The 72,089-nt window shown below is 41.1% G+C and overlaps 1 protein-coding gene and 1 long non-coding RNA gene across 2 annotated transcripts; one reads left to right on the forward strand and one right to left on the reverse strand.

The window, feature by feature from the left end:
* Positions 1-35,159: 35,159 nt before the first annotated feature.
* LOC129025150 (uncharacterized) lies at positions 35,160-37,798 on the reverse strand. The gene is made up of 3 exons (XR_008497185.1): positions 37,340-37,798; positions 36,758-36,838; positions 35,160-36,232 (listed from the first exon to the last, which is right to left on the reverse strand). It is a non-coding gene; the product is annotated as an uncharacterized LOC129025150 (long non-coding RNA).
* On the forward strand, positions 36,547-41,439 carry GPR50 (G protein-coupled receptor 50). The gene is made up of 2 exons (XM_054472747.1): positions 36,547-36,871; positions 39,727-41,439. Exons 1-2 carry the CDS (start codon positions 36,685-36,687, stop codon positions 41,409-41,411), a joined length of 1,872 nt encoding a protein of 623 aa, XP_054328722.1. The 5' UTR covers positions 36,547-36,684; the 3' UTR covers positions 41,412-41,439.
* Positions 41,440-72,089: the final 30,650 nt, after the last annotated feature.

Consider the following 72,089-nt stretch of genomic DNA (forward strand, 5'->3'; position numbering starts at 1 on the left):
TTCCTTGTCTCATGACTCCTAGTATAGGAGGCAGAGCCCATTTCCCAGTATAGAAGATAAAAATGTCACATATCCAAGTATTCTTTGCAGCTATGATGTGGGACATGACCTAGGCTCAACCAATGATGCACCTTTCTGGGTCTTTGAATTTGGCATTTAGAGATATAAAGAATTAGGGCAGCAGAGAATTATTCTCTCTTTGGTGGTAGTGGTTGCAGCAAGACCATGTTTTTAGGGACAGCACTATCAGGAATGTTAGTGGCAGTGTCCAGTGTCTATTGCCTACAGTTTGAGATTACAGCTACAGCATCTAGTACATGGTGGTGACAGCAGAAAGGTTATCATCAGGCCACCTTTGTGGTGTGACTTGATTCATTGTTTCTGGCCACATAACTTAAATCTAGTTTTTGGTTGCACCCAGTGACTTAATGATTTACCAAATATTCTTTTGTTAAATTACTTTTCTGCTTTATTAAACAAGAGCCACTTTCTTTCTTTTTTTATTATTATACTTTAAGTTCTAGGGTACATGTGCACAATGTGCAGGTTTGATACATAGGTATACATGTGCCATGTTGGCTTGCTGCACCCATCAACTCATCATTTACATAAGATATTTCTCCTAATGCGATCCCTCCCCCAGCCCCCACCCCCCAACAGGCCCCAGTGTGTGATGTTCCCTGCCCTGTGTCCAAGTGATCTCATTGTTCAATTCCCACCTATGAGTGAGAACATGTAGTGTTTGGTTTTCTGTCCTTGTGATAGTTTGCTGAGAATGGTGGTTTCCAGCTTCATCCATTTCCTTGCAAAGGACATGAACTCATCCTTTTTTATGGCTGCATAGTATTCGGTGGTGTATATGTGCCACATTTTCTTAATCTAGTCTATCATTGATGGACATTTGGGTTGGTTTCAAGTATTTGCTATTCTGAATAGTGCTGCAATAAACATACATGTACATGTGTCTTTATAGTAGCATAATTGATAATTCTTTGGGTATATACCCAATAATGGGATTGCTGGGTCAAATGGTAGGTCTAGTTCTAGATCCTTGAGGGATCACCACACTGTCTTCCACAATGGTTGAACTAATTTACACTCCCATCAAGTGTAAAAGTGTTCCTATTTCTCCACATCCTCTCCAGCATCTGTTGTTTCCTGACTTTTTAATGATCACCATTCTAACTGGCATGAGATGGTATCTCATTGTGGTTTTGATTTGTATTTCTCTGATGACCAGTGATGATGAGTATTTTTTCATATGTCTGTTGGCCACATAGATGTCTTCTTTTGAGAAGTGTCTGTTCATATCCTTTGCCCACTTTTTGATGGGGTTGTTTGTTTTTTTTCTTGTAAATTTGTATGAGTTCTTTGTAGATTCTGGATATTAGCCCTTTGTCAGATGGGTAGATTGCAAAAATTTTCTCTGATTCTGTAGGTTGCCTGTTCACTCTGATGGTAGTTTCTTTTGCCATGCAGAAGCTCTTTAGTTTAATTAGATCCCATTTGTCTATTTTGGCTTTTGTTGCCATTGCTTTTGGTGTTTTAGTCATGAAGACCTTTCCCATGCCTATGTCCTGAATGGTATTGCCTAGGTTTTCTTCTAGGGTTTTTTTTTTTTTTTGAGACGGAGTCTTGCTCTGTTGACCAGACTGGAGTGTAGTGGCACGATCTCAGCTCACTGCAAGCTCTGCCTCCTGGGTTCACGCCATTCTCCTGCCTCAGCCTCCTGAGTAGCTGGGACTACAGGTGCCCGCCACCATGCCCTGCTAATTTTTTGTATTTTTAGTAGAGATGGGGTTTCACCATGTTAGCCAGGATGGTCTCAATCTCTTGACCTTGTGATCCACCCACTTCGGCCTCCCAAAGTGCTGGGATTACAGGTGTGAGCCACCGCGCCCGGCCAGTTTTCTTCTAGGGTTTTTATGGTTTTAGGTCTAACATTTAAGTCTTTAATCCATCTTGAATTAATTTTTGTATAAGGTGTAAGGAAGGGATTCAGTTTCAGCTTTCTACATATGGCTAGCCAGTTTTCCCAGCACCATTTATTAAATAGGGAATCCTTTCCCCATTTCTTGATTTTGTCAGGTTTGTTAAAGATCAGATGGTTGTAGATGTGTGATGTTATTTCTGAGGCCTCTGTTCTGTTCCATTGGTCTACATATCTGTTTTGGTACCAGTACCATGCTGTTTTGGTTACTGTAGCCTTGCAGTATAGTTTGAAGTCAGGTAGCGTGATGCCTCCAGCTTTGTTCTTTTGGCTTAGGATTGTCTTGGCTATGCGTGCTCTTTTTTGGTTCCATATGAACTTTAACATAGTTGTTTTCAATTCTGTGAAGAAAGTCATTGGTAGCTTGATGGGGATAGTCTTGAATCTATAAATTACTTTGGGTAGTATGGCCATTTTCACGATTTTGATTCTTTGTATCCATGAGCATGGAATCTTCTTCCATTTGCTTGTGTCCTCTTTTATTTCGTTGAACAGTGGTTTATAGTTCTCCTTGAGGTCCTTCACATTTCTTGTAAGTTGTATTCCTAGGTATTTTATTCTCTTTGTAGCAATTGTGAATGGGAGTTCACTCATGGTTTGGCTCTCTGTTTGTCTGTTAATGGTGTATGGGAATGCTTGTGATTTTTGCACATTGATTTTGTATCCTGAGACTTTGCTGAAGTCGCTTATCAGCTTAAGGAGATTTTGGGCTGAGACGATGGGGTTTTCTAAATATACAATCATGTCACCTGCAAACAGGGACAACTTGACTTCCTCTTTTCCTAATTGAATACCCTTTATTTCTTTCTCTTGCCTGATTGCCCTAGCCAGAACTTCCAACACTACGTCAAATAGGAGTGGTGAGAAAGGGCATCCTTGTCTTATGCCAGTTTTCAAAGAGAATGCTTCCAGTTTTTGCCCATTCAGTATGATATTGGATGTGGGTTTGTCATAAATAGCTCTTATTATTTTGAGATACGTTCCATCAATACCGAGTGTATTGAGAGTTTTTAGCATGAAGGGCTGTTGAATTTTGTCAGAGGGCTTTTCTGCATCTATTGAGATGATCATGTGGTTTTTGTCATTGGTTCTACTTATGTGATGGATTACGTTCATTGATTTGCATATGTTGAACCAGCCTTGCATTCCAGGGTTGAAGCCCACTTGATCTTGGTGGATAAGCTTTCTGATGTGCTGCTGGATTTGGTTTGCCAGTATTTTATTGAGGATTTTTGCACTGATGTTCATCAGGGATATTGGTCTAAAATTCTCTTTTTTTGTTGTGCCTCTGCCTGGCTTTGGTATCAGGATGATGCTGGCCTCATAAAATGAGTTAGGGAGGATTCCCTCTTTTTCTATTGATTGGAATAGCTTCAGAAGAAATGGTACCAGCTCCTCTTTGTACCTCTGGTAGAATTTGGCTGTGAATCCATCTGGTCCTGGACTTTTTTTGGTTGGTAAGCTATTAATTATTGCCTCAATTTCAGAGCCTGTTATTGGCAAGAGACACTTTTTATTGCTTTCATGTTAGAATCCTGATTAATGCAGAATATTGCGCCACAAGTAGTTTGCTCCAAGTAATAGATCTAAAAATGTAAAGTCAGTTGAGTGGAGGAGGTAAGAGGAAGGGCATTGAGGACCACATGATTGTAGGCATGGAAGATGGTGATTATTGCAAGACATTTACACAAGGGTGTATAATTAGGGAAAATAAGAAGGAAAATTCTGGATATCAGTGTGTATTGGCTATTTCCTGCAGTTCTGTGATGTCTTACAATAGACAGCTAATTCTGAAGATATTCCACCTAAAAATGGAGAGAAAGGCAGAAAACTTAGCAGGAGGTAAGACTGAGGAAAAAGAAAAGCCTTTTCTCACCGTCTTCTTCCAAATGCTTCCAGGTGAATGGAAAGTGTTATGGGTAACGACTTCCCAAGAAATGCCAAAATAAAAGGTGAAGACTGATAAATAAAGGGTAAAGAGGATAGGTATCACGATAAAAAAATCCCTCATCCAACTAGGCATTGAAGGAACATACCTCAATATAATAAGTGCTGCCTATGACAAACTCACAGCCAACATCATACTGAATGGGCAAAAGCTGGAAGAATTCTCCCTAAGAACCGGAACAAGATAAGTATGACTGCTGTCACCACTCCTATTTAACATAGTACTGGAAGTCCTAGCTAGAACAACCAGGCAAGAGAAAGAAATAAAAGACATCCAAATAGGAAATGAGGACATCAAATTATCTCTGTTGACAATATGATTCTATAGCCAGAAAACTCCAGCAAAAGACTCTTAGACCTGATAAACGACTTCAGTAAAGTTTCAGGATACAAAATCAATGTGCAAAAATCAGAAGCATTCCTATACACCAATAACATCCAAGCTGAGAGCCAAATCAAGAATGCAGCCCCATTTACAATATCCACACAAAAAAATAAATTACCTGGGAATACATCTAACTAAGGAGGTGAAAGATCTCTACAAGGAAGACTACAAAACACTGCTGAAAGGAATCAGAGATGACACAAACAAATGGAAAAACATTCCATGCTCATAGATTCAAAGAATCAATATCATTAAAATGGCCACACTGCTCAAAGTATTTACAGATACAACATTATTCCTATCAAACAATCAACATCATTTTTCACAAAAGTAGAAAAAACTTTTCTAAAATTCGTGGAACCAAAGAAGAGCCCTAATAGCTAAAACAATCCTAAGCAAAAAGAACAAAGCCAGAGGCATCACGTTACCTGACATCAAACTATACTACAAGACTACAGCAACCAAAACAGCATGGTACTAGTACAAAAACAGACACATAGACTAATGGAACAAAATACAGAACCCAGAAATAAAACACACACATACAGCCATCTGATCTTCAATGACAAAAATAAGTAATGTGGAAAGGACTCCCTATTCAATAAATGGTGGTGGGAAAACTGGCTAACCATATGCAGAAGAATGATACTGGTCCACAATCTGTCCCTATATACAAAAATTAACTCAAGATGAACTAAAGACTTAAGTGTACAACCTCAAACTATAAAAATTCCAGAACACCTAGGAAATACCCTTTGGTATTGGTCATTGGTCAAGGCAAATAATTTATGACTAAGTCCTCAAAAGCAAATGCAACAAAAACAAAAATAGACAATTAGGAACGAATTAAACTAAAGAGCTTCTGCACAGCAAAAGAAACTATCAAGGGAGTAAACAGACCACCTACAGAATGGGAGAAAATATGTGCAAACTACATATCTGACAAAAGACTAATGTCCAGAGTCAATAAGGAACTTAAACAAATTAATAAAAATATACAACCTCATTAAAAAGTGGGCAAAGGAAATGAATAGACACCTCTCAAAAGAAGACGTACAAGCATGCAACAAACATGAAAAAATGCTCAACCTCACTAATCAGAGACATGGAAATCAAAACCACAGTGAGATGCCATCTCATACCAGTCAGAATAGCTACTATTAAAAAAAAAACAAAACAGATGTTGGCAGGGTTGCAGAGAAAAGGGAACATTTATATACTGTTGGTGGAAATGCAAATTAGTTCAGCCACTCTGGAAAGCAGTTTGAAGACTTATCAAAGAATTAAAAATAGAATTACCATTTGACTCAGCAATCCCACTACTGGGTATATACCCAAAGGAAAATAAATTGTTCTACCAAAAGGACACCTGTACTCACATGTGTATCACAGCACTATTCACAATAGGAAATACATGAAATCAACCTAGGTGCTTATCCACGATGGATTGGATAAAGAAAATGTGGTACATATACACCATATAACACTACACAGCCATAAAAAGCAACAAAATCATATCCTTTGCAAGAACATGGATGCAGCTGGATGCCATTATCCTATGGGAATTAATACAGAAACAGAAAACCATATAGCATGTGTTCTCACTTATAAGTGAGAGCTAAAAATTGAGTACACATGGACATAAAGAGGGAGACAATAGACACTGGGGACTCCAAACGGGGAGAAGGAGAGAGCGGGGCAAGGGTTGTAAAAGTACCTATTGGGTGCTATGTTCACTATTTGGGTGACGGGTTCAATGGAAGCCCAAAGCTCAGCCTCAAGCAATATACCCACGTAACAAACCTGCACATGTACCCTCTGAATTTAAAATAATAAAAAGAGAATAGGTAGGCTGCAAGCCTCATAACTAGGAGACTAGAGTTCCCATCCTCAAAACCTTGTCTAGATAGTCTCTGGCTCTGCTATTAACCCATACAATTGATCAGAAGCAAACAGATCAAATGACTCCAAATCATTTACTAATGATTCACATTTTAAACTTTTGTATAAAACTAAAACAGATATAGAAAACTATACAAATTATAACGAAATGAACACACTTGTATAACCACCATCCAGGTCATGAGCTAGAACATGGACAACACTCCGGAATTCACCTCCCCAATATTACTTCTCTTTCCTTTCCAGCTGTAAACACTGTCTAGAATTCTAACATTACAGATTAATTTTCCTGTCTTTGAAGCTTTTATAAATGATATCCTACAGCATATATTTCTTTGGGTCTCACGTCCTTTCTTCAACATTGCATTTGTGAGGTTGATCTATGGTATTATGTGTATTTGTAGTTTGTTTCTTTTCATTACTGCGTAGTATTCTGTTGTGATATTACCACAATTTATATATACATTCTATGGTTGATGGGTATTTGGGTTGTTTCCAATTATTGACTATTACAGATAATACTGTGAACACTCTTGTGTATATGATACACACATTTCTATTGGGTATATATTTAGAAGTTGAATTATTCAGTCTTGGATTATACATACATTGACTTTAGAGACACAAATTGTTACAAATTGTTTTCCACTCAGCATATGTCCTTGAAATCCATCCAAATTGTATCGGTAGCTCATTCCCTTGTTTAAAGTAGTATTCCACGTGCTTTCCAGCGGTGGTATGGACATACAACAATTTGTTTAACCATTCACCTGGCCATGTAGTTCTCCTGGACAAAAACACACCAACCCACAGATTGGGACACCTAAAATTCATGTTTATCATCAGAATTTCCTCTTTTGTGAACTTTGTTTTCATATTCATTACCCATTTTCTGCTGAGTAATTTGTCTTTTTATGTTTGATTTGTACAAGATATACATTCTGGACATAAAAAGTTTAAATATCCTATACATCATAAATATCATGACGTGGGTTTTTTGCATCTTCACCAGGAATTCTGCTCTACCCTACGATCCTGAAGATATTCTAGATTTTCTTCTCTTTGTTTTAAAGTTATTCTTTACAAAGGTAGGTCTTTAATAAATTTGAGATTGTTAAAAACATGTTTGTAGTATAACTCATATAAAGTAAAGTGCACCTACTGTAGGTGCACATTTCTATGAGTTTTGACAAATGTATACACCTGTGGAATTACCATCAAATCATACAATATTTTCATCATCCCCGAAGTTTCCTCACGTCCCTTCCCAGTAAATCCCCATGTTTATCACCCAGAAAAAACCACCACTCTGATTTTTTCCCGACATATATTAGTTTTATCCTTTTCTAAAATTTCAAATAATTGTAGTCACACAATAGGCAATTTTTGTATAAGGCTTTTTTCCCCCCACTCAGCATAAGATTTCGGGGATTCATTCATGTTGTTATATGTATCTATAGTTTATTCCTACATATGGCTGACTAGGATTCCATTCATTTTTCTGTATTCTTCCGTTGGTGACATTGGGTTGTTTCTAGTTTTTGGCTCTTATGGCTAAACTGCTATGAACATTGATGCAGGGGTCTTTGTGTGGACATATGTTTCCATGTCTCAAGTAAGTAGCTAAAAGTGGAAATGCTCAGTAGCATGGCAAGTGTACGTTTAGCTTTTGATGTGTTTGCATGGTTTTGCTTTCCCAACAGCAATGCATGAAAGTTGCAATTTGCTCTAAATTCTTGCCAATACTTGATATTATCAACTTAAAAAAATTAGCTTTTTTAGTGGGTGGGTAATGGCATCTTGAGGCTTTAATTTTAAGTTATTTTATGACTATGTTGGCCAGCTTTTCATGCATGAATTGGACATTTGCATGTATATTTTGGTGAGTGACTGTTCAAATATTTTCCTCATTTAAAAAACGCTGTTGTCTATCTTATTTTTATTGAGTTACAAGGATTCTTTATGTATTCTAGTTCTTTGTTAGATATGTGTGTTACAAATGTTTAGCCCCATTCTGTGGCTTGCTTCCGCCTGCTCAATGGAATCTTTCAAAAAGCAGAAGTTTTAAAATATTAACAAAGTACAGTGCACTTTTATTTGGATGATTTGTGTTTTTTGTTTTGTATATAAAAATAATCTATGCCAACCCAATCATCACAATCATTTTCTATATTTTATTCTAGAAGTTTTATAGTTTTAGCTTTCACATTTATGTTGAAGATCCAAATTGAGTTAACTTTGCTGTACAAATAAAGTGTGTTTCTCTCCTCTGGATTTAAATAGATATCTTTTTCTCTTTACCATTGGTTTTCATCAAATTGATTTCTTTTTTTTATAAGTTTATGCAGTAAATGTGAAATTTTGTTACATGTATATAATGTGTAGTGATCCAGTCAGGGTACTTAGGATGTAATTTAGGGTGCAACATTTTCGTCAAGTATTGTCACTGTATTAGTCTGTCCTCATGCCGCTGTGAAGAAATACCCAACACTGGGTAATTTATAAAGGAAACAGGTTTAATTGACTCACAGTTCAGCATGGCCAGGGAGGCCTCCGGAAAGTTACAATCATGACAGAAGGCAAAGGAAAAGCAGGCGCCTTCTTCACAGGGCAGCAGGATGGAGTGAGTGCAAGCAGGGGAAAGGCCAGACGCTTATAAAACCATCAGATCTCGAGACTCACTCACTATCACGAGAACAGCATGGGAGAAACCTCCTCCATGATCTGATTACCTCCACCTGGTCCCTCCTTGACATTTGCGAATTAAAATTCAAGATGAGATTTTGGGTGGGGATACAGCCAAACCATTCCAGTCACCCTACAATGCTATCAAACATTGAATTTATTCCTTCCATCTTACTGTATGATTGTACTCTTTAACCTACTTTTCTTCATCCTCCCTTCTCCCCCCACTCACCGTTACCAGTCTCTGTTATCTCTCTTTCCACTCTCTACCTCCATATGATCAAATTTAGCTACCAGATGCGATATTTGTCTTATTGTCCCTGGGTTATTTCACTTAAGATAATGACCTCCAGTTCCATCCATGATGCTACAAATGAGAAGATTTCATTCTTTTTATGGCCAAATAGTATTCTATTGTGTATATGTACCACATTTTCTTTATCCATTTATTCATTAGTGGACATTTAGGTTGATTCCATATCTTTTCTCTTGTGAATAGTGCTGCAATCCCTTTGATATATTAATTTCTTTTCCTTTGGGTAAATACCCAGTAGTGGGATTGCTGGATCAAAATGGTAATTCTATTTTTCATTTTTTGAGAAGCCTTCATAATGTTTTCCATAGTGGCTGTTTTAGTTTACATTCCCAGCAACAATGTATGAGTTCCCCTTTTTCCACATTCTCTCCAATGTCTGTTATTTTTTGTCTTTTTAATAGTAGCTATTATGAATGGGGTAAGATGACATCTCATGATGGTTTTGATTCGCATTTCTTCTGATGATCAGTGATGTTGAGCATTTTTCATATACCTGTTGTCCATTTGTATATCTTCTTCTGAGAAATATCTATTCATGTCCTTTGCCCACTTTTTAATGGATTACTTGTTTGTTTGTTTCTTGTTGAGTTGAGTTTCTTGTACTTTCTGGACATTATTATTCCCATATCAGATGCATATTTTGCAAATATTTTATCCCATTCAACATATTGTCTCTACTTTCATTTGCTGTTCAGAAGTTTTTTAGTTTAAGTCCCATTTGTTTATTTTTGTTTTTGTTACCTGTGTTTTTGAGGTCTTACCCCAAAATCTTTGCCCAGACCAATGTCCTGAAGTATTTCTCCAATGTTTTCTTCTGGTAGTTTCACAGTTTCAGGCTTTACATTTAAGTCTTTAATCTATTTTGATTTTTTTATATGGTGAGATATAGGGGTCTAGTTTCATTTTTCTGCATACAGATAGCCAGTTTTCTCAGCACCATTCATTGAAGAGGCATCATTTTCCTATTAAATGTTCTTTGCATCTTTGTTGAAAATCAGTTGGATGTAAGCACATGAATTTATTTCTGGGTTCTGTTCTATTGGTCTATGTGTCTGTTTTTATGCCAGTACTATGCAGTTTTTGTTACTATAGCTTTGTAGTGTATTTTGAAGTCATAGTGTGATGTCTCCAGCTTTATTCCTTTTCAACAATTTAATTTTTATGTGCCTTGTGGTTTTCTACATGTTTAGTCTTCTTGGAGTTTGTTGAGCTTTTGATCTGTGGGTTACAGCTTACAGTAAATTTTGAAAAATTTTGGCCATTATTTCTTTGAATATTTTTTCTGCACCCCCTTCTGAGTCCCCTAGATCACTGAGATTGTTTATTATTTTCAGTCTTCATTTCATATAGATTTAATTGTTATGTTTTGAAGTTTACTAACCTTTTCTTCTGTAAGGTCTAATTAGTGTTACTCCTATCCAGTGCAATTTTCATATCAGGTACTATATTTTTCTGCACTGGAAGTTCCATTTGGCTCACATTTTATTGCTTCTTATTGTATCTGATGATTTTTTGATTGGATTCTGGGCAATGTCAATGTTACATCATTGAGTGGATTTTATCTTCTTCAAAGACAGTGGGACTTTGTTTTGACAGAGAAGCAAGTTATCTGTCACTGTTTTGTCTCTTTAAGTTTTGTTTTTAAGCTTTGCTAGAGGAGGTCCAGAGTAGCCTTTTCTCCGGGGATACCTCAGATTTATTACTAATGTATGATCCCTCTGGGGTCTCCATTGAATGACATAGATAACTATTGAGGATTCTTTACTCCTCTGGGCCAGGGTTTGAATGTCTGCTAGTCTTGTGTGAGTTCTGAGCATAGTTCTTTTAAAACTTCCCAGTTGTTCTTTGCTCATTCTAGTACTCAGTAAAGACCTAAGGAGAGCCCATGTCAGATTTCTGGAGTTCTTTCTCCATGCAGTTGCTTCATCTCTGGTACTCTGTCCCACACATTTTAGCTACTTCAGCCTCCTTGAACTTTAATCTCCAATTCTTCAACTCAGGGAAACTTCTTTGCTCTGCTTGAGTCACTCCTCCCTGCTCCAAGGTTTGGGCTTACCTCATTTCTTTCCTTATCTGTGATGCCATGCATGTTGCCCCTTGTCTAGTGCCTAAAATTAGTTCTTTCATATGTTGTATCCAACTTCCAGTTGCTTATGGTGGACGAGTAATTCCAGATTCTGTTACTTCGTCAAGGCCAGAGATTTATGTTTTCCAAGCTTTTTGAAATAAGTATAACTCAATTTTCTAAAAAAAATATTAAAATTACATTGTAAAGAAAAGTGACGTGCACACGTGTGCATGACACCTACACCATGAAGAATATTCCAGAGCATAGGTTTGGCCCATGGGTGCTGTCTGTGCTCCTTCAGGCTTCAGACTCAGACCTATGCTCATAATTCCTGGAAATCCACAAATTCACCTCATGACTAATTGTGTTTCATTACTTGAAAGTATCTATGTGTTGGAGGAAAAATTTGGCTACAATCAAGGAAAGGTAGCAAGTTGAGTCTCATCTGGTTACTGAGATTGTGTGCTTCCTATTCTTTCCAAATTCTTCAGTGGTGCCAAGGTCTCTTATGGACACTAGAGGGCGCTACTTCACTGAGAATGACATACTCTCCCTTACCGATTGCCTCAGTTTGCACCAGCTCTAAGATTGAATCTTGCTGGATCTTAGTTCTTTAGTTGCAGCCCGGACTTGCCCTGCCACAGGGCCCCAGGTGGCCTGTCCCCCCATCTCTGTAGTACCAGACCTATCCATTTCAAAGGCCAAATTTCTTTCCACTCCTATCCCCATTCTCAGAATGATTCAGCCTGGCTTCCCAGGATACCTCCTAGTACCAGAGCTACCCTATTTTATATCCTCTTAGCCAGTGGTCGCTGAGGAAGGAGGTCTGGGTCACTGGGTATTCCTCTTCAGGCTGAAAGTTTCTCTAAGGTCCATTATACAGATTTAAAATCAGAGAAATGAATTCCCCAACAATTCCATGTGCTACAAAGCTTGTCTGGGGGTGCGCCCAGGAACTGTGAGAAGTGACCCACTGGATAATCCTGGGACAAGTCTCTACCTCTATCCGGATCTTGGCCTCTTCATTTGTATATTGAGGCAGGTAGGTATGACAATGTCTAGCAAGAGCACAGGGAGAGCAGGGGTAGTGATAGGGGCTGGATTTTTTTTTTTTTTTTTTTGAGACAGGGTCTCACTCTGTCACCTAGGCTGGAGTGCAGTGGTGCTGTCACTGTGTCCTCGACTTCCCAGGCTCAAGTGATCCTCCTACTTCAGCTTCCCAAATAGCTGGGACTACAGGCGTGCGCCACCATGCCCAGCTATTTTTTTTTTTTTAAACCTTTTGTAGAGACAGTGTCTTACTATGTTACCCAGGCTGGTCTCAAACTCCTGCACTCAAGTGATCCTCCCACACTGGCCTCCCCAAGTGTTAGGATTACAGGCATGAGCCACCTCACCTGGCCTTGGAATTTTTTGTATGCAAGGAGTTAGCCTAATTAGACCTCTCCTGTCTGGAAAGAGGATGTCTGGGAGAGGGTAAGGAGAAAAATTTGAATCCATAAATTCAGCATGAGCATGGAGACGGTAACCAGGGTCTTGGGCACCTAATTATTGGCACATATTAGTGACTCAAGAAACATTTATGGAAACACGAAAAAAATAAAGGAGTGGATAGATGTCAGAATAAGAAAACTAAGGGATATCCATTAAGGCTTGGAAGCAATGCTTTACATTAGAATAAAGGCCCTAAGGAGTGAAGTGATTTGCCCAGAATCACAGGGCTAGTTAAAGGCAGAGCCAGTACTTGAATTCCAGAGTTCTGATTTCTGGTCTAGAGTTCTCCCGACTCCAATATGCAGCGCAAAGCCCTTGGATATACGCTGGGAGGTTGGTAGAAGTTAGGCATAATTGGTCACCTCATGATGAATCACTGCTAGTGCTGGCTGGAAACCAGTACTTTTCCGGGGCTCCAGCATCCCTAGCCATCCATCCTAACTGCTTGCGGCGGAATTGCTCTTTGCATTGCTTGCGCCGTTCTACACGCTGGGGGTGCTGTTGTTTAACTAGTGGACTCATTTGCTCAGTTATTTTCCATTTGTATCATTGGGGGTGCCCTGATGTAGATTGGGGGCTGTTCAAACGTTTTTCAGGTGTGACTAAACTTGGCTGCTAACCCCTCCTGGGCTTCTGCCCAAAATAACAGGCCACTGGTCCCTCAGGTACCTTCTCAAATTTCTTAAAGCATGAACTCTTAAGCATTTGGGAATTGTGAACTCTGTTGAGAATCAGAAACCTGCAGATGCACGAGATGTGGCATTCAGGGGGTCTGCTGCTGCTAAACAGATCGTGGGCCATGGATTAAAAACCTCTGCTTTTCTCGGACACGTTTTTAATCCTGAGAAAATGTGAACATAGAAACCATATTAGGAATAATTGGCACACAGTATGACTGCATTTGGAGGAGCAACAACATTTCTACTGGAGAACAGGGTGGGACTACAATGGGTTGGGGGTGGGAGGATAGAGGATTTCAAATGCTTCAAAGGAAGTCTTTTCGCAGTGGTCCGTTCCATCTTTTGTGGAGAGTGCCAGAGGCACACATCTCAGAGAGTCGTGACTGTGTCATTATGTTCTCGTCAGCACAGATGATTCAGTCAATGTATAAGCAAGCACAGTTGCATTTTACACGACTTTCAAATCAGTTCATTTCCAAGTCAGAAAAATCTTCCAGCAAGTCTGATCACCACCCCCACAGGGCAGCAACCAGTTCTAGGGGCTTCACCTGTTAAGATGATTTGGCTTGTTTGCAAGTCATTTTCAGAGAACAAGAGAGACAATCTTCCCACTACTGTATAATTAGAGTGCTGGGGGCAGGCTGGGGGGGGAGACAGCATGAACATGGAGCTCTCATTCTTATTCAGGAGCGTCTCTAATTCAGACGGCCCTGGGGACTGCCTCAGATGTAATATTCTCTCCACAAAGGATGGAAATCTTTTCTCTTAAAACGTCTCATTGCTGCAACTTTGCTGTAAGGCTTCATCGGATAAGTGTATACAAAATCCAAAACTCACCTATTTTCTTCTTTATTTCATCCAACTCTTTCCTGTTTATATAATTAAGCACACCCTGCTTGATTGGTGTGTGTGTGTGGGGGGTGTGTGTGTGTGTGTGTAAATCTTAAAGGACTCAGAAGTTGGAATGTTCGTGTGCTTATCACAGCTCCACGGACTCTATGTAATCATTTAGCTTCTTGAGCCTTTTGCTGCCCTGTGATTTTCAGAAGTGCGATGTCTTCATCACTTAGAAAAAAAAAGCTTCATCACTCTTTGAACCCCCACAATGCCTGAGGTAGGGAGGCAAACTACTGGGCTTTTGGTAAATGACAATTTCATTCTGCAACAATTGGGTGGGAATATTCCAGCTTCCAGAGGGTTCCCACTTTCCTGATCTGTTAAATGGAACCAAGCCTACCTGCGTATCTTGTTGTGGGAGCTTCAGACTCCGCAGCAGTTAAAACCTTCATTTTTGGTCTTTACTTAACCACCCATAAGCTTACTGTTCTGTTCCCTGCTCTTCTCCCAGTCCTTGCCTTGCATCATTATTCTCTCCATACCTCAGACCTCTGCCCAACCTAAAGAGAAGCCTGTCTGGGGCCTTGCTTTGTTTCTCCCTGTGTTTCTAACCCCCAGAATAGGGCCCGGAGCACTCAAGAGACTTGGGGCTGAATGAATGTAATTGATTTGCTTGGATTCCCTGCGCAGGTGACTGGGATCAGATCATTTTCCTTCTCAGAGACCTAGTTGTCTCACTTGTACAGGAAGGGACTAACCTGGATGACTTCTGAAATCTTTTATTTTTGAGAAGAGGATTTCATAATTCTATGAATATTTTGTACTTTTCTAAATTTATTCACTTATCACTTTCTTCTTTCCATTCTTTCTAGCACAGAGGAAGGGGAACAGCAAGAAACAACCCCCAAACAAGTGAACCCAACCACTAGTTCCTCTCTACCTTCCTAAAAATCATATTTTCTCTGTTGTACAATGGTTGTTTTTTTCCTATCTTATCAAGAGTCATCCGTTCAGGTGATTTCAAGATGACTAATGGCCAAGTTGGTTGTTCATGCTGTACGCTCCTGCTGCTGGAACTGAGCACTTGAATGCTAATAATGCTCTCCACATCACCAATCTCATTTTTTTCTGACGTACTGACTGACCCCTGGCAAGCCACCCTGAGTCCATATGACTCCACTGCAAATTAACCAAGGGTTCAGACACTGGGGTTTGTCTGAAAATAGAGTGGAATCCATTAGCTTAATACCAAGTATGACAGGTTCTGAATCAGCTTTTCTTGTCTAAAGGGAGTGCAGGTAATTTCCACCCCAACATATACTGAGCCAGGAAAGTCTACTAGCAGGGCCCTCTGAGCTTACATGTCTCCAGTACCAGATGTGGCCAAATGCTCTTATTTATTTACTTATTGTTTTTGAGATGGAGTCTTGCTCTGTCACCCAGGCTGGAGTGCAGTGGCGTGATTTCGGTTCACTGCAACCCCTGTCTCTCAGGCTCAAGCAATTCTCCTGCCTCCCAAGTTGCCGAGATTACGGGTGCCCCCCACCCCCTCACCATGCCTGGCTAATTTTTGTATTTTTAGTAGAGACGGGGTTTCACCATGTTGGCCAGGTTGGTCTCGAACTCCTCACCTCAAGTGATCCGCCGCCTCATCCTCCCAAAGTGCTAGGAGTACAGTGCCCAGCCCAGATGCTCTCATAATGGCCTTTGAACAACCACTATATGGCTGTGAAAAGCAATCCTGAAAGAGGAAACTCTAAGATAGTTGTCACTTTGCCATTCATAAACAACCATGAAATATATTTATGAACAAATAATGCAAGTATTTATCAAAAGAAAGGAAGAACAAACACTGCTTACCAGACCACAATATATGCAACAATGTTGAAAGCATTACTGATTACAATTTGAAAGTATTTTATAGGAACCTGGTGTTCGTGTGGGTGTGAGGTGACAGAAAAAGGGAAAACTGGCACAACCAACTCAATCCCCATGAATTTATCCTCTAGACACTCACACACAAGGGGGCACACACAAAGATGTTAATTGAAGTGATAACTACCAGTGAAAAGCTGGAAGCAGTGTATATGTCCGTGTAGATATAAATGATGATCCATTCATAGTTGGGAATACCACAAACCTGTTAACAAAACCAAGGTATCTAGCATTTTCTCTGCACCAGGCACTGTTCCAAGTGTTTTGTGTATATTAATTTATTTAATCCTTATAGAAAGTTGTGAGATTGGTACCCACTTCCCAGATGAGCCAGCTGGGAGGAGAGAGGTTAAGCAATTGCCTAGAATCATGCAGCTAGTAAGTGGTAGAACCAGGATTTGAACCCATGCAGTACGGCTTCAGAGACTGTCCCCTAAGGTGCTGCTAAGGAGCCCTACCCGGGACAGCCTTCTCCCAGATGGCCAAAGGAAGACGGCAGAGGCTTTTTGGTAGGCGAAAGAAGCAAGTTACTTATCAGTGTGCAAAATAAGATATCAGCTGGTTAAGAAAAAGGGTCTGTATCATCCCCATGCATGGGCAGCCTCTGGAGAGACCCCAAATGGGATGCTAAACACTGCTCCTTCTGGGGAGGGGCAGTACGACAAGAGGATAGGGAGGTAGAAGGTTTTTATGTTTCACCTTACACTCTCTTGACTGGTGAAATTGTTCCCAAGAGATTTTTAAAAATTACGTTGTTGGCTGCGGTGGCTCATGCTGGTAATCCTAGCACTTTGGGAGGCCGAGGTGGGCAGATCACCTCAGGTAAGGAGTTCAAGACCAGACTGGCCAACATGGTGAAACCCTGTCTCTACTAAAAATACAAAAATTACACGAATGTGGTGGTGCGGGCCTGTAATCTCAGCTACTCGGGAGGCTGAAGCAGGAGAATCACTTGAACCCGGGAGGCAGAGGTTGCAATGAGCCGAGATCAAGCCAATGCATTCCAGCCTGGGCAACAAGAGCAAGACTCCATCTCAAAATAAATAAATAAATAAACATAAAAAATTATGTTGAACATTAAAAATTCTTGGCCAGGCATGGTGACTCATGCCTGTAATCCCAGCACTTTGGGAGGCTGAGGCAGGAGGATTACTTGAGCCCAGGAATTCGGCCTGGGCAACATAGCAAGACCTTGTCTCTTAAAAAAAAATCTTGCTGGAAGAAAAAAGTCTTAACACAGCTTCTGAATTCAGAAATAGAGGTAAATTTAATTGGAGAAGCAGTGTGGGGCAGGAGAAAGAACAGAAAGAGCTTGGAGCTCTACCACTGTATTAGTTAACTGTGGCCAGAAGTCTGAATTTAAGGTGTCAGCAGTGTCACGCTTTTTCTGAAGACTGTAGGGAAGAATTCTTGCCTCTCCCTAGCTACTGGTGGTGGCTGTCAGTCCTTGTTATTCTTTGCCTTGCAGCTGCATCACTGCAATCTCTGTGCTTCCATCTTCACGTGGAGTTGTCCCCTCTGTGTCTGTGTGTCACTGCGTCTTCACATGGTATTTTTTCATAAGGACACTAGGCATTGAATTTAGGGCCCAATCTAATCTGGTATGACTTCACCTTCACATAAATAATAACATCTGCCAAGACCTTATTTCCAGGTGGACATGAAGTTTTAGGAGGACGCTCTTTATTTTAGTCAGATTGTGCTGCCATAACAAAATACCATAGAGTGGGTGGCTTAGACAACAGAAATTTATTTTCTTACAGTTCTGGAAGTTGGAGGTCAGAAAGTCTAAGATTAGGGTGCCAGCAGGGTCGGTGTCTGGTGAGGACTCTCTTTCTGGCTTGTAGACAGCTGACTTTTTGCTGTTTCCTCACGATCTTTCCTCTGCACATGCAGATTCCGTCTCTCTGTCTCTCTCTCTCTCTCTCTCTCTCTCTCATCTCTTCCTTTTCTTATCAGAATACCAATACTATTGGATTAGGGTTCCACTCTTAAGACCTCATTTCATCTTTTAAAATTTTTTTTAACTTTTATTTTAAGTTTGGGGGATATGTGCAGGATGTGCAGGTTTGTTACATAGGTAGACGTGTGCCATGGGGGCTTGTTGTACAGATTATTTCCTCACCCAGGTATTAAGCCTAGTACCCATTAGTTATTTTACCTGAGTTTCTCCCTCCTCCCTCCCTCCACCCTCCAGTAGGCCCCAGTGTGCATTGTTCCCCTCTATGTGTCCATGTGTTTTCATCATTTAGCTTGCACTTATAAGTCAGAAAATGAGGTATTTCATTTTCTGTTCCTGTGTAAGTTTGCTAAGGATAATGACTCCAACTCCATCCATGTCCCTGCAAAGGATATAATCTCCTCCTTTTTTATGACTGCATAGTATTCCATGGTATATATGTACCACATTTTCTTTATCCAGTCTATCATTGATGGGCATTTAGGTTGATTCCATGTCTTTGCTATTGGGAATAGTGCTGCAATGAACATACGCATGCATATGTCTTTATAATAAAATGATTTCTATTCCTCTGCATATATACCCAGTAATGGGATTGCTGGGTTGAATGATATTTTTGTCTGTAGGTCTTTGAGGAATTGCTGCACTGTCTTCCACAATGGTTGAACTAATTTACACTCCCACCAACAGGGTAAAAGTGTTCCTTTTTCCCCACAACCGTGCCAGTGTCTGTGATTTTTTGACTTTTTAGTAATCGCCATTCTTACTAGTGTGAGATGGTATCTCATTGTGGTTTGGATTTGCATTTCCCTAATGATCAGTGATGTTGAGCTTTTTTTCATATGCTTGTTGACTGCATGTATGTTTTCTTTTGAGAAGTGTCTGTTCATGGCCTTTGCCCACTTTTTAATGGGGTTGTGTGTTTTTTTCTTGTAAATTTGTTTAAGTTCCTTATAGATGCTGGATATTAGACTTTTGTCAGATGCATAGTTTACACAATTTTCTCCCATCTTGTAGGTTTTTTGTTTATTCTGTTGATAGTTTCTTTTGCTATACAGAAGTTCTTTAGTTTAATTAGATCTCATTTGTTAATTTTTGCTTTGTTGCACTTGCTTTTGGTATTTTCATCATGAAATCTTTGGCCATGTCATGAATAGCATTGCCTAGGTTTCTTCTAGGGTTTTCATAGTTTTGGGTTTTACATTTAAGTCATCTTGAGTTGATTTTTGCATATGGTGTAAGGAAGGAGTCCAGCTTCAATTTTCTGCATATGGCTAGCCAGTTATCCCAGCACCATTTATTAAATATATGGAATCCAATCTTTTCCCCATTGCTTGTTTTTGTCAAGTTTGTCAAAGATCAGATGGTTGTAGATGTGCAGTCTTATTTCTGGGTTCTCCATTCTGTTCCATTGGTCTATGTGCCTGTTCTTGTACCAGTACCATGCTGTTTTGGTTACTGTATCCCTGAGTATGGTTTGAAATCAGATAGCGTGATGCCTCCAGCTTTGTTCTTTTTGCTTAGGATTGCCTTGGCTATTCAGGCCCTTTTTTGGTTCCATATGAATTTTAAAATAGTTTCTTCTAATTTTGTGAAGAATGTCTATGGTAGTTTAATGGGAATAGCATTGAATGTATAAATTACTTTGGGCAGTATGGGCATTTTCCCATTTGTTTATGCCATCTCTGATTTCTTTGCGCAGTGATTTATAATTCTCCTTGTAGAGGTCCTTCACTTCCCTTGTTAGCTGTATTCCTAGGTATTTTATTCTTTTTGTGGCAATTGTGAATGGGAGTTCATTCATGATTTGTCTCTCTGCTTGGCTATTGTTGGTGTGTAGGAGTGCTTTTGATTTTTGCACATTGATATTGTATCCTGAGACTTTGCTAAAGTTGCTTATCAGCTTAAGGAGATTTTGGGCTGAGAGGATGGGATTTTCTAGATATAGGGTCATGTCATCCCATTTTCCTGTGCAGGTCAAGTGCACTAGACACAAACACTGGACAAGTGTATGTATTTTGGTGACATGCCCATGCCATCCCTACCCGGCTAAGCTTTCCTTTGGTTTCTTGCTATCAGTGAGAGTATGCTCCCTTTTGTTTTGCTAACACAGTCAACCTCTCTGTTGCACAGGACTACAGGGTTCCACCTTGGTCAATGAAAAGTGCCTAAAACCACTACCACAGTCAATGCCCAGGAGCATTTCTAGGTTGGAGGCCAGGCCAAAGTCCTGATATGGCAGCTTGTGAGTTATCCTAGAGAGGTGCAAAGGAAGTTAACTTGGCTGTAAGGGGGACATGTGGCCCAGCTCTAATACCTGATTAGAACAGCTGGCATCTACTGAGTGCTAATTTTTGTCAGGCTTGGTTTGGAGAGATTTCCAATTATTATTTTCTGTATTCATTATGACAATTCCATATTGTTGCATTAGTTGTATCATTATCCCTTTTTTTTTTAGGTGAGGAAAACAGTAGCAAAGAGAGGTGAAGGGACATGTCCAAACTGACATGACTCTTATATGGTAGCTCCAGGAAGTAAAATCGAGGCATCCAGCCTTCGGAATCCATCCTCTGAAAAGGGCTCTAGAGTAGGCCCTTCCCAGGAGCTCTCTAGAAGGCTGGTCTGCACAGGCTTGGCCTGCCTCCCTCCACTGGGACAGCTACGTTTATCCCTTTTCCCCTGACTCAGTCTCCTCTTCTCCCCATTTCCCCTCCTGGCTTCTTATGCTGGCCCAGCCTCACCTCACTTCCCAGCCCCTCATCTTGCCAGATGCATGAGTCCCTTTGCTTCTCTGCCGTGACTTCCCATAAATGCAGCTGCCCCCTTGGGCCCTGCACCTAGGGACTCTGCTTTGCTCTCAAGAACTGTGGGCCAGAAGCATAGCCTCTACCCTCCCAATCTCCATGGGCCTTCTCAGCTCTCAAGCCCTCTGGGTTTTCCCAGCCTGGCTTCTAGTCCCCATCCAACTGCTCCTCCCTTGCCAGGGACCCCAACACAGAATTTTCAGTTGGCACAGGGAAGCCACATGCAGGGCCCTGGCTACTGCCCTTGCAGTGTTCTTCTCTTTCCAGTCCCTGGCTCTGAGAAATTTCCCTTGGTGCCTACTTCCTGGCAGCTTCCCTCCATCCCTCTGTCACCTAGCACTGCCTGAGTACTGCCTTGTGTCTTATCACCTGATTGCACTTGTTATGTGTTCACACTGCAAAGCCTCGGCTGGCCTCGCAACTTCTCCATAATCCTTGTGTTCATTACCTGTACCTTGCCTACAGCTGACTTTTTACATCTCTTCCCCCTCAGGCCAGGCAGGGTGCTAAGACTGGCAAAGGTCATGGTGGTGGTGTCTGAAATGCCTTCCTTTCTTTCCCCCCTTTCTTACAGGCAAGCTCCTCCATCTCTCACTCTTCCTCACCTTCAAGGCCTGGACTTTCTCTGGGCTCATCAGTTACTCCATCTTGAAAGTAGCTCAGGTATACTGTCCACAAGTCTAGCTCTTCCACAGCACAGTGTGGAGGCCATATCTCTGATTTAAGGTAAGGTTTACCATAACTCTTCACAGTCTTAAACTCAGGTAAAACTGCACTTAGCACTTGGCAGGAGTGGCCCTTGCCCTGGGACCTGCCCTTTAAGGGGTGGCAAGGCTGGAGGAGGGCCAGAGCAATATCTGTTAAAGTGAATGACTCATGGCAGGGTCAACGAGTCCAAAGGATCAAGAGGTTGCACTAGACCAGAGCTGATACCTCTCCCCGCATTTCTAGACCATGCTTTAGTTGCCCAGGACTGAAGAATTCCCTGTCCATACTGCCCCTAGCCTGCTTTTAGGTACATCTTCCTGAAGGTGAACTGAGACATCGACAACGTGCAAGATGTGGCCAAGTGGTGGCTGTTTGTGGGGAGTTTGGCCAACGTGTGGATGTGCATGCTCAGGAGTCCACAAGCATGTAAAGGGAGCCCCTCACAGTGTTGGATAGAGTGGGAGTGGGAAGAGAAAGGGAGTAGCCTCAACCAGGAGCTGGGGGATGACTATCCAAGTTCAAGAGTAGAACTCTGAAGAGTCTAAGAATCTTAAATTTGGACCTACCTTTTTGGTCATTAGGAAGTTATAATTGCAAAGCTAGGAGAATAGAGCACATTTTTATTTAACGTCTTGTTACCTTCATTAAAACTTAAATATTTAGACATACAGCACATGGCCCTCCATTTTTTCTCTTGTCCTGGGCCCCACAAATGTTAGGGTGGATATGGATTCAGGAGTCAGCTCTCGTTTCACCAGCCAGCCTGTCTTGCCATTCTGACTTCCTCTTTGGCTTCATGCTATTTGGAGAATATTTTTTATGACTATTCTCTGAGGGGGCGGCAGTGAGGGCAGAATGAAGGGCAGTCTTTAGAATCAAGAGGGCTCTTGGAAACCATTTGCTTCACTTTCATATGCACTCTGACTCCAAGATTGCATAGATGGAAAACACTGAAGTCGATTCTCTATAACTGCAGGCTACTACTGTAGCCAGGAGCCACATGTGGCTATTTAACTCTAAGTCTAAATTAATTAGTAATTAAATACTATTTAAACATCACTTCCTCAGTTGTACTACCCACATTTCAAGTGTTCAATAGCCACAGGCAGCTAGTGGCTACCATATTGGAGATAGAGAGCACTTCCATCATCACAGAAAGTTCTGCTGGACAGTGCTGGGTTAGAAATCAGGCCTAAGTCATCCTGAGAGTGCTACAGATATATGTTATCTCTCAATTCTTTCTGAAAAACCATTACCAGAAATGAATAACATGTCTTTTCTTCAATTTGAGCATAAACTGCTGTTTATTTTTCCCAAACAATCATATATCACATAAGAAAAATTAAGCCAGTGAAAAATGGGCAGTGTATCTGGGAACTTTAGACACAAAAATAAAAGACTGGTGGAAAAAACTAGTTTCTTTCCCCTCACCATCAACATTTCACAGTGGTTTGATTTTGGATCCTATACAAGATGCTAAATTATAAAAGGATATATCCCATAATTGCTACAGAGTACTGAAGATACACGATTCATTTGCTGGGAATTAATTTTTCCAGATGGCCTTCTTAATGTATCTCTGTGTCAAATAGGATATCGCACTGTGATCCAAAGAAGGAACCAGTGCTGTGATTCTTTTGCTAATACTCTTTTTGACATAGCCCCAGGTAAGGTTAGTAAATACTTCTGCTTAAACCCACAGTCCCACACAAGATGGAGGTCTAGGACAAAGCAATTGGTCACACAACACACACAGCTAAATAAAAGCTGCTGAGCCCCAAAGGGCATTTGCTTCTCTAAGGGAGTCCCTTTCTCCAGAATAGAGCATTAAGTATTGTTGTTTGGAACTGGTGTGGTCCCACTAAGCTTTCACAGAAATTATTTACTATCATTTCCATTTCTGAAAAGATCTTCAAAAATATGAAATTCTAAAAACTTAGAGCTGGAAATGCTTCTAGAAGTCATATACTGAAGTCTGCAGAGTCAAGGCCATTTGTTCAAATTGAATAGCGTGAAAAATAGAGATCACATCCTTTAAACTTGAGTTCAGTTGCCCATTGACATGTTGGTGAGAGGAAAAGAAGCAGCTGGAAAATAAATGGCCAGGGGGTAAGTAGAGAGTCAAGAGAGTGTGTTGTCATGTAAGCAAACAAAGAGAAGAGAGTGTTTCAAGAAGGGAATGGTTAATCTTATCATATACTGTAGAGATGTCAAAGAAGATGACTAATGGAAACTATTCATTGAATTTAGCAACATAGAGGTGGTTTTTGAGTGACCTTGCCAAAGTCAGTTTCAAGAGAATGGTGGAGATGAAATCCAGGTTATAGTGGCCTGAAGAGTGAAGAGGGCTACCATGTAAAGATGATAGACTGAGCGCTTAGGTTTATCTTTAAGCCCTATTGAGATGCCACTAAGAATAATAAAAGGGAAAAAGTGTAAATCAAGGATCACAAAGAGAACATGAGATATTCTCATAGAGAGATTTCAGTGACTGTTTGCAGGGCATAATGCAGATGAAAGAGTGGCAACTGACAAATAGAAATGAAAGGAGTTGTGTGCTGGAGTATATGAAGAAGGGGCTGTTAAGGAAGGAACCAGTTTTGTGCAAGAGCTCTAAAGACAGTTAGGATTTGGAGATCCAGAGGACAGGAGAGAGATGGGAGGCTGAAAAAAATCAGGGAAAGGAATGGTTTGGAAGTCTGTACATAGTGCAGTTGGACCATGCACTCCAGAATATAAGTCTGTTTTCTGGCGGTGGGAACTCTCCTCATAGAAAATGAAATGGATTGAGGACTTCCAATTCTAGGAATATGGCAGGCTAGGTTAATTGGGCCAATTCATCTGCTGAAAACAACCAGAGAAGTTAGACAGAACACATATTTTAAAAATCTTAGAAGCATACAATATCTGAAACAGAGAATGAAATTACACGTCTGAAATCTAAGGAAACATGATAGCTCACAAAGTTTCATGGAATAAAACATTTGCTTTGAGGGTATCCTAGCAAACTTGAACTTAGGATTTGACAGCCTCGTGGGGCAAGGGGTTCGGAAGCCAAAGGCTGGAGGGAAGCGTCTGTTAGGAGATTTTCCCTCATAATACACTGGGACCCCAATATAAAGCTATAACCTCAAGGTAGAGGTAAAACAAAAGTAAACCTGCCCCCTCCTAGGTGACTGCAAGATCCAGAGGACCTGTTGATTAACTCAGCAGCCAAAAATCTTCCAACAAAGAAAAGTCCAGGACCAAAACCCTTCAATGGGGAATGCCATCAAACATTTAAAGAATTAACACCAATGCTCCTCAAACTCTTCAAAAACATTGAAGAGGATAGAACCCTTCCAAACTCATCCCATGAGGCCAGCATTACCCCGATAACTGAACCAGGGAAAAACACTACAAGAAAATAAAACTGTAAGCCAACATCCCTTATGAACATTGATGCCAAAATATAAACAAAATACTAGCAAACCAAATTCAATGGCACATTAAAATGATTATACACCATGACCAGGTGGGATTTATTCTTAGAATGCAAGGATGGGTCAACACACAAAAATCAATCAGCGGAATATTCGTTAACAGAATGAAGCAAAAAACCCACATGGTCATCTCAATTGATGCAGAAAGAAACATTTGACAAAATTCACAACCATGCCACGATAAAAAAAAAAAAACTATGAATAAAACAGAAGGAAAATACCTCAACATAATAAAAGCCATAAGTAAAAATCCCACAGCTAACGACATACTCAATGTGAAAGACTGAAAGTTTTTCCTCTAAGATCAAGAATGAGGCAAGGATGCCAACTCTAACTGCTTCTGTTCAACATAGTACTGAAAGTACTAGCTGAAGCAATTTGGCAAGAAAAAGAAATAAAAGGCAGCCAAATTAAAAAAAGAAGTAAAATTATCTATGCCTACAGACAACATGATCATACGTGTAGAAAACCCTTAAAGGTTACACAACAAAAAGTTAGAAGTAGTAAACAAATTCAGCAAGGTTGCAGGATATAAAACCAACACATAAATTTCAATTTAGCTTTTATACACTAACAATGAACAATCCAAAAAGGAAATTAAGAAAACAATTGCATTTACAATGGCATCAAAAAGAATAAAATTGGCCAGGCATGGTGGCTCATGCCTGTAACACCAGCAATTTGGGAGGCTGAGGTGGGTGGATCACCTGAGGTCAGGAGTTCAAGACCAGCCTGGTCAATTTGGTGAAACCTTGTCTCTACTAAAAATACAAAAATTAGCCGGGTGTGGTGGTGCGTGCCTGTAGTCCCAGCTACTTGGGAGGCCGAGGTGGGAGAATCACTTGAACCCAGGAGGCGGAGGTTGCAGTGAGCCGAGATCATGCCACTGCACTTCAGCCTGGGCGACAGAGTGAGACTCTGTCTCAAAAAACAAAACAAAACAAGCAAACAAAAAACCCATAGAAATAAAATTAATCAAGGAAGTGAAAGACTTGTATCCTAAAAACTACAAAATATTGCTTAAATAAATAAAGAAGACACAAATACATGTATAAAAATTGGAGTCCTACTTCACACAGTACATAAAAAAAATCAACCCCAGATAGAGACCCAATGTGAAAGAAAAAACTAGAAAGCTTTTACAAGATAGTATAGGAGAGTATCTTCATGACCTGAAGGTAGGAAAGAATATCTTAAGAGCAGTAACAAAAAGCACTACCCAAAGCAGCCCAAGAATAGCTGTTGGTAGCCAGCCTGAAAAGAGAGGCTTGGTTGTCTTGGCAACAAGAAAAACAGCCCAAATATTCCCAGATATTTGACCAACTGACTCCTACTCAAAGGCAAGGTCAAAGGGATGCTTAAGGGTATGTTCCAAGTTCCCTCACCCGTCTCCACGTGGGAGTTGGTGGAGCAGTGCTTGCAGTAGAGGAAGGCATGCATGCCCAGCCAGCCTTTTGGCTCAGCTTTTGAGGCACAGCAGCACTACCAGGACCTCAGCGTTTCACACCAGGGCAGCTGGTGCAAAGAAAACTGGGTGGAGCTAAGACTACCTTCCGGGACCTGGATAAGACCTGAGATCCTGGGGCTTTCTCTGCCAGCTTAAGCCGAGGGAAAGCATTCAGCTAGTCAATTACATCCCAGAGTAAACCATCCCCCCATCATGCTGACCACAAGCCCAGCTCCTGGGTCTATCCTCACTGGGAGTGGACATGAGAGGGAGGAAGTTTGAGGAAAGAGAAGATGTGCCTGATAGGAAAGATGGCTTCTTCTCTCAGAGCCTCTGTTCCCTCATAACAATGCCAATGATCTTACTGGGTTTCTGTGAGGAATAAATGACATGAGGCACTGTGCGTAACACACAGATGCTATTGAAAAAGAGCAGCTGGCCAGGCGCGGTGGCTCAAGCCTGTAATCCCAGCACTTGGGGAGGCTGAGGTGGGCGGATCTCGAGGTCAGGAGTTCCAGACCAGCCTGACCAACATGGTGAAACACCATCTCTACTAAAAATACAAAAATTAGCTGGGTGTGGTGGCACGCGCCTGTAATCCCAGCTGCTCTGGAGGCTGAGGCAGGAGAATCACTTGAACCCGGGAGGTGAAGGTTGCAATGAACCGAGATCTCGCCACTGCCCTCCAGCCTGGGCGACAGAGGGAGACTCTGTCTAAAAAAAAAAAAAAGAAAAAGAAAGAAAGAAAGAAAGAAAAAGAAAAAGAAAGAAAGAAAGAAAAGAAGCTAAGGTCATTACTACCCCTCACACATGGAGGGCAGCTGAATTGTGCCTCTCTGGAGATCCAGAAGCCTTCCTTCTCCAATGCAGTAAAATGTGACAGCAAGGAAGGAGGGAAGGAAAGGGTTTGGTGATCACCTCAAAATCTTTTCCGGTCAAATTACTTGAGTTTTCTGTGAAAGTCAAAGGAGATGCTAAGTGGAAGGAAAGTCATAAGAATGTGTGTTTTTGTTTTTTTGTTTGTTTGTTTTTTCATTTTGGAAAATGTAATGTGTCACAGTGATATGGTTTGACTCTGTGTCCCCACCCAAATCTCATCTTGAATTGTACTCCCATAATTCCCATGTGTTGTGGGAGGGACCTGGTGGGAGATAATTGGAATCATGGGGGCGGTTTCCCCCATACTGTTCTCTTGGTAGTGAATAAGTCTCACCAGATCTGATGGTTTTATCAGGGGTTTCCGCCTTTACATCTTCCTCATTTTTCTCTTCCCATTTTTCTCTTGCTGTCGTCATGTGAGAAGTGGATTTCACCACCCACCATGATTCTGAGGCCTCCCCAGCCATGTGGAACTGTAAGTCCAATTAAACCTCTTTTTCCTCCCAGTCTCGGGTATGTCTTTATCACACAGTGAGAACAGAAAGCAGACAGTGAGAAGCATACTGGCGACGTAAGGCAATTTTGACTAGAAAGTGGAACTTAACTATGAACTATCCGTTTCGGAGAGGACAGAAGCACCAGAACTTCTAGCTAACTGTCAGCAGGCAATTATCTGAGGATGTGGGAGAGGAAGGGGGCTTCTTTTTGACGCCTACTTCATCAGCTGCTCCTCAGATCAGAGCCTTGCAGGTCAGGCCAGAGGGGAGACTCAGAAAGTGTTTTTGGTGTTTGTTCCAAATGGGGGCTCACTGTGGGCCCTGTGTCACTGGAATTACAATATCTGTTCAATCTAATTCCCTGGGGCTTTAAGTCTTACAAATTGGTGCTGGCCTCAGCACTAAAAAAAAAAAAAAAAAAAAAATAGGTGAAGTCTTGGAGTCTTTTTGACCCAGGCTAGTGTGGGATTGTTTCCTCATTTGCAACCACTTACAGAAATTTCCAGTGATTTCCTTTGGTGACTCTACGGCCAAATGAATGGTCCTGCTAGCGTGTTTTATTGCAATTTGTCCTTTTGCTTCTTTAATATTCCAGACAGACACATCTCCCGCTTGGGCCCTCCACACACTTTCCTCTCCATTCCAGTAATACTTAGCTTGAGGAGGTGGTGCCTGTACATACAATTCCCCACCTTTCACTCATGGGCCTCCCTCTGACTGGAATGGATACAGATGTAATAAGAGAGTCCCAACCCTCTGGCCTAGGTGACAAAGCTATTTCAATAAAAGTATACTTTTTTTTTCTGACTGCTTGTGCGTTATAACATCATGTGAAAATGGCTAGATAGATGTTGTCTGCATTTGGAGGTAGCTTTATGATGGTCAGACTCAGAAGATATGTTACATGGAATATACAAAATTGATTTGGGGGAGTCCTGGGAAGGACCCCCAAAAGCTAAGTCTTCCAGGGCAGCTGAAATTGAGGTTCTGAAAGAGACTCACCATACCTACGAGATGGCATGGATACACACAGTCGTTTCAAATATAAGCCCAATTCAAAACAGTATGTACATTCCTCAAATGCCAGGGGTCAAATTGCAAACTGCTACATACAGGGGCAATTCTACAGTAGCATACTACTCAGGCAAACAGGAGACAGGTATGTTTTTAAAGATGGGTTATGAATCTCCTGAGCAAACAGAGGAGGCTGGCTAAAGCGAGTAGGAAATATATCAAATCAGTATCTGCCAGAGGCAGATGGCAAGTTGATAGCCAGAACTGGGCGCCTCCAATCCTGAATCAATAGTTCCTGCTCCCCAGGGTTGACTGAGCCCCTTGTTGGGGGGAAGGGGAGAAAGAAAATCCCATTACCAACCAATGCCAAGTCCTCATATTTGGCTCATTTAGGGTCAGCTACAGGTGGTCCGCAGCCATAGAGCTGCCAGATAAAGTACACGGCACCTGGCTAAATTTAAATTTCTGATAAACAGTGGATAATTTTGAGTATAAGTATGTCCGAATATTGCATGGAATATACCTATACTAAGAATGTACTTGGGATTCAAATTTAACTGAGCATCCTGTATTTTTGATAAATAGGCAACCCCACTCAGGCAAGCCATCAGGATGAGTTTGGCAGCAGGAAGGTGGCCATAGTCAGGCCTCTGGTTGCCCTGTTTTCAGGGAGCTGGTCAGGTTATTATCAGGCATTGGGCTGGGAACCCCATCACCAGAACTGTGATAGGGGGTAGGGTTTAGTCTGAGGGTCAAAGCACGATCTTATACACTAGAACAAGTTTATAAAGTCCCAGCAGGGACAGTATATAAACCCTCAAGAGCAAACTCAGCAGGAGTCACTGGATGACAGACCCAGACATCCTTAAATTGCCAAGGGCTAGGGGCAGGGCTGAGTTAACAGCAGGATTTCTCTAGAAGGGATTCCTGGGCTGCTTGCATTAGAATCACCTGAGACACTTGGGAAACATGCAGATTCCAGGGCCCCGTCCAGACCAACCAAGTCACACTCTCTAGGGGAAGGCCTAGAAAGCTGCAATTTCTTAAGTACTCCTGGCTGCTCTGTCATGCACTAAATTTGAGACCCAGTGCTCTAGAGCCAGGAACCAGGTGTGGCCTGCAAATAAGCCATGAGGCACAGTGGTTAAAGCACAGACTCTGGAGCCAGACTGCCCAAGTTAGACTTCTGGCTCTACCACTTATTACCTGTGTGACCTGGGGCAAGTGACTTAACCTCTCTGGGCCTCACTTTCTTCATCTGTAAAGCAGGCATAGTAATAGTGCCTGTTTCATAGGGCTATTGTGAGGATTAAATGAGAATATATGAGCAAAGCACTCAGAAGAGTCTGGCATCTAGGAAGCACACATTCATATGTGTTAGCTATTATTAGGAGCTGAGTGGACCTGCAGGGTTCGCAGAAAGAGGACTGGTTTGGGGCTTAATGGGTGCCCATGTCCTATGTCCTGCAGTGGGGTGGCTGAAGCAGAACTCACAGAGCAAGTGGAGGAGGGCTTGTTGCATGAGAAGTCATGAGGATGATTAATAAAAGGGACAGTCGTTAAATGCACGGGTGATCATGCTTGGCTAGAATGAGAAGTTAAGAAAATGGATATTGTTCATTAAGCTCCAATTAGCAGATAAATTGTACAAGGGGAAGGGAGTCCAAGTGTTACTACAAGTAATTAATGTGCTTCTTCTCTCCCTGGTCACCCTTTGATTTGAACCACCTAACCTGTAGTCTTTATCAGACACTAAGATCCTGGAAATACTAGCTGCTAATTCTTTTGGTGAGCCCCTGATTGCACTAAAGGAAATGGATGTGTCCTGCTCTCTCTAATGACTCAAGCACGGGGAGAAGATAAAGTGGTTCTAACCATGATGAATTAATCCTGGGGGATTTGGAGAGGACAATCATTCTCTCTGTTCATTTAACAAATGTGAACGGTGTCTCCAAGTTGGTAAAGTAAATGTGATTAGGAAAAAAATCAGTACCTGTCCCAAACTGCTCTTGAGTTGGCTAATGTTGTGACTTGGCTTGTTCTCGGTTCCAATGACTTGATTCCTGCTTAAATCCCTACTCAGTTCCTTTGAAGATTCAACTTTACCATTGGAGTCTTGGCCCCACTTTTGACCTGGGACCAGAGCTCCCTTAGCCTGAACTGGCCCCACGCTCCGCTGAAACCCAGTTTCTCCTGCCTGAGCTCTCCCAGCCACCTATGTACTTGGGATCTCACCTATTTCTAGGCCAACCATACTTCCTACTTTCATACTGAAACAATGTAAAGGAATTTGATTGTTCTTTCTTGTGGAAAAAGATACAAACTGTGTCAGTGAAGCATCTCGGGGGTTGTGGGGGGCAGTGAAAAGGCAAGTCACTCTGTATGTCCCTTTCCATCTGACACACTCACAGGGGCCTGGGATGCTAGTGAGTGCCCATTGGTTGGCTTCTGCCGGGAATTGGAGCCTGGGTGTGCTGGATGCAGAGTCTCCTGATATCGCAGACAGCCCCTGTTCTCAACGGAAGTGCAACAGAGTAGAGTCTAGACAGAGTATTAGAAACTTTCAGGATAATAATCATGATAATAGCCAGTGGTTTTTGAATGCTTTCTCTGTTCTGGGTAGTGTTCTTAGTGCTTATATGTATTATCTCATTTAACTTTCCTATCAACCCTATGATGAGGCACTGTGATTATCTGCATTTTATAGTGAGGTAGCTGAGACACAGAGAGGCTAAGTAACTTGCCCAAGGTCACATATCTGACTAGTAGTAAAGCTGGGTTCTGGGCTTGTTTTTATTTTCAAGAATTGAGTCAAATATAGTCCCACTTCATTAAGCTGCTGGGATGGGAGCAGCAGGAGGGGCAGGGCCTGGATGGGTGAAGCAGCCAAGAGGCTCCTATGTAACTTCCTATGAAGAGGTAGTTGTCCCCAAACATGTGGAAACAAATTGAGAATGTTCTGCTTGTATTCAAACTGAAAGACATTTTCATTCTTATTGGATTTGCATCCAATTCTCATTTTGCTAGTCTTATACATTAGAGTATCAACCAATGGTCCCATGTAGCTTTAACAAATGATCTAATAAATTCAGAGAAACATTGGCCAGAGAAAGTTGGAGTGCTTGGAACAGGCCTTGGCTGGCTGTCCAGCTCCACCTGGGGGAGAGGGGAGGTGTGAGCTGGCACTAAGAGGCCCTCTGCCTGTCTAACTTGGGCCACGGCTGCTTGGGGCTAAAAAAGAACCCAAAATGTTCATAGCAGCATTATTCACAACAGTCAAAAGTGGAAAGAACTCAAGCATCCACCAATGAATGAGTAAATGAAATGTGGTGTATCTATACAATGGAATATTATTCAGCCATAAAAAGGAATGAAGTGTTGACCCATGCTACTACATTGATGAATCTGAAAACATTATGCTAAGGGAAAAAAGCCAGATGCAAAGGCCACATATTGTAAGATTCCATTTTGGTGAAATGTCCAGAATAGGCAAGGCTATAGAGAGTGAAAACAGATTTATGGTTTCTAGGAGCTGGAAGGTGGTGGGGAGTATGGAGTGACTACTAATTGGTATGAGGGTTCTTTTTGGGGTGTTGAAAATGTTCTGAAATTAGATAGTGATGATGATTGCACAACTTTGTGTATATACAAAAAACTACTGAATTCTACACTTTAAAGGGTGAATATTATGGTATATAAGGTATATGAATTACATCTCAATAAAAACAAACAAACAAACAAAAACCAGAACAACAGCAACAAAAAAGAGAACACAAAGTCCACACTATTAAGACCCAGAGCAAAACATCGTCTTGGCCGGGCACGGTGGCTCACGCCTGTAATCCCAGCACTTTGAGGGGCCGAGACGGGCGGATCACAAGATCAGGAGACCGAGACCATCCTGGCTAACACGGTGAAACCCCGCCTCTACTAAAAATACAAAAAATTAGCCGGGCGTGTTGGCAGGTGCCTGTAGTCCCAGAGCTACTCGGGAGGCTGAGGCAGGAGAATGGCGTGAACTCGGGAGGCAGAGCTTGCAGTGAGCCGAGATCGCGCCACTGCAATCCGGCCTGGGCGACAGAGCAAGACTCCGTCTCACAACAAAACAAAACAAAACAAAACAAAACAAAAACAAACAAGCGAACAAACAAAACAAACAAACAAACAAAAAACCACTGTCTTATGAAGCTGGGTTGTGGGAGAAAGACCTGGAGCTGAGAGGGAATCTAGCCTGGATTTAAGCCTTAGCATGACCTTGGACAAGTTCTTTCACCTCTCTGGCCCTCAGTTTTCTTATCTATTTAATGACGTTGTGAGAAAACATTTTCCCAATGAACTTTTGAAAACTATAATATGCTTATTTAAAACTGTACTCACTAGTTACAAGCAAGGCATTATTATAGTGCTGGAGGGTTAAACAGAGGGCTTAGAACGTTTGATAAAAGGTAACCTTCCATCATTGCCGATGTAAATCAGGGAACTGAAGATGCAGGCAGTACCCTCATGTGCTCAGAAGGATTACCCATTCCTGAGCAGAAACTGCTCACTTGCCCTCTCATTCCTCAGGGAATATTCCAGGTTTCCTCTATTTGGATTGGATATCTTAATAGCTTTAAAATCTCAAATAAAGGGTTTATGTCCACTCCAGTTATTTAGGGCTTCCTAACAAGCCTTTTAGAAAGAGACTTAATTAAAAATCCAGTGGAATCTTAAACCATGCACATTACACTCTATCCAATAAAGGACTCCCCCTTAACTTTTCCGAAGCAATTGAACTTACTGCACGAGACTTGTTTTGCCTTTGCAAACAGGGACCGATTTTCTTCCTCATATGTATCCTTATAACTGATTCAATATCTGATTTTCTTTTTTCTTTTCTTTTCTTTTCTTTTTTTTTTTTTTTGAGGCAGAGTCTCGCTTTGTCGCCCAGGCTGGAGTGCAGTGGCCGATCTCGCCTCACTGTAAGCTCCACCTCCCGGGTTCACGCCATTCTCCTGCCTCAGCCTCCCTAGTAGCTGGGACTACAGGCGCCCGCCACCACGCCCAGCTAATTTTTTGTCAATATCTGATTTTCTTAGTACTGGGGCAATGTTCAGAATCTTTATTAAGACGAGTTCATAAAAATAAGAAAATTATTTTAACCAGATACATAATTCTGTCCCCCTAGATCATTAAAATATTCACCTTTTCCACTTGTCTAGTATTGAAAAACCAAGTCCCACCAGGGCACAGCCAAATAGTGTCCAAGCAGGGGTAGGGACCAGGGGGTCAGTTCACCCTGGCTCTCCTGTCTGTTCCTCAATCCCAGGGATGTTCAGGCCACATCCGCGGGGAATTCCCGGGGGCTCTAGCCACCTCGTCTCAGAAGTGCAGTACACTGGAGTGTAGCAATGCCTGAAAGGTTTGCAAGCTCTCCTTACAGGTTTGTTTGGGGCAGGGGGAGTCTAGTGTCTTAAGTCACTAGAATGTGTGTTTCCTTTTTTCCTTCAAATGTATTTTGTTTACTTATTTGAATTCAAAATCGCCCCTTCCCACAAGTGAAGGGATCCAAACTCTCGGGGAACCAGCAAGAACAGCCTGATGTGCATCCTACAAAATACTCCACTACGCGGACGGGCTTTTGACTGACAGCCTCTTTACAGGAGGCACAGCTGTGTGGGGAGGACAGCGGAGCCCCTTCACTGTCTGCACTTACGGAAAAAAATGCGAGCGCGCGCGGCCGGGAGTTCCAGCCAGCGAGGGGCAGTGAGATAATGAATGTGAAAAGCCTCCAGGCGGGAGATTGTAATTCGCGCCCGATTCAGTTCACGGACGCGAAAGCCGCAGGATTGGGGTGGGGGCTTCATTTTCAAACAAGGGGACACATTCCCACTTTAGGCTTTATAGCTAGAGACAGTGTGCGCAATCTTGGTTTTCAACAGTGTCTGTTTTTTTCGTTAAAGGTATCTGAATGTTGAAGTTCGTCGCGGAACAGGACCCTACTACCTACCCCGCCTTGTCCGTCCCCCCACCCACCCCGGGGCAAGAGGGCTGCTGTGTCCAGACGATGGCGCTCCCGGCCAGTGCAACCCCTCTCCCCTACTGTGGCAAGAAGACTAGTCTGGAACAAGTTTCAAGGTGTTTACTGAGATTTTGGAAGGCTTCTCGACAGGAGCCCTAACTTTTAGTAGCCGGCAGAAATCCATTCCCGTGACCAAGGTTATTGAGGGAACGAGTGTCCGAATCACGCCCCTTTAGTTTTGCCCGAATATTCGAATTTTCCGTGGTCCCCTCCCAGCGAGATCCTGGGCGCACCGCAGGGGAACTGTGACGCACGGGGACAGAGATCCGCGGTGTGGAGGGTGAGGGGGGAGGCCTGAGAGGGATGGGGTCGAAACGAGAACCCCAGAAGGGCATGGGAAAGGAGAAAGACCGAGACGAATCCTGACTGAGGCAGGGATCGCCGGTCAGCCAGCGGCTTTTTGGTTTAGCCGCCTGACACCTCCGCACCTTTCCCGCGGCTGCGGCACAGCTCCTTCAGCCTTCCTGACTGCCCCGTGCCGCTCAGTAGAGAATGCCGAGCATCCCGAGAGGGAGAGGCGTCAGAGCCTCTCGTCCTGGGTTTCCTCGAGAAGCGGGGACCCAAGAGAAGAGCTTTATTGCCTGTTTCACTCTTTCCCAAAGCGTCCCTTGACTCCCGCCGCCTGGCTGCCGGCAGCTGGAAAGGAGAGGAGCTCCTGCTCCCGTTCGCCCCCAAACTGAGGACCGAATGGCCACCGCTGCCTTCCCTAGGTCCCAGGGTGCAGACCCGCTCCCCACTTCCAGAGTCGGGCGCAGGGTACATCTCTTTATGGAGAGTGCAAGACCTGGACCGGACTGAGCGGCTACTCTCAGCTGCCGCTAAGGGAGCCAAGCGGCTCCTGGCGAGAACGGGAGCGAGGATAAGTTCCCTAGGGATTAGGGACCCAGATTGGGGGTGGGAGCTCCCAGCAGTAGTCCCCTGTTCCCCGCGGGACACAGAAGGCTCTAGACATGCAAGGGCACGGGGCGTGGGATGGACCTCACAAGGATACTTGCAGAGGCAAGCATCTAGCGTTCAAGGGGCCACCGGCTCTCCCCTACACCCTGCTGGGGGCTGTGGACTGGCTTGGTGTAGCACTGGATCCTATGAAAGACCCTGTGCTCCCGCTCTGCAATCTACATCTCTTTGCCAGGTGTTTGCACTGGAGGAGAGAGGGAGAAGAACTTGCTAGAAACGAGTGCGCAGAGGCTGGTGGAGGGGGTGTGGGGTGGACTACGAGCTAGTCACGATGCTTGCAAGGTACCTGGGAGATTGAGAGGCAGGGCAGGCTGGCTAGAGGGGAAGCACATACAAGGCAGTCGGAAGCGAGATGACACCTCAATGTGGATTTGTCCAATAAGAGGGGGTGGCCAAGGGGGGGGTGTTCAGGGAGCTCTGATTGGTCGGGGGGAGGGATTTGGGGTGGGGCTAGGCGCCTCTTGAGGCTTTAAAAGCTCATCGGAGAGGGGGCGGGATGCTGTCATTTGCTCTCTGACTCTCAGAGAGGGAGGCACGCTTTCCTGGAGCTCCTGGTGACAAAACAGGTGTTTGCTGTCTGGACCTGGCTGCTGATCCCGAGCCTGCCGGGAGATCTTAACGATCTCCAGGAGCAACATGGGGCCCACCCTAGCGGTTCCCACCCCGTATGGCTGTATTGGCTGTAAGCTACCCCAGCCAGACTACCCACCGGCTCTAATCATCTTTATGTTCTGCGCGATGGTTATCACCATCGTTGTAGATCTAATCGGCAACTCCATGGTCATTTTGGCTGTGACGAAGAACAAGAAGCTCCGGAATTCTGGTAAGCCACCCTTTTTTCTCCCTACCCAGTGTGCAGAGACTTGCAACCCCTAGGGCGTTAGTTTTTGAGCGCCCCGAATAGAGAATCTATGGACAGTGCCCTCGTATTGAACATCCCTGCTCCCAAATTCCCCGCAAGCCTGGGGGTGGTAATATTCTGTCCTGGCCCTCTAAACGTGGAGGTTCTCAAGGCTGAGAGAGCACAGAGAATTAGCTTTGGGCATCCAAGTACAAAGCGTTCCCGTGGTGCGCGGCAGCCCGAGGATCCCTGTCCCGTCGGGGCCTGATGCGGAGGGAGCCGGCACCCGAGCGGGAGAGTCAGGCGATTCGCCCGGGGACAGCAAGCCGAGCCGGACGCCGCAAGGGCGGCCGCGCTGAGGCAGCGCGGACCGAACTGACGCGGAGGGAGCAGCGGGGCTGCGACCTGCTCTGTGAAAGTTAAGTTCGCGGCGGCCGCGGCGGCGCTTACTAGAGCGCAACGCAGTGGCCTCTCCCTAGCCTGGCCAAGACCCCGCTCGCCGTGGCCCTGGGGCTCCAGGGCGGCTCCCGGGCAGATCCCGGGCGGCGGAGCACAGACCCCCGCACCCGAGAATCGAGCAGGGAGGTCTGAGCCCACCGGAGCCGAGCTCCGTCCGCCCGTCCCAGGGCGAACGGCAGAGAGAGGCGAGCGGCGGGTCGGGCACAGCAGGCGGTGGCAGCGACGGCGGCGGCAGCGGAGATCCCGAGGTCCGTAAGCGGGGAACTGGGGGTCGCAGGGCGGGCCGGCGAAGAGGCTTGGGAGCTGGGCGTTGCTGGGGGTGGAGGGATAGAAGGCAGCAAAACCGAGTAGGGATTGGCGGGAGGGCGACGGGAGAGCTCAGAGGGGGCGATGGGGGACTCAGAGAGGCTGCAAAGGGCTGGGGTCTGGGAGCCGCAAGCGGGACTTACCCCGCTGCTAGCTACTGCCGAGCGGGAGGAGGCCGGGGGCCGGGGGCCGGCGGCGAGCAGGGCAGGAGGGAAGCGTGGGAGGATGCCGGGCGCTGCGACCTGTGCTGGGGGTGGGGGCGGCAGACACTGCAAAGCAGCTAGTCCGGCTTACACGTTGGGCGGGAGAGGGCTCTGGAAGGGAGGGGAAGGGGCGAAGGCGCCCAAACTCCGAGTTCAGGCCGGGGGAGGGAGGGGCGGCGCCTGGAATTTCCAGCGCCAGGTTCTCGATCGGCTGGGGCTAGGAGTGGGGACCGAAGGGGGTCTGAGAAGGTGGGGAAACCAACTGGATTCTCCCGGGCAGGGCGTGGGGGAGAGGTGGCGGCCGGGGTCTGGGGGATTACTTTGCTTGGGCAAGGAGTCACGAACACCGAACAAGTTTAAAAACGCACTGACTGGCACACAGTCATTAAAAGTTTTCTTACAAAGTCTGGTGGGTGTCTCCGATTTCTCCTTCGTCTCCTGGAGTCGTGGGGCCATACACTAGGTCTTCACCTTCACCCCCGCGGTGCGGTCCCGAGGTGCAAACCCACGGAGTCCTGGGGGCGACCTGCGAAGCCCATTTTATTTCCTTTAGATTTCTTTTCTTTCTTTTTCTCCTTCTCCTTCCTTCCTTCTATAATTCAAATAAAGGCTTTTATGGTTGTTGTGGTTTTGTTTTTAAGGCTTTGCCCCTTCTCTTTTCGGCTGTATTTCCCTGAATTCATTACTTTGCCGGAAAACCATAGAAAGAACCTCTTCGGTAGAAAGTGCTGCGGCCGAGTGCTGACAGCGCTGGAGGAAGGAGGAAGAAGGAGCCATACCTTTGCCCTTTTCAAAAGCGCTCATTTTCTCCTGGTCCAAGATGAAGTGCAATATTTTGCCAAACCAATGCTAATTAGCAACGAGGTGTCTCCAAAGAAAGAGGGCTCTGCGCCTGCACTTGGCCTGTTCCTTCTCTTTTTTGTGAAAGGTTTTACAAAAAAGTTCCCACCTCGGCCCTACAAGACCGGAGTGGGGGTGATCCTTCTTCTCTATCCTGTTTAACCTGAAGGCTCCAGTAAAGTTCAGTGCCCGGCGCTGGGAGCTCTGTGCAGGGCGCTGAATGTGCCAGTGCGCGGTTCTGCGCGTGGACGCTGCATGAAACTGAAACAGGCACTTCTGCTAATCCTTGCAGGAATTTTTCTCCTCCCCCTCACCCCCGCCCACCTCGCGCCATCCTCCCCGCCCGCCCTCTCACTACTTCTTTGGTCTCAGACTAAATTTTACAGGGCTTCCCTGCTTCCCCTCAGTTTTCACTCTTAGGTTACCTCGGGAACGGTAAGTATTTGACTTGGCAAGGTTTTAGGTTACTGCTTGATCCCATCGGAAAAGACTGTTTAAGAAGATGGCCTCTAATGCCTTTTCTCAGAATCTTCTCTCTAGTAATGTGTTTATTATAAATGCAATGCTAGGCTATAGGAGGGAGATGGCTAATTTATCTTTTTCTAATTATTTAATTATTTTTAATTTTTTTAGTTTGAGGCTTCCTGACATCCCTCCAGTGTCTCTCCTTGCCCCCACTCTCCAGCCTCCTTCCTAAAAACAAGTCCCTCTAGCTCACCTCTACTCCCCTCCTCCTTCTCCCTCCCCCTCACCTCCAGTGAAGGAAACGTTTGCATTTTGTTTTTCTCTAAGATGGTGGCAGCATGACCCTGTCTCATTGTGAAGGCTTCTGGCAGGGATTTTGTGCTCACTGCTGTCTGTCTTATGTTCGCTTCTTTCTCAGAGCATTTCTTTAAAAGAATTCTGGAATTATAAAAGGTCATAATCCAGCTGGCCTTCCCCTGCACCTTAAATGTGTAGATTTCTGTACTTAAACCACTTATTCTTCTCTGTCTTTCCCCTTTCTCCCTCCCTTGATATGTTTTTCAGGCAACATCTTCGTGGTCAGTCTCTCTGTGGCCGATATGCTGGTGGCCATCTACCCATACCCTTTGATGCTGCATGCCATGTCCATTGGGGGCTGGGATCTGAGCCAGTTACAGTGCCAGATGGTCGGGTTCATCACAGGGCTGAGTGTGGTCGGCTCCATCTTCAACATCGTGGCAATCGCCATCAACCGTTACTGCTACATCTGCCACAGCCTCCAGTACGAGCGGATCTTCAGTGTGCGCAATACCTGCATCTACCTGGTCGTCACCTGGATCATGACCGTCCTGGCTGTCCTGCCCAACATGTACATTGGCACCATCGAGTATGATCCTCGCACCTACACCTGCATCTTCAACTATCTGAACAACCCTGTCTTCACTGTTACCATCGTCTGCATCCACTTCGTCCTCCCTCTCCTCATCGTGGGTTTCTGCTACGTGAGGATCTGGACCAAAGTGCTGGCGGCCCGTGACCCTGCAGGGCAGAATCCTGACAACCAACTTGCTGAGGTTCGCAACTTTCTAACCATGTTTGTGATCTTCCTCCTCTTTGCAGTGTGCTGGTGCCCTATCAACGTGCTCACTGTCTTGGTGGCTGTCAGTCCGAAGGAGATGGCAGGCAAGATCCCCAACTGGCTTTATCTTGCAGCCTACTTCATAGCCTACTTCAACAGCTGCCTCAACGCTGTGATCTACGGGCTCCTCAATGAGAATTTCCGAAGAGAATACTGGACCATCTTCCATGCTATGCGGCACCCTATCATATTCTTCTCTGGCCTCATCAGTGATATTCGTGAGATGCAGGAGGCCCGTACCCTGGCCCGCGCCCGTGCCCGTGCCCATGCTCGCGACCAAGCTCGTGAACAAGCCCTTGAACAAGACCGTGCCCATGCCTGTCCTGCTGTGGAGGAAACCCCGATGAATGTCCGGAATGTTCCATTACCTGGTGATGCTGCAGCTGGCCACCCCGACCGTGCCTCCGGCCACCCTAAGCCCCATTCCAGATCCTCCTCTGCCTATCGCAAATCTGCCTCTACCCACCACAAGTCTGTCTTTAGCCACTCCAAGGCTGCCTCTGGTCACCTCAAGCCTGTCTCTGGCCACTCCAAGCCTGCCTCTGGTCACCCCAAGTCTGCCACTGTCTACCCTAAGCCTGCCTCTGTCCATTTCAAGGCTGACTCTGTCCATTTCAAGCCTGCTTCTGTCCATTTCAAGCCTGACTCTGTTCATTTCAAGCCTGCTTCCAGCAACCCCAAGCCCATCACTGGCCACCATGTCTCTGCTGGCAGCCACTCCAAGTCTGCCTTCAGTGCTGCCACCAGCCACCCTAAACCCACCACTGGCCACATCAAGCCAGCTACCAGCCATGCTGAGCCCACCACTGCTGGCTATCCCAAGCCTGCTACCACCAGCCACCCTGAGCCCGCTGCTGCTGACCACCCTGAGCTTTCTGCCTCCCATTGCCCCGAGATCCCTGCCATTGCCCACCCTGAGTCTAACGACAGTGACCTCCCTGAGTCGGCCTCTAGCCCTGCCGCTGGACCCACCAAGCCTGCTGCCAGCCAGCTGGAGTCTGACACCATCGCTGACCTTCCTGACCCTACTGTAGTCACTACCAATACCAATGATTACCATGATGTCGTGGTTATTGATGTCAAAGATGATCCTGATGAAATGGCTGTGTGAAAAATGCTCTCATAGGTGGCCAGGCAGTGGTCCCCTTTCTGGTTTGTTTTGCATATGTAATCCAAAGTGAGATACCTTACTGCATCTAGACACAGACACTGACACATAGAGATGGTGTAAGCTACATCCACCTTTCAGGCGTACTCATCCTTGACTTAATGTACTCTATTAAAGTGTGTGCGTGAGTGTGTGTGTGCTTGCTATTTTAGAGACCTTAATTTCCCTCAAGTTTGACATCTGTTGTTCCAAACCTCCCTTTCCACCTATGGCCGACCTTCAGTCCTCAGTGATCCTTGAAATTTTAGACTTTGATTTTTTCCCCACTCCTGTGTCCCTCCTCCCCTTTCCTCGTTTCCTCTGCCTTGTTCCTGCTTTCTTCTCCCATTCCCCGAGGGGGTTGGGAGAGGGGTACGTGCGCAATGCTAAAGGTGTGTTGTGGTGAAGGCTTCCGTTAATGTGACTGCACAGCTTTATGTTCTTCAATGTGTAACTCTATATCGTACTTTTAATAGCAGTCAGAAAAGCGGTTGTGATCAAGTACAAGTACTGGAAAGTTTCTTTCCTAAATTTCAGCAACAACATCTGACCCATATTTGAAGAATACAATTTGATAAGCTCTTATTAAAAATACATTTTTTATGCCTACGAGATCAAATGGCAAAAGGAAAGATATGGGCACACCAAATTATTTCTATTTTTTGAAAATTTGAACATCGGTGCTTTTTATAGTCAAACATGGTTGCAAATGATAAGCTGTTTTTACCTTATTTGTAATTATTTACCTTTTTTAGCATTTGCCAGGATTTTTTTTCATTTAGTTCCAGAGAAATAAATCCATTCATAAACTAGTTTCTTCTCCTAAAATCCAATCTTATGGTTGCTAGGATCAATTACGGTAATGTTTTTAATATTATAAGTCATAACTACTCTTTACTGAAGATTTTTTTTTAAACAGCCTGGTGTTTTTACAGTTTTTACATTATTGCTTTCATTCAAAAGGGAATTTGAAGTAATAAATGGCAGCAAGAAGCGAATTGAATACTGCTGGGAGGTTGTAAATGGGCATTCCTCCTGGATGGGGAGGGGGCAAGGAGAAGAATGAGATGCCTACACCAATCAATCCTACCACACATCTGACATCAGCCAATCCCACCACACTTGGCTAAGGTTCAGTGATACACGATGTTAAGTCGTAGATGTCTTTTATTAGCACACTTGACAGACCAGGAAATGATTTTTCTCTACAATTCAAGAAAACTGCTGTTTAACAAAAATTTCAATTGCTGATTCAAATAGACACTTTAAGCAAAGTTTACTGTATGAAAGCTTGTGAGGATAAGTGGAAATGTATTATACTGCCTTAATTCTATTCTGTATTTGTGGTAGCAATTAAATAAAAGTGTTTTTGTGGCTTTAGTTTGCGGTTTGTTGATAAATTCATTTCTCCACTGGAGTTACTTACGGGGAGGGTGTACAGGGTGACAGGTGGCAAAGCATTGACCTTGAGGGAATCAGAAGACTTGGGTGCAAGTTCCATCCCTGCTACCAGCTTGCTGTATGCCAGGGCAAGTCCCTTGACCCATCTCACCTCAGTCCCTTTACTTAGCAAACTGTGGAGAGGTGATGGGGAGAGGGGAGCATGCTGGGATTGCTATGTTCTTCACACTAGTGCAGCAACACTGGATGACCTGACCTGCCAGCTCTTGGATTTCTGAACTGTACCAGATATGGCTCTGAAAAGAGACCCCTCTTTACTCCCCTGAAAGGAGTGAAGCCAGGCCCCAAAATGTTGCGACCCAAAGCCTTCGGGAACGAAGAAATAGAGCTCTTGAGGGAATGGGGGAGGCACAGGAGTGAGAGGCAGGAAGGCTGGTGGTTTGCTCTCCAGCTCAGAGGTGGGTAGCAAGACTCCAGCCACTGGGCAAAGCTCCTGATCTTAGGAACACAGTTTTAAAAGAATCTCTGACAATAAGGAAATGCTCAAAATACACTGCTCAGCAAAAATCAAACTGAATTCAAAGTAATATATGGTAGGACATAATTTAAAAAAAAATGCATACTTAACACATGCACATATAGACAGTTACGCATATGCAGTTGTTCTATCCAGGCTTTCCCAGGCTGTGAGTATAGATAGACTGAGGTCATCTTAATTTTTAATGCCCGAGTTAAAGTGGTTTGAGCCATCAAGGGCTGCCTGCCTGTGCCAAATTTTTGTGCAGAAACCATAACTAAAAGGGATGTTTATTCATGTACTTACAAACTGGTTACGGTCAGCTCCCCTATCCATCTTTTCCATGTTCTTACTCTCCACTCACACCCAAGAAGTTGCTTTGCGTGAGACTACAAGTGTCCAAACCAAGGGTACTGTGTCCCAATGCTCCAAACTGCCACTCCCCAGGGGTTTACGGGGTTCAAGATTTTGAAAGAAGATAAGAGAGGTGACGAAAATTATCTGCCATTATTACAACTTTGTTCCGCAATTTTCCCCCGGTGCCTGAAGCAACACCGCTCACACCAAGTCTCCTGAAAGTCATACCAAGTCTCTTGAAAGCAGCCACTTCGGCCATCTCTGCTTATCTCCTGCAGCTGCCGTCTTCAAACTTGCCTGCGCCACTGCGCCCCGCCTCCTCCGCGCCCATAATCACCTGGACGGGAACAAGCAGCACTTCCAGCCCAATTCCTTCTTACTTCCTTCACAGCCCAGAAACATTTTTTTTTTCTGCCCCTCTCTCCCTTATCCTGTTCCCCTTCACTCTCAAAAGCCATTAAGCTTCCTAAACGCATCTCTGATTTACCCCGCCCACTTTGAGTGACCAAGGCAAGAAGCTGAATCTCTGCTTCAGGTTTAAGGTGTGTCATAGTTCCCCCTGGAAAAAATGCAGAGCTTCTGGCTTTACAGCAGTGAGAATGAGAGGGCCAACTTTGCTGACTTCCTCAAAGAGAGAATCTGCCTCCAGGAGGTGAGCCTAAATCTCCATGATCAAGGGATTTAAAAAATGCAAGCAACTTTTAAATGACAGTTTTTCCGAGTTTCTCCTCTTTTCTTTTTAAATGGAAATATAATTTATATACTGTAAAATGACAACCTGACTTTTTTTTTTTTTAACATATGTGTACATCCATGTAACTACGACCCTGGCCAAGATATAGGTAGCCCTCTAGGAAGTTCCCTGTTGCCCCCTTCTAATCAATACCCCATCCAAAGGCAACCACTATCCTGACCTTACTGTACATTAATTTTGCCTGTTTTGGAATTTCATATAAATGGAAGCACACGGTATGTATTCTTTTGTGTCCAGCTTCTTTTTAAAAAAATTGTGATAAAATATACATAACATAAAATTTACCATTGTAAACTTTTTGAATGTACAATTCAGTGGTATTAAATATATTCACATTGTTGTGCAACTGTCACCACTATTCATTTCCAGAACTACTTCATTATCTCAAACTGAAACTCTGTACTGATTAAATAATAACTTCCCTTCCCCTTAACCTCTGGTAACCACCATTCTATTTTCTGTCTCTATGAATTCACCTATTCTAGCCACCTCATATGAGTGGAATCATACAATGTTGGTCCTTTTGTGTCTGGCTTCTTTCACTTAGCATAATGTGTTCAAGGTTCACCCATATCATAGCATGTATCCATACATTATTTTTTAATGACTGAATAACATCCCATTCTAGAGATATACCAAATTTGGTTTACCCGTTCACGTATTGATGGACATTTTGGTGGTTTCCATTTTTGGCTGTTGTGAATGTTGCTGCTATGAAGATTGATGTACAAGTTTCTGCTTGAGTCCCTGCTTTTCACCTTTTTGGATATATACCTAGGAGTGGAATTGCTGGGTCATGTAGTCTAGCTTCTTTTGCTCAATATTATGTCTTTGAGATTCATCTATGTTTCTGTGTATGTAAGTGGTTGGTTATTTTTCATTTTCCTATAGCATTCTACAATATGAATATATTACAATTTATTTATTCTACTACGGATGGATATTTGGGGTTGTTTCCAATTTGAAACTATGATAAAAATGCTTCCATAATCATTTTTGTACGTCTTTTAATTTAACTTTGCATTGAGGTATAATTTTACATACAGCGAAGAACACTACTTCAGTGTCAAGCTCTACTTCAGTAGAGAGCTCAACAAATTTTAACATATGTGTACACCCATGTAACCACCACACATATCAAAATGTAAAACATTTCCAGCACCCCAGAAAGCTCTTTTATGCCAGAGTAATTTTGCTGGTTTACTGAATTTTATTTAAATGGAAGCATACAGAATGCATTCTTTTGTGTTTGTGTTGTTTTCTTCATCATTTTGTTTGTGAGATTTTTCCATGTTACTTTAGGTATAAGGAATTCATTTTCTTTTATTGTTATGTAGAACTTCTTTGTATGACTATACCACCACTTTTGAGCTGTTCTACTGTGGCTGAACATTTGGGCTGTTTTCCAGTTTGGGGCTTTTAAGAAACCTGTTATGAACATTCTTGTACGTGCCTTTTGATGCACATATGGACTCATTGCTCTTGGAAATATACCTAAGCTTGGAATTGCTGAGTCGTGAGTATATATGTACTTAGTTTTAGTAGACACTGCTAAATATTTTTCCAAAGTTGTTTGTATTCGTCCATTTTCATACTGCTGTGAAGAAATACCTGAGGCTGGGTAATTTACACAGAAAAAGATGTTTAATGGACTCTCAGTTCCACATGGCTGCGGAGGCCTCACAACCATGGTGGAAGGTGAAGGAGGAACAAAGGCACATCTTACATGGCAGCAGGCAAGAGAGTATGTGCAGGGGAACTGCCCTTTATAAAACCATCAGATCTTGTGAGACTTATTTAATATCAGAGAACAGCACAGGAAAAAACCACCCTCATGATTCAATTACCTCCCACCAGGTCCCTCCCAAGACACCTGGGGATTATGAGAGCTGTAATTCAAGATGAGATTTGGGTGGTGACATAGCCAAACTATATCATTGTTGAACTACTTAATAGTCTCACTAGCAAGGTATGAGAATTTGAGATGCTCTGCATTCTTGCCAACATTCGATATTTTCAGCCCTTTTTAATGTGAGCTATTCTAGTGGGTGTCTAGTGCTATTTCATTGTGGTTTCAGTTTGCATTTCTCTAATGAGCAATGATGTTAATCGTCTTTTTACGTGATTATTGACCATTTAAATATTTTCTTTATTGAAGGCCCTGAACAAATATTTTGACTGTTTTAAAATGGAAGTTTCTGTCTTTCTCTTATAGACTCGTAACAGGATATGCATGTGTATATATGTCGATTTCATGAATATCTTCTCTCAGTTGGTGGTTTGCCTTTTTGCTCTCTTAATTGTATCTTTTGATGAACAAAAATCCTTAATATTATAAAGTCCAATATATCAGTTTTTCTGACGGTGCTTTGTGTTTAAGAAATTTGTGATTATTCTAATATAATTAATATATTTTCCTATTTTATATTTTAGAAACCTCATAGTTTTGCCTTTCACATTTAAGTCTATGTTCCATCTCAAGTTAATTTGTTTGTGTGTGGTGTGGGTTAGGGATCAAAGTCCATGTTTTTGTATAGCCAGGGTTCATATTTTCATTTTATCACCATTTATTGAAAAGACCATACTTTACCCCACTGAACTGCAGTAAAGACTTTGTTGCCATTTAGATAATCATATATAAACATGTTTCTCTTTTTATCTCTTTGTTTCTGGACTGTTTATTCTGTTCCATTAGTCTGTCCTTGCACCAATACCACATCGTTTTTAAATTTAATTAACCATAACTTATATACAGTGATGTGTACACATATCATATACAGTTAAATGGATTTTATACATATATGCATATTTTTGTAACCACCGTTCAGATGAAGATATAGAACATTTCTAAGACCCCAGAAGGCTCTTTCATACCCCAACTCAGTCAATACCTCCTTTACAGTTAATTAGTGGTTGAATCTCTATTATCACAAATTAGTTTTGCCTGTCCTTCATATAAAAGGAATAATACATGTGTAGGTTTTTAAGTGTAGCTTCTTTTGTTAGATGTTATAGGTATTAATTTACTTCATTTTTTGTTTCAGATAGGGATCTCACTATATTTCCCAGGCTGGTCTCAAACTCCTGGGTTCAAGTGACCCTTCCATCTCAGCCTTCCTAGTAGCTGGGATTACAGATGTATGCCACTGTGACTGGCTCTCTTCTTAAACATTATGTTTTTGAGATGCATCTGTGTCATTGTATGTTTCAGCAGTTCTTTTTAAAAATTTTAATAGAAAGGTTTACTGATGTGGAATAGTTTCAATTTATATTAAGTTGAAAAAGGCACGTAATAAAGTGGTACATAATTTTGTTTGTTAATAAAACCAAAATTAGTATATGAAAAGATGTTATGTTTTTAACACTTTCTATAGTAAATAGCTCTATCTATCTATCTATCTATCTATCTATCTATCTATCTATATCTATCTATCTATATATATTTACTATCTTTTTGAGACATATTTTTATTGGGGCATAATTCATATAGTATTAATTTGGTCATTTTGAAATGTTCAGTTCTGTGTTTATAGTATTTTCACAAAGTTGTATCACCACTAGTACCATTATCTAATTCTGAAATACTTTCGTCACCACAAAAGAAACCCTGAAACCATTAATGTTCACTCCCCTTCCCCTTCTTCCCCATGGCAACTACTAATCTTTCTGTGACTATGGACTTATCCATTCTGGATATTTCATGTAAATGAAATTACATAATATGTAGCGTTTTGTGTCTGGTTTCTCTCATTTAGTATACAGTTTTCAAAGTGCATCTATGTTGTGGCATGTATCAGAATTTCATTCATTTTAAGGTTGAATAATATTCCATTTATATATACATCACATTTTGTTTATCCATTCATCTGCCAATGAACATTTAGACTTTTTCCACCTTTTGGCTCTTATAAATAATACTGCTGTAAACATTGGCATACAAATCTGTTTGAGTCCCTGCTTTCAATTCCTTTGGGTATTCTGTTTGAGTCCCTGCTTTCAATTCCTTTGGGTATATACTCAGAAGTAGAATTGCTGGATCATATAGTAATTCTATGTTTAAATTTTTTGAGAAAATGTCATACTGTTTTCCACAGTGGCTGCATCATTTTACAATCCTAACCAACCTGGTAGAAGGGAAATACCCGACTCCAGTCCCCTTTAGCCTTCCTGTCTCACTTAAGGAGTAGGGAGTGAAACAGCACTTGTGAAGCTCACAGCCTAGGGACACAGGTTCACTAAAAGACTGAGACTTAATCATAGGACTATAGAATTTTCCTTCCTTCACAATTTACCACCACACCAATAGGGCTCCTTAAAACAGGGCATTGCAGCTGGAAAAAAAAAAAACCTGCAAGTTTCAAATCTTATTTAAAGAAAAAATTCTAGGAAAAGCTAAAGACAACAGGGGAGGCAAAAATAACGACATTAGAGGAAATTTTAGCCTCTGACACAACTATAGCAAACAGTGAAGACAGCCTAATTTCTAGCCAGACGAACCTAAAACTTCACACTAAATGTATATTTACCTCAGCTTTTTGGTACGTCATGTTCAGATTCCATAAAAAAGTTAGAAGTCATGCTAAAAGGCAAAAAACACTGTCTGAAGAGACAAAACAAATGTCAGAACCACACTCAGTTATGGCAGACATTTTAGAATTACCAGACTAGGAATTGAAATCACTATGATGAATATGCTAAGGGCTACAATAGAAAAAAGTAAGATAACGTGGAAGAACAGATGAGTAATATGAGAGAAGGAAACTCTAAGAAAAATCAAAGGAAATGCTAGAAATAAAAAACACTGTCACAGAAATGGAGATTAGCTTTAATGGGCTTATTAGTTGGCTGGACTCTTCTGAAGAAAGAATCAGTGAACTTGAAGATATGACAATAGAAATTTTCCAAACTAAAAAGCAAAGAGAAAAAGGAATAAAAAAAAATAACAGAGCATCCATGAAATGTGGAACAATTACAAACAGTGTAACCTATGTATAATGAGAATATTAGAAAGAAAAGAGAGAAAGGAACTAAAAACATCTTTGAAGTGATAATGGCTGAGAGTTTTCCAAAATTAGTTTGAGGCATCAAACTACAGATCCAGGAAGCTTAGAGAACACTAAGCAGGATAAATGCCAAAACTTTATACCTAGGCATGTCATATTCAAACTGCAGAAAATCAAAGGGAAAGAAAAAAATCTTGAAAGAATTGAGAGGAAAAGAAATCTTATCTATAGAGGCAAATGATAAGAATTACATTGGGCTTCTCTTCAGAAAGCACCCAAGGGAAAAGAGAGTGGAGTGAACTATTTAAAATGTTGAAAGAAAAAACCCAACAGCCTGGATGTATATATTGAACGTAATTATCCTTTAAAAGTGAAGGAGAAATAAAGGCTTTCTCAGACAAATACAAATTGAGGGAAGTTGTCACTAATAGACCTACCTTGGAAGAAATGTTAAAAAATGGTTCTTCAGAGAAAAGGTCAGAAGCTTATTTCTGCATAAGTAAAGGAAGAACATTAGAAATGCAATAAATGAAGGCAAATTAAATCCATTTTTCTTATGCTTAATTGATCCAGTAGGTAACAGTTTGTTAAAATCATAGTAGCAACAATGTATTGGTTGATTATAGTTTATGGATAAGTGAATGAATGACGGCAATATTATTAGGGAGGGTAAGGAAGAATTGGGAATACTCTGTAATAAGGTACCTGCACTATCTGGGAGGTAGTATAGTGTTATTTGAAAGTTGGTTTAGATTAGTTGTAAATGTATATGTCAAACTCCAGGGAAACCACTAAAAAATAAATAAACAAAGAAGTGCAATCAGTATATAAGAGAGGAGAGAAAATGGAATCACAAAATGTTCACTTAAACCCAGAAAAGGCAGAAAAAGAGTGGAAGACAGAAAAACCAAAGAAACAATGATATGGTTTGGTTCTGTATCCCCACCCAAATCTCATCTCGAATTGTAATCCACACGTGTCGATGGAGGGACCTGGTGGGGGGTGATTAGCTCATGGGAGTGGTTTCCCCCATGCTGTTCTTGTGATAGTAAGGGAGTTCTTGTGAGATCTGATGGTTTTAAAAGTGGCATTTTCCCCTGCACTCTCTGTCTCTCCTGCTGCCCTATGAAGAAGGTGCCTGCTTCTCTTTCACCTTCTGCCATAATTGTAAGTTTCCTGAGGCCCCCCTAGCCATGCAGAACTGTAAGTCAATTAAACCTTTTTCCTTTATAACCCAGCCACAGGTAGTATCTTTATAGCAGCGTGAGAACGGACTAATACAAACAAAAAACCAAAAAACTGGCAAAAACCCCCTGAGAAACAAAGAACAAAGCAATGAATAGAAAACAATTACAAATATGGTGGATATTAATCCAATTATATCAATAATCACTTAAATGTGAATGGTTTAAGACATCAATTAACAAGGGAGGTGGAGAAAAATGGCTGAATAAAAGCCTCCAGTGATTATTCCCCCCCAGAACACCAAATTGAACAACTATCCACACAAGAAAGCATGTTCATAAGAATTAAACATCAGGTGAGCAATCATAGTATCCGATTTTAACATCATATTACTGAAAGAGGCACTGAAGAGGGTAGGAAAGACAGTCTTGAATTGCCACCCCTCCCTCATCCCCTGGCAGTACTGCATGGCTCAGAGACAGAATCTGTGTGCTTAAAAGAGGGAGAACAAAGTGATTGCGGGACTTTGCGTTGGAACTCAGTGCTGTCCTGTCACAGTGGAAAGCAACACAGGACAGAATTCAGCTGGCTCCCATGGAGAGGGCATTAGACCAGCCCTAGCCAGAGGGAAATTGTCCATCTCAGTGGTTGAAAGGTGAGTTCCGGCAAGCCCCACCACTATAGGCTAAAACACTCTGGGGTCCTAAATAAACTTGAAAGGCAGTCTAGCCATAAGGACTGCAATTCCTGGGCAAGTCCTGGTGCCGTGCTAGGCTTGGGGACAGTAGACCAGGGGGTCATGCAACCCAGTAAGACACCAGCTAGGGCAGCCAAGGGAGTGCTTCTGCCATCCTTCCCCTAATCCCAGTCAGCATCATTCACAGCTCCTCAAGAAAGTCCTTCCATCTGCTTGAGGAGAGAAGGAAGAATAGAGAAGACTTTGTCTTGCAACTTGGATACCAGCTCAGCCACAGCTGACAGGGCACCAGGCAGAGTCCTGAAATTCACATTCCAGGCTATATCTCCTGGATGACATTTCTAGAACCACCCTGGGCTAGAAGGGAACCTACTGCCTTGAATGGAACGACCCAGTCCTGGCAGAATTCATCACTTCCTGACTAAATAGCCCGTGGGCCTTGAATAAACATCAGTAGTAGCCAGGCAGCAGTCATCACGGGCCTTGGGCAAGATCCAGTACCATGCTGGCTTTAGGTGTGACCCAGCACATTTCCAGCTCTAGTGGCCATGGGGAGAGACTTCTTCTGCTTGAAGAAAGGAGAGGAAAGAGTAAAATGGACTTTGCCTTGCAACTTGGGTACCAACTGAGCCACAGTAAAATAAAATACCAAACAGACCCCTAAAGACCCTGATTCCAGGCCTCAGCTCCTTAAGGATATTTCTAGACCTGCCCTGGGCCAGAAGGGAGCCCACTACCCAAAAGAAAGATCCAGTCCTGGCACTATTCTTCACCTGCTGACTAAAGAGCCCTTGAGCCTTGAATAAACATCAACGATAGGCAGGAAATAGTCGCCACCCAGGCCTAGGACAAGACCCAGTACTGTGCTGGCTTCAGGTATGACCCAGTACAGTCCCAGCAGTGGTGGCCGTGGGAGTACTTGAATCACCTCTCTCCCAAATCCATGCGACATAGCACACACAGAGAGACTCTATTTATTTGGGAAAATGTAAGGGAAGAGAACAAGAGACTACCTGGTAATCCATGGAATTCTCTCAGGTCTTACCCAACACCATCAAGGTGGCACCTCTACAAGTCTGCAAAAATCACAGAATTACTGGGCTTGGAGTGCCCTCTAATGCACATATGGCTGCAATGACCAAACACTTATATTATAACACTCAATTATCTTTGAATACTTGGAAAACCTTCTCAAGAAGAATGGGGGCAAGCATGCCCAGACTGCAAAAATTCGAAGAAATACTTAACTCTTCAATGCCCAGATATTGATGAATACCCACAGACATGAAGACCTTTCAGGAAAACAGGACTTTACCAAACAAACTAAATAAGGCACCAGTGACCAATTCCAGAGTGACACAGATATGGGAACTTTCAGACAGAGAATTCAAAATAGCTGTTTGGAGGAAGCTCAACACAATTTAAGATAACATAGAGAAGAAATTCAAAATCCTATCAGATAAATTTAACAAAGAGATGCAAGTAACTAAACAAAATTGAGCAGAAATTCTGGAGCTGAAAAATTCAATTGACAACTTGAAGAATGCATCGGAGTTTCTCAACAGCAGAACTGATCAAGCAGAAGAAACAATTAGTGAGCTTGAAGACAGTCTATTTAAAAACACAAAGTCAGAGGAATAAAAAAAACAGAATAAAAAATAATAAAGTATGACTATAGGATCTAGAAAGTAGCCACAAAAGAGCAAATCTAAGAGTATTGGCCTTAAAGAGGCGGTAGAGAGAGAGAGTGGAATAGAAAGATTATTTGAAGAGATAATAATGAGAACTTTTTAAACCTAGAGAAAAATGTCAATATTCAAGTGCAAGAAGGTTATAGAATACCAAACAAATTTAACCTCCAGAAGACTATGTCAAGACATTTAATATTCAAACTGCCAAAGGTCAAGAATATATTGTGGGCTTTTTTTGTTTGTTTGTTTTTGTAGAGATCTGGTTTCGCTGTGTTGCCCAGGCTGGTCTCAAACTCCTGGGCTCAAGGAATCCACCTGACTTGGCCTCCCAAAATGTTGGGATTACAGGCATGCGCCATTGTGCCTGGCCCCAAAGGTCAAGGATAAAGAAAGCATCCTAAAGGCGGCAAGAGAAAAGTAAAAACGAACAAACATACAAACACAAAAGGAGTTTTAATATGTCTGGCCATAGATTTCTCAGTGGAAACCTTCTAGGCCAGGAGAGAGGGTCATGATATATTTAAACTGCTAAAGGAAAAAATCTTTTATCCTAGAATAGTATATTCAGTAAAAATATCCTTGAAACATGAAGGAGAAATACTTTCCCAGACATACAAAAGCTGAGGGATTTTATCAACACCAGACCAGTCCTATAAGAAATGCTGAAGTATCCAAAAGTCAGGCAATAACAAGTGCTGGCAAGAATATGGAGAAAAGGGAACCCTCGTACACTGCTGGTGAAAGGGTAAATTAGTACAACTACTGTGGAGACCAGTTTTGAGGTCCCTCAAGAAACTAAAAATAGAATTACCTTGCAATCCAGCAATCTCACTCCTAGGTATATAACCAAAAGAAAGGAAATCAGTATATCAAACACGTATCTGTACTCTCATGTTTATTGCAGCACTATTCACAATAGTCAAGATTTGGAAGCAATGTGTCCATCAACAGATGAATAGATAAAGAAAATGTGGCATATATATACAGTAGAGTACTATTCAGCCATAAAAAAGAATGAGATCCTGTCATTTGCAACAACATGGATGAATCTGGAGGTCATAATATTAAGTGAAATAAGCCAGGCACAGAGAGACAAACATTGCATGTTCTCAATAATTTGGAGACCTAAAATTGGAAACAATTGAACTCATGGAGATAGAGAGTAAATGGATGGTTACCAGAGGCTGGGAAGGGTAGTGGTGGGTGGTGAGGGAAAGTGGGGAGAGTTAATGGGCACAAAAAAATAGAAAGAATGAATAAGACTTAGTATTTGCTAGCACAACAGGAGGGCTATAGTGAAAAATAATTTAGTGGTACATTTAGAAATAACTAAAAGAGTATAACTGGATTGTTTGTAACACAAAGAATGGATAAATGCTTGAGGTGATGGATACCTCATTTACCCTGATGTGATTATTACATATTGTATTCCTGTATCAAAACATCTCACATACCCCATACATGGATATATCTACTAGGTGCCCACAAAAATTAAAAATTAAAGTAAAAAAAAAAAGAAACGCTACAGGGAGTTCTTCAATCTGAAAGAAAAGGACATTGATGAGCAATATGCAATCATCTGAGGGTATGACACTCTCTGATAACAGTAAGTACACAGACAAATACAGAATATTATGCCACTATAATTGTAGTGTGTAAACTACTCACATCTTGAGTCAGAGAATAAAAGATGAACCTATCAAAAGTTTCGAACAAGTTTTGAAGACATAGAAAGTATAATAATATATAAATAGAAAAAACAAAAAGTTAAAAAGCAGGAGAAATGAAGTTAAAGTGTAGAGTTTTATGAGTTTTATCATTGCATGTTTGTTAGTTTGTTTTTGCAATCAGACTTAAGTTGTCATCACTTTCAAATAATGGGTTATCAGTGGAACAGAATAGAGAACCCCCAAATAAGGCAACACACCTACAACAATCTGATCTTTGACAAGCCTGACAAAAATAAGTAATGGGGAAAGAACTCCCTATTCAATAAATAGTGCTGGCACAACTGGCTAGCCATATCTAGAAGACTGAAACTGGACCCCTTCCTTACAACCTAAACAAAAATTATAATAGCTCAAGATTAATTAAAGACTTCAATTTAACACCAAAAACTATAAAAACCCTAGAATAAAACCTAGGCAATACCATTCTGGACATAGGAATGGGCAAAGATTTTTTTTTTTTTTAGAGCCACAAGTACTTCTGATTTTATTTAATTTCAAAAGTTTTACTTATACAGAATAGTTGTACATATTTTCAGAGTACATGTGGTAATTAAATACATTCATATAATTTGTAAAGATCAAAACAGTACATTGGGATATCCAACACCTTAAATATTTGTCTTTTTTATCTTAAAAACATTTGAATTATTCTTTTTTAGCTATTTTAGCTTTTTTAGTTATTGTAAACTATAGTCACTCTACTGATCTTTCAAACACTAGGTCTTGTTTCTTCTTTCAAATTGTACATTTGTACCCATTAATCAACCTCTTTTTATCCTCCCTCCCTTCTATCCTTCCTGGCCTCTGGTAGCTGCAATTCTACCCTCTATCTTTATGAGATCCATGTTTATTAAACACATTCAAAAGCTAGCAGAAGGCAAGAAATAACTAAGATCAGAGCAGAACTGAAGGAAATAGAGACACAAAAAACCCTTCCAAAAAATCAATGAATTCAGGAGCTGGTTTTTTGAAAAGATCAACAAAATTGATAGACCACTAGCAAGAATAATAAAGAAGAAAAGAGAGAAGAATCAAATAGCTGCAATAAAAAATGATAAAGGGGATATCACCACCGATCCCACAGAAATACAAACTGCCATCAGAGAATACTCTAAACACCTCTATGCAAATAAACTAGAAAATCTAGAAGAAATGGATAAATTCCTGGACACATACATCCTCCCAAGACTAAACTAGGAAGAAGTTGAATCTCTTAATAGACAAATAACAGGCTCTGAAATTGAGGCAATAATTAATAGCCGACCAACCAAAAAAAGTCCAGGACCAGACGGATTCACAGCCAAATTCTACCAGAGGTACAAAGAGGAGCTGGTACCATTCCTTCTGAAACTAGTCCGATCAATGGAAAGAGAGGGAATCCTCCCTAACTCATTTTATGAGGCCAGCATCTTCCTGATACCAAAGCCTGGCAGAGACATAACAAAAAAAGAGAATTTTAGACCAATATCCCTGATGAACATTGATGCGAAAATCCTCAATAAAATACTGGCAAACCGAATCCAGCAGCACATCAAAAAGCTTATCCACCACGATCAAGTAGGCTTCATCCCTGGGATGAAAGGCTGGTTAAACATATGCAAATCAATAAACATAATCCATCACATAAACAGAACCAATGACAAAAACCAGATGACTATCTCAATAGATGCAGAAAAGGCCTTCAACAAAATTCAACTGCACTTCATACTAAAAACTCTCAATAAACTAGGTATTGATGGAAAGTATCTCAAAATAATAAGAGCTATTTATGACAAACTCACAGCCAATATCATACAGAATGGGCAAAAACTGGGAGCATTCCCTTTGAAAACCGGCACAAGACAAGGATGCCCTCCCTCACCACTCCTATTCGACACAGTGTTGGAAGTTCTGGCCAGGGCAATCAGGCAAGAGAAAGAAATAAAGGGTATTCAATTAGGAAAAGAGGAAGTCAAATTGTCCCTGTTTGCAGATGACATAATTGTGTATTTAGAATACCCCATTGTCTCAGCCCAAAATCTCTTTAAGCTGATAAGCAACTTCAGCAAAGTCTCAGGATACAAAATCAATGTGCAAAAATCACAAGCATTCCTAAACACTATTAACAAACAGAGAGCCAAATCATGAGTGAACTCCCATTCACAACTGCTACAAAGAGAATAAAATACCTAGGAATCCAACTTACAAGGGATGTGAAGGATCTCTTCAAGTGGAACTACAAACCACTGCTCAACGAAATAAAAGAGGACACAAACAAATGGAAGAACATTCCATGCTCATGGATAGGAAGAATCAATATCGTGAAAATGGCCATACTGCCCAAGGTAATTTAGAGATTCAATGCCATCCCCATCAAGCTACCAATGACTTTCTTCACAGAATTGGAAAAAACTACTTTAAAGTTCATATGGAACCAAAAAAGAGCCCACATAGCCAAGACAATCCTAAGCAAAAAGAACAAAGCTGGAGGCATCATGCTACCTCACTTCAAACTATACGACAAGGCTACAGTAACCAAAACAGCATGGTACTGGTACCAAAACAGAGATATAGACCAATGGAACAGAACAGAGCTCTCAGATATAACACCACACATCTAAAACCATCTGATCTTTGACAAACCTGTCAAAAACAAGAAATGGGGAAAGGATTCCCTATTTAATACATGGTGCTGGGAAAACTGGCTAGCCATATGTAGAAAGCTGAAACTGGATCCCTTCCTTACACCTTATACAAAAATTAATTCAAGATGGATTAAAGACTTAAATGTTGGACCTAAAACCATAAAAACCCTAGAAGAAAACCTAGGCAACACCATTCAGGACATAGGCATGGGAAAGGACTTCATGACTAATACACCAAAAGCAATGGCAACAAAAGTCAAAATTGGCAAATGGGATCTAATTAAACTAAAGAGCTTCTGCACAGCAGAAGAAACTACCATCAGAGTGAACAGACAACCTACAGAATGGGAGAAAATTTTTGCAATCTACTCATCTGACAAAGGGCTAATATCCAGAATCTACAAAGAACTTGAACAAATTTACAAGAAAAAAACAAACAACCCCATCAAAAAGTGGGCAAAGGATATGAACAGACACTTCTCAAATGAAGACATTTATGCAGCCAAGAGACACATGAAAAAATGCTCATCATCACTGGTCATCAGAGAAATACAAATCAAAACCACAATGAGATACCATCTCACACCAGTTAGAATGGTGATCATTAAAAAGTCAGGAAACAACAGATGCTGGAGAGGATGTGGAGAAATAGGAACACTTTTACACTGTTGGTGGGACTGTAAACTAGTTCAACCATTGTGGAAGACAGTGTGGCAATTCCTCAAGGATCTAGAACTAGAAATAGCATTTGACCCAGCCATCCCATTACTGGGTATATACCTAAAGGATTATAAATCTTGCTGCTATAAAGACACATGCACACGTATGTTTATTGTGGCACTATTCATAATAGCAAAGACTGGAACCAACCCAGATGTCCACCAGTGATAGCCTGGATTAAGAAAATGTGGTACATATACACCATGGAATACTATGCAGCCATAAAAAAGGATGAGTTCATGTCCTTTGTAGGGACATGGTTGAAGCTGGAAACCATCATTCTGAGCAAACTATCACAAGGACAGAAAACCAAACACTGCGTGTTCTCACTCATAGGTGGGAATTGAACAATGAGAACACTTGGACACAGGGTGGGGAATATCACACTTTGGGGCCTGTTGTGGGGTGGGGAGAGGGAGGAGGGATAGCATTAGCAGATATGCCTAGTGTAAATGACGAGTTAACAGGTGCAGCACACCAACATGGCACATGTATACATATGTAACAAATCTGCACGTTGTGCACATGTACCCTAGAACTTAAAGTATAATAAAAAAATAAAATAAAAAAATAAAAAAAGAAAGATCAATGAAATGAAGTCATTTTTTTGAAAAGGTAAGCAAAATTGACCAACCTTTGACTAGACTAAGAAAAAAAGAGAGAAGGCCCAAATGAATAAAATCAGAGATGAAAATGGAGATGTTAGGCTGATACCTCAGAAATTCACAGTATCATTAGAGAATACTATGAGCAACTATATGCCAATAATTTGGGAAACCTAGAAGAAATGGATAAATTCCTAGACACATACAATCTACCAAGATGGAAACATAATGAAATCCAACACCTGAATAGACCAACAGCAAGTAATGAGATCAAAGCCCTAATAAAAGTCCTCCAGCAAAAAACACCTGAGATTTGATGGTTTCATTGCTGGATTCTACCAGTTTTGTTTACAACTTTTATTTCAGAATCGGGATACATGTGTAGGTTTGCTACATAGGTATATTGTGTGGTGCTGAGGTTTGGAATATGAATGAATCTGTCCCCCACATGGTAAGCATAGTACCCAACATGTAGGTTTTTCTCAACCCTTATCCACCTCCCTTCCTCCCCTTCTTGCAGTCTCCAGTATCTATTGTTCTCATGTTTATGACCTTGTGTACCTAATATTCAGCTCCCACTTATAACTGAGAACATGTGTTATTTGGTTTTATTTCTATGTTAGTTCACTTAGGATAATGGTTTCCAGCTACACACATATTGCTGCAAAGGATATCATTTCATTCTTTTTAATGGCTGTGTAGCATACCACATTTTATTTATTCAGTCCACTGTTGACAGGCAGCTGGGTTGATTCCATGTTTTTGCAACTGTGAATACTGCTGCAATGAACATACAGGTGCATATGTCTTTTTGGTAGAACAATTTATTTTCCTTTGGGTATATACCCAGTAGTTGGATTGCTGAGTCAAATGGTAGTTCAACTCTGAGTTCTTTGAGAAGTCTTTAAACTCCTTTCCACAGTGGCTGAACTAATTTGCATTCCCAACAGCAGTGTATAAGTGTTCCCTTTTCTCCACAGCCTCACTAGCATCTGTTGTTTTTTGACTTATTTATAATAGCCATTATGACTGGTGTGAAATGGTATGTCTTGTTGTGGTTTTGATTTGCATTTCTCTGATGATTGGTGATGACAAGCATTTTTTCATGTTTCTTGGCCACTTGTATGTCTTCTTTTGAGAAGTGTGTCTGTTCATGTCCTATGACCACTTTTTTTTTTTTTTTTTTTTTGAGACAGAGTCTCACTCTGTCACCTAGGCTGGACTACAGTGGCTCCATCTTGGCTCACTGCAACCTCTGCCTCCTGGGTTCAAGTGATTCTCCTGCCTCAGCCTCCTGAGTAGCTGGGACTACAGGCACCCGCCATCATGTCCAGCTAATTTTTGTACTTTTAGTAGAGACAGGGTTTTGCCAAGTTGGCCAGGCTAGTCTCGAACTTCTGACCTCAGGTGATCCGCCCATCTCGGCCTCCCAAAGTGCTGAGATTACAAGTGTGAGCCACGGCACCCAGCCCTTTGTCTACTTTTTAATGGGGTTGTTTGCTTTTTTGTTTGTTGATTTAAGTTCCTTATAAATGTTGGATATTAGACATTTATTAGATGCATAGTTTGTGAATATTTTCTCTTATTTTATAGGTGGTCTGTTACTCCCTTGGTAGTTTCTTTTGCTGTGCAGAAGCTCTTTAGTTTAATTAGGTTTCATTTGTCAATTTTTTGTTGCAATTGCTTTTGAGGACTTAGCCATAAATTCTTTTCCAAGGCTGATATTAGGAAGGGAGTTTTCTAGGTTTTCTTTTAAGATTTTTGTAGTTTGAGGTCTTATATTAATTCAAGATGGAGTAAAGACTTAATCCATCTTGAGTTAATATTTATATATGGTGATAGGCAGGGGTCAAGTTTCATAAGACCATTTACTGCATAGGGAATCTTTTCCCAATTTCTTTTGTCTGTTGGCTTTGTCGAAGATCAGGTGGTTGTAGGTGTGCAGCTTTATTGCTGGTTTCTCTATTCTTTTTTTCTATTTTCTTCCGTTGGTCTACATGTCTGTTTTTGTACCAGTACCATGCTGTTTCTGTTACTCTGTAGCCTTGTAGTATAGTTTAAAGTTAGGAGAAGTGATGCCTCTGGCTTTGTGTTTTTTTGCTTAGGATTGCTTTAGCTATTTGGGTTCTTTTATGTTCCACAGGAATTTTAGAATAATTTGTTCTTATTCTCAGAAAAATGACATTGGTAGTTTGATAGGAATAGCATTGAATCTGTAAATTGCTTTGGCAGTATGGCCATTTTAATGATGTTGATTCTTCCAATCCATGAGCGTGAGATGTTTTTCCATTTATTTGTGTTATGTCTGATTTCTTTAGGCAATGTTTTGTAATTCTCCTTGTGGATCTCTTTCACCTCCTTGGTTAGCTACATTCTTAGGTATGTTATTCTTTCTGTGGCTATTATAAATGGGATTGCCTTCTTGATTTGGCTCTCAGCTTGGACATTATTGATTTATAGAAATGCTAATGATTTTTCTATACTGAAGTCATTTATCAGCTCTAGGAGCCTTGCGGCAGAGTCTTTAGGGTTTTCTAGGTATATCATATACCTAGATTGATGAATCATTGACGATCATTGGTAAATCATATCATCAATGAAGAGAGATAGCTTGACTTCTTCGTTTCCTATTTGGATGCTTTTTATTTCCTTCTTTTGCCTGGTTGCCCTGGCTAGGACTTCCAGTACTATGTTGAATAGGAGTGGTGAGTATGAGCATTCTTGTCTTGTTCCAGTTCTCAAGGGGAAAGCTTCCAGTTTTTGCCCATTCAGTATGATGTTGGCTGTGGGTTTCTCATAGATGGGTCTTATTATTTTGATGTATGTTCCTTCAGTGCCTCATTTGTTGAGGGTTTTTAGCATGAAGGGATGTTAAATTCTATCAAAAGTTTTTTTCTGATCTATTGAGATGATCATATGGTTTTCATTTTTAGTTCTGTTTATGTGGTGAATCACATTTATTGATTTGCATATGTTGAATCAACCTTGCATCCCAGGAATAATGCCTGCTTGATCATGGTGAATTACCTTTTTGATGTGCTGCTGGATTTGGTTTGCTAGTATTTAGTTGAGGATTTTTGCATCTGTGTTCATCAGCGATATTGCTCTGAAGTTTTCTTTTTTTTCATTATGTCTCTGCCAGCTTTTTCCACCAAACATTAAAGGAGAACTAATATCAATCCTACTCAAACTATTCCAAAAATTAAAGTAAGAGAGAATACTTTCATACTCATTCTATGAGGCCAGTATTACCCTGATACCAAAACCAAACAAATATCAAAAAAAGAAAACTACAGGCCAATATATCTGATGAACATTAATGCAAAAACCTTCGACAAAATACTAGCAAACTGAATTTGTTAACTTACTAAAAAAAATATTCATTATGACCAAGCAGGGTTCATCTCAGGGATGCAAGGATGATAAAACTTATGCAAATCAATCAATATGATATATCATATCAACAGAGTGAAGGACAAAATCCATATGATCATTTCAATTGATGCTGAAAAAGCATTCAATAAATTCAACATCTCTGCATAATAAAACCCTTAAAAACCTGGGCATAGAAGGAAGAAACATACCTCAACACAATAAAAGTTATTTTTTGAACTTTACAAGTTGATTCTGAATTTCTTCTTAATGTAATTATAAATAAGATATATTTTAAAAAGAATAATAATAAGAGAGGACATATGTACTAAAGTCTCATTAATGAAAACAATGTGGAACCAGCACAGAAAGAGTTTAGTCAATCAATGGAACAGAATAAGCATTTTAGAAACAAACACATAAGTCTGTCTATGAATGTACTATTTAATAAGGTTGGTATTTCAAGTCAGTGGGATAAGTAAGTATTATTCAACAAATAGAATTCAGGGACTATTAACTATCTATATAGAGGAAAACATATACAGATACGTAGTTCATTCATTACATTAAAAAAATCAGGTTACTTAAAGATCTAAATGTAAAACTATGGAGTTTTAGGAGAAGATACAAGAATTATTTCCCTGAGGTAAAATGCCTGAACTCAAAAGCCATAAAGTAAAATATTGACAATATGACTACATAAAAGATGTAAAGCTATATGGTAACCATCTGACAAGGGATTAATTACTAGAATATCTAAGGAGCTCAAACCACTCATTAAGGAAAAAATAATCCAATTTAAATATGGGCAAGAGATCTGAATAGACAGTTCTCAAAAGATGACATACAAATGGCAAACAAGTGTGTGAAAAGGTGCTCAAAATAACTGATCATCATAGAAATGCAAATGAAAACTACAATGAGATATCATTTCATCCCAGCTAAAATGGTTTTTATCTAAAAGACCTGCAATAACGAATGCTAGCGAAAATGTGGACAAAGGGGACCCCTTGTAAACTGGTGGTGGGAATGTAAATTAGTACAGCTACCATAGAGTATCCTCCATGTACATAGGATCCTCCAGTATTGAGTGTCCTCAAAACACTAGAAATAGAACTACCATATGATTCAGCAATGCCACTGCCAGATATATACCCATAAGAAAAGAAATCAGTATATCAAACATTTATCTGCACTCCCATGTTTATTGCAGCACTATTCACAATAGCCAAAATTTGGAATCAACCTAAATGTACATCAGTAGACAAATGGATAAAAAATGTGGTGCATATGCACAATGGAGCACTATTCAGCCATAAAAAGAACAAGATTATGTCATTTGTAACAACATGGATGAAAATGAAGGACATAATGTTAAGTGAAATAAGCCAGACACAGAAAGACAAACTTCACATGTTCTTACTCATTTGTGGGATCTAAAAATTAAAAAAATTGAACTCATGGAGACAGTAGAATGATGGATAACAGAGGATTGGAAGGGTAGTGGGATAAGGGGGATGGGGATGGTTAATGGATACAAAATATAGTAAGATACAGTGAATGAGATCTAATATTTGATAGCACAATAGGGTGACTACAGTCAACAATAATTTGTTGTACATTTTAGAATAACTGAGGGAGTACAATTGGAATGTTTTCCATATTGAGTTGTTTGAGCTATATATAAATTCTGGTTATTAATCCCTAATCAGATGGGTAATTTGCAAATGTTTTCTCCCTTTCTGTGGTTTGTCTCTTCACTTTGTTGATTGTATCCTCTTCTGTGCAGAAGCTTTTTAGCTTGATGTGATCCCATTTGTCCACTTTTGCTTTGGTTGCCTGTGCTTGTGGAGTATTGCTCAGAAAATTTTTGTCCAGACCAATGTCCTGAAGATTTTCCCCTATGTTTTCTTGTAGTAGTTTCAGAATTTAAGGTCTTAGATTTAAGTCTTTGATCCATTTTGATTTGATTTTTGTATATAGTAAGAGACAGGGTCTAGTTTCATTCTTCTGCATATGGATATCCAGTTTTCTCAGCTCAATTTATTGAAGAGACTATCCTTTCCCCAATGCATGTTCTTGGCAGCTTTATTGAATGTTCATAACACAAAGAAATGATGAATTTTTGAGCTGATGGCTACCCCATTTACCCTGACTATTACACATTATATGCTTGTATCAAAACATCTCATGTACCCCGTAAACATGTGCACCTAGCGTGTATCCATAAAAATTAAAAAAATAAATTATAAGACATAGGCTGTCAGAGTGTATTATAAAAATAAGACCGAACTGAGTTATCTATAAGAAATCCACATTAAATGTAAAGACCCAGTTAGATTTAAAGTAAAGGGATGGAAAAAGGGATAATCAAAAGAAAGCTATAGTAGCTATATTAATTTCAGATAAAACACACCTCAGAACAAGGGAAATAATCAGGGATATAGAGGGCATTACATGATGATAAAGGGGTCAATTCTCCAAGAATAAATGACAATTCTTAAGAGCAATTCTTAAGGTGTTTTCCCCTATCAACCAAGTGTCAAAATATATGAGGCAAAAAACTGATAGAACTGCAAGGAGAAATAGACAATTCCACAAATAAAGTTGGAGGCTTCCATATTCCTCTATCAGCAATTGAACAGATCCAACAGGTGGCAGGTCAGTAAGAACACTGTTAAACTGAACAGTATTATCAATCAACTGTGTATAATTAGCATTTATGTAATACTTCATCCAATAAATGCAGAATATAGATTGTTCTGAAGCTCACATTCATCAGGATAGATTACATTCTGATAAAAAATAAATACACCTTAACAAATTTGAAGGAGTAGAAATCACATAAAGTGTCTTCTCAGACTAACATGGAATTAAACTAGAGCTAGAAATCAATGACAGAGAAATAGCTAGAACCGCCCCCCAGCCCCCAAATATTAGCAGGTTTTAAGGATTGAGGAAAAAAAAAGAAATTCTCCAAATAACTAGACATTAAATGACACACTTCTAAACAACTCATGGGCCAAGAAATCACAAGAGAAATTCAAAAAATATTTTGAATTAAATAAAAATGAAAATACAATTACCAAAATTTGTGAGGTACAGCAAAAGTAGTGCTTAGGAGGAAATTTATAGCATTGAATGCATATATGAGGAAAGAAAATCTAAAATCAATAATCTAAGCTTCCATCTTGGAAAACTAGAGAAGGGGCTGGGTGTGGTGGCTCACGTCTCTAGTCCCAGCACTTTGGGAGGCCAAAATGGGTGGATCACTTGAGGTCAGGAGTTCGACACCAGCCTGGCCAACGTGGTGAGACCCCGTCTCTACTAAAAAAAATACAAAAAATAGCCAGGCATTGTGGCGTGTGCTTGTAATCCCAACTGCTTAGGAGGCTGAGGCAGGAGAACCACTTGAACCTGGGAGGCGGAGGTTGCAGTGAGCTGATATCGTGCCACTGCACTCCAGCGTGGGCAGAGTGAGACTCCACCTCAAAACAAACAAATAAAAACAACAGAAAAACAAACAAACAAACCTAGCGAAGGCAGGAGCTTGCTTGAGCCCAGAAGTTTGAGGCTACAGTGAGCTATGATAAGCCAGTGCACTCCAGCCTGGGTGACAGGGCAAAATCTCATCTCTTAAAAAATGAAATGAAATAAAATAAAGTAAACATAGAAAAAGAAGATAAATAGGGCCGGGCACGGTGGCTTACGCCTGTAATCCCAGCACTTTGGGAGACCAAGGCGGGTGGATCACGAGGTCAGGAGATTGAGACCATCCTGGCCAACATGGTGAAACCCCGTCTCTACTAAAATACAAAAAATTAACGGGGCGTCGTGGCGTGCACCTGTACTCCCAGCTACTCGGGAGGCTGAGGCAGGGCAATTGCTTGAATCCGGGACGTGGAGGTTGCAGTGAGCCAAGATCGCTCTACTGCACTCCAGCCTGATGACAGAGCAAGGCTCCATCTCAAAAAAAAAAAAAAAAAAAAAAAAAAAGAACAAAAAAAGAAGATAAATATAAGCCTAAAACAAGCAAAAAATAAATAAAGGACTGAGCAGAAATTAATGACACTGAACACAGGAAATTGATAGGGAAAATAAATGTTTAAAAACCCAGTCAAGAGAAACTGTTCTGAGAAAGTGTAGACATTGGAATTACTTGACAAAGACTTTAAGTTTGCTATTTTAAATACATTGAAACAACTAAAGGGAAACAATGTCTACAGAACTAAAGAAAGTATGAAAAGGATGCCTCACCAAAATGAGAATATCGATAAAGAAATAAAATTATAAAAAAGAAACAAACAGAAATTCTGAGGTAAAAAATATGACTGAAATGAAAAATTCACTAGAGGGGGCTCCACAGATTTGAGTAGGCAGAAGATAAAAACAGCAAACTTGCGAGTAGATAAATTGACATTACCTAGTGTGAGGAAAAGAGAACATTTTTTTAAAAAAATTAACTGAGCCTTAGGGACCTGTGGGATACCATCAAGAATATTAACATAATGGGAGTTATAGAAAGAGAGGGGAGAGAGAGAATGGGGCATGTCTTGGTTTATTTGTGCTACTGTAACAGAACGCTAGAGACTGGGTAATATATAAAGAACAGAAATATATTTCTTACAGTCCTGGAGGCTGGGAAATCCAAGATCAAGGTGCTGGCAGGTTTGGTTTTCTGGTTAGGGCTGCTCTCTGCCTCCAAGATGGTGAACTTATTGCTGCACCCTTCAGAGGGGAAGAATGCTGTGTCCTCACAAGGCAGATGGGAGAAGGGCAAAAGGGGCAAAAGGGCCAAAAGGTGCGTGAAGCTTCTTTTTATAAAGGCCTTAATCCCAGTTATGAAGGAGGAGCCCTCATGGCTAATCCCCTCTTAAAGGCCCCATCTCTTAACACTATGACATTGACAACACCTGAATTTTGGAGGGGACATATTCAAACCATAGCAGGGCAGTAAGACTATTGGAAGAAACAATGGCCCAAACCTCCCAAATTAGATGAAAAGCATTGATCTGCATATCTAAGAAGCTAAATGAACTCCAAGAAGCTAATGAACTCCAAGTAGGAGAAACCCAAAGAGATCTACACCTTGACACACCATACTCAAACTGTCAGAAGACAAAGAAAGAATATTGCAAGCATCAAGAAGAAAACAATGCATCTCATACAAGTCATTCTCAATAAGATTGACAGCTTATTTCATATAAGAAGCCACAAAGACAAGAAGCAGTGGGATAACATTCAGTAGTCCCCCCTTATCCATGGTTTTACTCTCCTCAGTTTCAGTTACCCATGGTCAACTTTAATTCAAAAACAGGTAATATAGTACAATAAGCTGTTTTGAGAGAGACAGAGAGAGAAAAAGACCACATTTGCATAACTTTTACACAGTATATTGTTATAGTTGTTCATTTTATTATTGTTGTTAATCTCTTACTATGGCTAATTTATTTTTTAAAATTTTACTTTAAGTTCTGGGATACAGGTGCAGAATGTACAGGTTCATTATATAGGTATATGTGTGCCATGGTGGTTTGCTGCACCTATCAACCTATCATCTAGATTTTAAGCCCTGCATGCATTAGCTATTTGTCCTGATGCTCTCTCTCCCTCCCCACCCCTCTGACAGGCCCCAGTGTGTGTTGTTCCCCTCCCTGTGTCCAAGTGTTCTCATTGTTCAACTCCCACTTATGAGTGAGAGCATGTGGTGTTTGGTTTTCTGTTCCTGTGTTACTTTGCTGAGGATGATGTATTCCAGCTTCATCCATGTCCTTGCAAAGGACATGATCTCATTCCTTTTTATGGCTGCATAGTATTCCATGGTGTATATGTACCACACATTTTCTTTATCCAGTCTATCATTGAGGGGCATTTGGGTAGTTTCCATGTCTTTGCTATTGTAAATAGTGCTGCAATGAACATATGTGTGCATGTGTCTTTATAGTAGAATGATTTATATTCCTTTGGGTATATACCCAGTCATGAGATTGCTGGGTTAAATGGTATTTCTGCTTCCAGGTCCTTGAGGAATCACCACACTGTCTTCCACAATGGTTGAACTAATTTACATTCCCACCAACAGTGTAAAAGCATGCCTATTTCCCCACAGCCTCACCAGCATCTGTTGTTTCTTGACTTTTTAATAATTGTTATTCTGACTATCACTATGCCTAATTTATAAATTAAACTTCACCATAGGCATGTATGTATAGAAGAAACTATATATAAGGTTTGTTACTATCCACAGTTTCAGGCTGGGGGTCTTGGAATGCATCCCTTGCAGATAAAGGAGAACTACTGTATTCAACTGCTAAAAGAAGAAGGCTGTTCAAGCAAGAAACTTATATGCCACAAAACTATTTTACAAATAAAAGTGAATTCCTAATGGCATATGATGTTGAGCATCTTTTAATATGTTTATTTTGCTATCTGTACCTCTTCTTTGATGAGGCATCTGTTCAAATCTGTGGCCCATTTTTAAATTGGTTTGTATGTTTTCTTGTTGTTGAGTTTTGAGTTCTTTGTACATTTTGGATACAGTTCTTAATCAGATATATGTTTTGCAAATATTTTCTCCTACTCTATAGTTTGTCTTTTCATTCACTTAACAGAGTAGTTTTCAATTTAATGAAGTTTAATTTATCATTTTTTTCTTTTATAGATTGACCTTTTGTTAAAGTCATTACCAAAGTCAAGGTCACCCAGATTTTCTCCTTTGTTATCTTCTAGAAGTTTTATAGCCTTGCATTTTACATTTAACACTATAGTCTATTTTAATTATATCTATTTAATTTGGGGAAAAGGTGTAAATTCTGTCTCTAGATTCTTGTGGGGCTTTTTGTTTATTTGTTTTTGGGCTTTTAAAAATCTTTTTACATGTGGTTGTACAGTTGTTCCAGCACCATTTGTTAAAAAGAATACTTTTTTCCATTGAATTACCTTTGCTCCTTTGTCAAAAATAAGTTGACTATATTTGTGTGGAACTCTTTCTGGGCTCTCCATTCTCTTTCATTAATTTATTTGTCTGTTCTTTCTTCAATACCACACTACCTTGATCACTGTAGCTTTATGGTACGTCTTGATGTGTGATAGTGTAAATCTTCTGACTTTGTTCTTCTTGGATCTTTCCTAAGCATGTACACAATCATGGGCATATGCACAGCCTTAGGCATGTGAGAGTTCTTCCAGATTTCCAGGAACATTTTGGAGCTTTTTAAAGCCCTCTATGGTCACCTCATTCCCCAGTTTTTCCTCTCAGGGTTTTTGGTCAGCTTCTTATTAATCCCAACTGATAATGTAGCCTCGGGCAGTTCCAATATTAATTGCCAATGATTGTTTTCGACAAATGCCCTGGGGATAAGCCTATTAACACAGAGTAAGCTATGAGTCAGCTCAAAGAATGACAACTCCTGAGCATGGAACTTTTCTGCAAGTTATCAGACAGTCAGAATAGCTGACAATTGGAATTTCTCTGGGGATGGGGCCTTTGGATGCTTTTAAACCTCTATGCCCTTTCTAGTGGCTACTAGGCTACTGATTTTCACAACTGCTATTATTGGGACACTGTTGGTTTTTAAGGTTACTGTGGGACTAAGGGAGAGGAATGGAAGTAGGGCAAGTTAAAGCACCATGAAACTCACTGTTCTTACCAAGATGTAGTGATTTTTTTCTTGAATAAACGCTCTGTGGATTATTGCTAGCCTTAGGTTAATTTCTGGAGTTCTAAGAAATTTGATTTTTCACAGTTTTTATGGTGTTTTCATTGCTTTTATTAAGAAGCATATTTTTGGAATTCCTTACTCTGCCATTCTAGAAGCGGTCTCCTGTACTTAGATTTTTTTCATTTGGGTAGTATGTCATGGACCTACTCCACATCAGTTCATAGAGATCTTCCTTATTCTTTTTTTTTTTTTTTTTTTTTTACACTGTATGGAATGCCACTGAGCTGATGTTGCATAATTTATTTAACCACTTTTCTATGTTCAGGCATTTAAGTTGTTTCCAATATTTTGCAATTACAAACTATGCTGCAATGAATAACTTTGTGCATATGTATTATTGAATTGTAAAAAAAGTTGATATTCAAGGATAGTTTCTTAGAACTGGGATTTCTGGGTTGAAAGGTTATGTTAGCTGTTGCCAAATTCCTTCCCAAAGAGTTGTACCGGTTTGCATTCTTAGTAGCAATGAGAATGCCTATTTCCCTAAGACTCATCAACATAATTGGCAGTTACACTTTTGGGTATCTGGTCCTTTGACACTCAGTCTTTTAAAATTTCAAATTACTCTTTATTTTTATAGAGTTGCTAATCACAAATTGTGCCTGAGATTTGATATTCTTGTGAAAGTATTTCAGATCAAATTAAATGTCTTTTCAGTGGCTATGATTCACCATGATTAAATCCAACATGTTTGACAAAGTTGTTAATTGACTGTTCTTAATTCTGGCGGAAGTTCTGGAGATCAGCAACAATTTTGGAATAGGTTCAGCAGCCTGGGTAATTCTCATCACAGTCAAGCCAGATAGGGACCGAGATTCTATTACTGAATGAAACTCTTATAAGGGCTTGGGAGTGCAGATAGGGGGAGTTCTCAAGAAATTTTATAAGAAAGTGTTATGTATTATGAAGCATGGGTTATTGTTTGTTAGTAAGTAAAAAAAAAGTAAGAGAGAGAGAGATTAAGCAAAATAAACATTAAGCAAGGAGAAGGTGCTCTAACCATTTAAATGATACTTTTAAAATGAAGATTAACAGCCTTTGGCAGACTAGAAGAAAAAAAATAAAAGAAAAAGGTCAAGCAGAAAACAGTTACCACAGATTTGATCAGTATTTACTATCAACTGTAAGACTGTTCTAGGCAGGTGGGGTCTATGGGAAATACAAAGATAAATGAGAGAGAATCCCCTAGAACCAATAATATTGCTTTATGTTTAATTTATCATTTATTAAGATCCTACTATGTGACAGACAACACTTCAGGCACTTGACTTCTCTTATTTCTTTTCCAAAACATTGCTGGGTTGATATTATTACTCCCATTTACAAGAAGGAGATTGAGGCCAAGAAAGGTTAAGAAACTTGTCTACAGTCACAAAGCTGGAAAGTTGTGCAACTTGAAACCAGATCTGCTTAGAGAATGTTAAATATCAACTGTGAATAGTATTTCATAGTAAATTATATTAAGATTAATCAAACCAGTTTAGCCTAAGAGAACGGCAGCAACAGCTAACCTTATCAGATATTTTCTATATGCCTAGAACAGCACTGAACAAATAATATGGACCATTATATTTAGTCTTCAGATTGAATTTTTTTTTTTTTTTGAGATAGAGTCTTGCTCTGTCACCCAGGCTGGAGTGTAGTGGCACAATCACAGTTCACCGCAACCTCTACCTCCCAGGTTCAAGCGATTCTCCCACCTCAACCTCCAGAGTAGCTGGGACTACAGGCACATGCCACCACACCCGGCTAATTTTGTATTTTTTTTGTAGAGACGGGGTCTCACTATGTTGCCCAAGCTAGTCTTGAACTCCTGGGCTCAAGTGATCTACCCCCCTCGGCCTCCCAAAGTGCTGGGATTACAGGCGTGAGCCATTGCATCCAGCCCAGACTGAATTTAAATCCCTGCATTCTCTACATTCTCTATAAGACTACCACCTATCTCACTGCCTATGTTAAAATCCTGGGTTTCATCCAGGACTCCTACCTTACCCACATAATTTGGTTTATAAATCCAGTAAATTCTGCCTCTTTAATAGGTCTTTATCTTTTTTCTTAATCCTTATAGTCACTACCTTATTTTGAAGCACCATTATCTCTCAGATGGATTACTTTAAGTTTCTGAACCCCTCTCCCTGCCTTTCCAATTCACATTCACCAAGTCAACAGAGTGTTCTTTCTAAACTGCAGATCGAAACATATCTCTCCTCTTAACCCAGGGAAGCATACTCTAAACCTCTAGCTTGATAGTACACTACTTTGACT

The sequence above is a fragment of the Pongo pygmaeus genome, chromosome X (genome assembly GCF_028885625.2).
Source record: "Pongo pygmaeus isolate AG05252 chromosome X, NHGRI_mPonPyg2-v2.0_pri, whole genome shotgun sequence".
Classification (NCBI taxonomy): Eukaryota; Metazoa; Chordata; class Mammalia; order Primates; family Hominidae; genus Pongo; species Pongo pygmaeus.

Excerpts from the sequence above, each read along its gene's own strand:
- GPR50 (XM_054472747.1), top strand. The coding sequence starts at position 36,685 with ATGGGGCCCACCCTAGCGGTTCCCACCCCGTATGGCTGTATTGGCTGT. Across the intron at positions 36,872-39,726 it reads CAAGAAGCTCCGGAATTCTG|GCAACATCTTCGTGGTCAGT; the intron begins GTAAGCCACCCT and ends TATGTTTTTCAG.